This window comes from Pelodiscus sinensis, chromosome 6 (assembly GCF_049634645.1).
Source record: "Pelodiscus sinensis isolate JC-2024 chromosome 6, ASM4963464v1, whole genome shotgun sequence".
In the NCBI taxonomy this organism is placed as follows: domain Eukaryota; kingdom Metazoa; phylum Chordata; order Testudines; family Trionychidae; genus Pelodiscus; species Pelodiscus sinensis.
In genome coordinates, this window is record NC_134716.1 from 68,905,711 (window position 1) to 68,977,799 (window position 72,089).

Sequence of the window (72,089 nt, forward strand, 5' to 3'; positions counted from 1 at the left end):
ATGTGTTAAAAATACTTAATGCAGGTTATAGTTTTAAAATTGAAAGCCAGGAATGTGAAACTTTTCAATTATTACAGGAAACTTTCTATTCCCCACCAGAGTTACTTGTAAGGCAACATTCCCTGCTGGCTGGCTCTCCCCAGTGCTCCTTTAGCCCTGGTCTATACTAGGGAGTTATTTTGAAATAACCACCCTTATTTCGAAATAATAAGCTGAGTGTTCACACTACCAAGCCTGTTATTTCAAAATAAGATGCTGGTTATTTAGAAATCTGTACTCCTGCTTTCCTTGGGGAGTAACACTTATTCTGAAATACCAGTAGCATGGATGCTCTGCTGCTGCTATTTCAAAATAACTACTCCCCAGAGTTATTTGAAGGGTATGTCTAGACTATAGGCTTTTGTTGACAGAAATTTTGTCGACAGATACTGTCAACAAAGCTTCTGTCGACAAAGAGCGTCTAGACTACATCCAGTTCTGTCAACAAAGCAAGCCGCTTTGTCGACATGACAGTGTAGACGCAAAGGACAGTGTAGATGCAATAACGCCTTCTGTTGACAGAGTTCTGTTGACAAAAGGTGTCATTCCTCGTAGAATGAGGCTTACAGCCGTCGACAAAACTGCTGAGTTCTGTCAACAGAACTCAGCGGCAGCATAGATGCAGGTATAGTTTTGTCGATAAAACCCTGTAGTCTAGACACACCTGAAGTAATTACTTCCCAGTGCTTCCTGGGGCTCTAAGTCGAGATAGCGTGTACACAATAACGAAGCCTGCCTTGGACTAATTTTGAGGTTCCCCTATAGTGTGACCTGCTATCTCTTTTGTTATTTTGGGAGTTATTATTTTGAATTTAGTTATTTTGAAATACATTTCCTACAGTAGACATGTCCTTAGCTAGAAGCACTACAGAAACAGAAACTTAGGAACCCAGTAATTTCAGCTGACATCACTGTAAACCTACATAGAATTATTTTAATTGAAAACTGGTCTTAATTATTTGACTGGATCCAATACAGAGCAGCAATTCAGTGACTACCAGAACTCTAGCTAGAAGGTCCTTTTAATTTATATGTTTGCAATGCCTAGAAGGTCTTGTCATGAACCAGGATCTCACTGTCTAAGGCACCACTTAAAAATGCAATCTAGTGTGCAAGCACTTCACCTAATCTAATTTCCTCTGGGGTTATAACATATAGCACTTGCTTATTATTGTCTCTTTCACTGAAGTACAAATGCATCTGGACCATAAAATAGAACATTAGAAGAAAAAGCAAGCTTCCTCAGGTATAATAACTCCAGGAACTGAATAAAGTAAAATAGGGTTGAACAGTTTAGGCCCCTGATCTTTTTCATAGCCAGGTCTGTCTATAGTTCCCTTGCAATCAGGGCCGACAGAAGGACAACAAAGGGGGCAGTTGCCCTGGCAGTTTAAAAGAGCCCAGGGTTCCAAGTAATTAAAATAATCACCGAAGCCCCTTGTGGCACAATCCAGGAAGCACTAAGGGCTGTCTGGGGGAAGTGACATGTATTCTAGGGGGCAGGGAGGGCTGGCTGCCCTAGTCCTGTCCTTTCTGCCTGAGAATCTGCCCCTTCTGGGGGCCCAAAGCCAGGCACCTTCCACATTTCCCAGGGCCCAGAAACGTCTGTTGCCAGCCCTGCTTTTAATGAACAACTTATACAAGTCTACAGTATGTATCTTCCTCCCCACAATTTCTTTTTGATATTTTAATGTTAGAAAAATGAAGAAATTCCACTGGGAATTCTACTGTATCAAAGAACAGTGTACTTGGAAAGTGAGACTGTCAATTAAAAAAGCATACTGACAAAATAAAACAGGACATACAAAAAGTGGAGTGGAGTGGAGTGGAGTGGAGTTGAGTGAAGACAATGAGGTTTTTAAGCTCTCCAAAACCCCAATCAAAATCTGCTCAAGGATGTTTTGTAAAGACAGTTCATACCATAGATTTAGTTGTATGGATTTTTCAAATAGTAGGTTGAGCTGGCTCTTCAATGTTTTCGAACTAGCTGAAAATAAGTGTCATGAACTAACCATTCAGACCCAGGGGAAAGTATGTATCTGCCTCCCAAGGTCTGTGAGAGTGAGGGATCATTTTCCAGGATAGGTTGTAAATTGTCAATTATGTGTTAGAAAATTGGGTTAGACATAGTAAACATTGTATAGGAGTCTAGTTCTGGCAACTCTAAACCATATAGAAGATACTAATGAGACCTGCACAAATTATGATTTATGTAAAAACTAGTAATCATTTCTATGGCACCATATATACATATGTAGTGTTCTAAAACAATTGTTCTTAGCCTTCTGGACTACAACTTCTGTAGTAGTCTTGCAAACCTCTGTGAATAGCTACTTTTTTACAAAAATCAGACATACAATTGTTATAGCATATGATTAGTGAACAAATGCTTGCTTTCTTATTTGGTTTGTATGAAGTTTTAGTTTGTACTGACTTCACTTGTGCTTTTCATGTAGCCAGCTATAAAACTAGGCAAATATCCAGGTGAGTTGATGTGCCCCCTGAAAGACTTCTGTGTTTGCTATAGAGCAGCGGTTCTCAACCATGAGTAGATGTACCTCTGGGGTTACAACTACCATCAATTAGAGAAAAATATATTCCCCCATTCGGAACAGTTACAGACTTAATTCTTGGATCACGACAGGCATTAAACACAAAATAAGAATGGCAGGTATGGTCATTAGCTGAGTGTTTCATGGAAATGATAAAATCATATTTTGAAAATTCATGGAGATCAGGAGAAATTCCAGATGATTAGAAAAAGGCAAATGTAGTGTCCATCATTTTGAAGTACTTTGAAGAGGGGAAATGTGATCAGAAATAGTCAACATGGATACACCAAGGGCAAGTCATGCCTGATCAATCCAATTAGCTTCTATGATAAAGTAACTGGCTCTGTGGACACAGGGAAGTCAATCGATAGAATATACCCTGACTTTAGCAAAGCTTTTGATAGTGTTTCTCATAATATCCTTGCCAACAAGTTAAGGACATATGAATGGATAATTGGACTGAAAGGTGGATAGAAAGCTGGCTAGATTGTCGGCCCAACCGGTAGTGCTCAATGGTTCAATGTCAGGTTGGTGGTCAGTTTCAAGAAGAGTGCCCCAAGGATTGGCGCTAGGGCTGGTTTTGTTCAACATCTTTATTAATGATCTGGATGAGGGGTTGGATTGCACCATCAGCAAATTCACAGATGATACTAAGCTAGGGGGAAAGGAAGATATGCTGGAGGGTAGGGATAGGGTCCACTGTGACCTAGACAGATTAGAGGATTGGACCAAAATAAATCTGACGAGGTTCAACAAGGACAAGTGCGGAGTCCTGCACTTGGGATGGAAGAATTCCAAGCATGTGTACAGGCTGGGAACTGACTGGCAAAGTAGCAGTTCAGCAGAAAAGGACCTGGGGATTATAGTGAATAAGAAGCTGGATATGAGTCAACAGTGTGCCCTTGTAGCCAAGAAGACTAATGGCATATTAAAGTGTATTAGAAGGAGCATTGCCAGCAGATCTAAATATGTGATTATTCCCCTTTATTCTGCACTGGGGAGGCCACATCTGAAGTACTGCATCTAGTTCTCGGCCTCCCACTACAGAAAGGATATGATCGCATTGGAGAGGGTCCAGCAAGGGGCAACCAAAATGATGAGGAGTCTGGAGCATATGACCTATGAGGAGAGACTGAAGGATTTGGGCTTATTTAGGGTACGTCTAGACTACATGCCTCTGGCGACAACTCCCTGGGTTGTCGACAACTCCCTTTGATGTCGGCAGGGGAGCGTCCAGACTATCAGCTGTTTGTCGGCTCAACGCGGCAGCCATGTAAATTTAAATGAAGCGGCGATTATTTAAATCGCCGCTTCATTTTACTCTGTCGGGTAGCCTAATCTACATGCCTCTGTCGCCAGAGGCATGTAGTCTAGACGTACCCTTAGTCTATAGAAGAGAAGAATGAAGGGGGATTTGATAGCAGCCTTCAATTTCCGGAAGGGAGGTTCCGAAGTGGATAGAGAGAGGCTGTTCACAGTAGTGACAGATGGCAGAACAAGGAGCAATGGTCTCAAGCTACAGTGGGAAAGGTCTAGGTTGGATATTAGGAAAAACTATTTCTCTAGGAGGGTGGTGAAGTACTGGAATGAGTTACCTTGGGAGGTAGTGGAATCTCCATCTCTAGAATTTTTTAAGTCTTGGATTGACAAAGCTATGGCTGGGATGATTTAGATGGGATTAGTCCTGCTTTGGTCAGGGGGCTGGACTTTATGACCTCCAGAGGTATCTACTAGCCCTATGATTCTATAATACTCCCTCCAAAGTAAATAATACTTTTGCTATGGAATGCCATTGTATGCAAAATTAGGATCATACTGAATGATGCACATCAATGGACTTCCATTCATGCTGGCTTCCAGGTTTCCTCTTAAAGGGCAAGTCTACACTAGGAAATTATTTCAAAGTAACTGAATTTGAAATAACTCTTTTGAGGTAAGCTTATTCCCCAAGGAAAGCAGGAGTACAGATTTTGAAATAACGTGCATGGTAGTGTGGACACCCCACTTGTTATTTTGAAATGACTCCCTAGAGTAGACCAGGACAAGGTGACAAATTTGAGAAATAAGGAAAAGGTGAAAGACAGTATGAAAACCCCAAAGGGTATGTCTACACTAGCTCGTTAGTTCAAGCTAGGTAGGCAAATGAGGGCAACCGGAGTTGCAAATGAAGCCCGGGATTTAAAAAATTCCACGAGGAGTAACAGTTAATCCAAACTAAGGAGTTAGTTCGAATTAATGTTTAACTGCTGCGTCTAGCCGCGGGCAGTTAATTCGGACTAAGAGGGATTTAAAAATGGCGGCGCCTGGGAACATGCAAATGAAGCCCAGGATATTTAAATCCCAAGCTTCATTTGCAACTCCGGCTGCCCTCATTTGCCTACCTAGCTCGAACTAACGGGCTAGTGTAGACATACCCTCACTGTCTAAGTGATGTTAACTCATTCTGGTGATGTTTTCTTGTTCACTATTATAACTGGAAGGCCATACTGGCTTTTTCCCCTCTCCAATTTAAAAAGCCATATTTTTCAAGAAGGATAACATGCAGTCCCTGACATGCAGCCACTCAAAAGAAAGGTTCTTGTTCAGAAATACATTTAGGGTTATCCAGCAACCTGACGTAGGTTGGAAGAAGCTTCTTCCAGCCTCACAGGAAAAAAAGTTGCTCCCAGAAGGCTGATCGTTCCTTACTTATTACCTGAGGTGGTACACTCTGTGTCTGGTTATTTTTCTTATTCTCTCAGCTAGGAAAGGTATTATGAGGCAGATTTTTAGCAGTTTATTTATTATAAGAAGTGGTGTAGCAGCTGAGGAAGAGTCACAATCCAGACCTCATTTTGCCAGATGCTGTACAGAACAGTCTGTTTCATTTGTAATCTGTCTCAGGAAATAACTGCCCACAGAAGTGTAGATGAAAATAAGGGGCAGGCTCAAAGGCTAGGCTGCAAATATGGTCTATAGATCATGAGAAGCTATCCTCTCCATCCTAGAGGAAAGAATTCTTTTTTTTTTCTTGAAGGACTGAGTACACTATAGAGTACAGTAGAGAGCAGTGAGCAAGCTTACACTGCCACTGTCTATGCCATGCATGTTCTGTGGACAATGCAGACTGAATGTATTCCATAGCTATCAATCCGATACTTTTTTTCATGAGAACTAAATTCAGGTTAAAATATTATCAATACAAGCAAATGGGTAATAAATAAATTATACACGGGATGACAAACCACGTATTAGAAGCTTCAAGGTAGCCAAGGTAGTCTGTACAGGATAAACTTAAAAAAAAAACCAAATAGTCTGGTAGCACTTTATAGACTAGCAAAACATGTAGAAAGCCATCTACATGTTTTGTTAGTCTATCATGTAGAAAGCCATCTACATGTTTTGTTAGTCTATCATGTAGAAAGCCATCTACATGTTTTGTTAGTCTATTAAGTGCTATCAGACTATTTGTTGTTTAAGTTTATCTCATATTAGAAGTTAGGATTAAGGGTTTCTTTCCTAACTTTTGACAGAACTTGAAAACATTGACAACAAAGCAGGGGGATGACAGAATTGCCAGGCCCTGGGCAAAGTGTGAGAGGGAGCTCCATGGTTCCACAAGAGGCAGGGCCTCAAGAGAAATGGGTGGGGCTAGCCTCCTTCTGCCAACCCTTCAACACCACCCAGAGCTCTGGTGGAGATATAAAGAGACCAGGGCTCTGGCCGCCACCACTGCTGCAGTAACAGTGGTCATGTCCGAGAGCCCTGAGCACTTCTGAATCATCTGGCCATGGGGCAGATGCCATTATGTCCCCGTTGGAAAAACTTTTTAATTGTATTAGAAGGTTGTTCTGGTAATACAACAAAATTCTCTCTCTCTCTCTCTCTCTCTCTCTAACACACACACACACACACTCGCATCATGGTGCAGCAGCCTTAACTATGTTAGTCTCTCTCTTAAAAGTGATACATGTTTCTTCAATGTTCCATGAACTACAGCACATTTCATAGACATATCTGGTTAATTTAAAAAAAAATACATTTAAATAAATGTTTTTATTCTGTAGAACGGATCTGATTTAGGCATACAAGGCAAATGCAAATCAGTGGCCACATTCTTAATGTTTTATTATGTCCATCTTGTTGAAAAACTGATAAAAATTACATGATCAAATAATTTTAAAACAATATTCTAATGCATTTATGCTTTGTGATAATGTGTGAGAGGAATGTCAGAGTCACAGAATGGCATTTACCTTGAGCTTTATTGAATTTGTCACATTTCATTGCTTTCCAGGAAACCTAATAAATAAGGTGGCAGATTAGGAAATTTCTGTCAGTCTTCATGTTTTTTCCTTCTCACAATTAGCCATCTTCTTGACTATTGTCTAAACCTACTGAACTAATAAATTAGGATCACAATTAGCAAAGAAACAGACAAAATGAGGACAAGGAGACACAGCCAAAGAGGACACCCTTTAGCTAGTCAATGCCAGTTTTTGTTAAGATGCTTTTCTAGTGTTAGAGATAAGAGTACTGGCTGTAATTAGCAACATAACTTGAAATAGGACATTTGAAAGAAATTAAGATTTTCCTGAGGGTAAAATAATCTCAGAGGGTTTTTTAATTTGACTCTGATATATGGGTTCTAAATCAAGATTGTTAATAGTTTGGTGCTTCACAGTCTTACTTTTAATGTGCTCCCTTACTGAAGAAAAGAAAATAGGATCAATGTATTAGAATGTTTATGAATAAATCCTAATCAAGATAGTGTTTTGATTCCTAACACATAGACAGACAAATAATGGATGAGAGCAGAGATTGATACATGGCAAGAAAAGAAACAAGGTCATAAAAATTAACTAAATTAAGCTTGATCATGTTATCCGACTAATTGCTTTCATTAGCGAAGATGTATATAGTATATTAATTGCTTTGTCTATTCTGGAGTATTACAGCAGCATCTATTTTGTAACAAATATTGAGGAGTTAAAAAAAAACCCCAACAGAATTATTTACTGTCAGAAATGATGTTCCATTAAAATCTAACCTTTCTGGGGGGAATATGTTGACAATTTTAGTTTAAAAAATGAAAAAAGCATTTGATTAAGGTAGATACATTCTGGAACATTTTGATTTTTTATTTTAACACACTTCAAAATAAAAAATGCATTACATTTGATATTATATCAATATTAAAAATCAAAATGAAATGTTGAATTTTATCAAAATGGAACATTAGCCCCAAAAATATTTTATTAAAAAAGTGTTATTTGACTGGCATTTTTTATTTTTGTTCTGGTTCAGACCAAAACCAATTTTGAAATGCCAGAATTTACAGCTGAACAGGATTTCTGGGTTTTGACCAACTCTTAATGTAATGTTATAATTGAAATTCTAAAATATCTAAGAGCATGATAAAAGCAAGGTGTGATTCTGTATGGGTTGTTTCAAAATACTGAATAAGGAGCCCTGGACCTATGGTTGAGAGTCAGGCTAATTGCACGTCTTCATAAAAAAAAAATTAGCCTGGAAACAACCCAAATACAAAGATATCTTGGGGTGTGGCTAGACTACAGGGTTTTGTTGACAAAAGTGGGCTTTTGTCAACAAAACTATACCTACGTCTACACTACTGCTGCGTTCTGTCGACAGTAAGTCGACAGAACACGGCAGTTTTGTCGACGGCGGTAAACCTCATTCTACAAGGAATAACGCCTTTTTTCGATAGTACTCTGTTGAAAAAAAGGCGCTAGTGCACACAAACTGTGCTTTTTCAAAAGAGAGCATCTAGACTATTTCGAAAAAGCGGCTTGCTTTGTTGATAGTACTGGTTGTAGTCTAGACGCTCTTTTTCGACATAGGCTTTATTGACAGTATCAGTCGACAAAGCTTCTGTCAAAAAAGGCGTGTAGTCTAGAAATACTCTTGGTTAGCCACTCTGAAGATGGTCATGGATAATAAATAATAAGGTGATAAAAGTTACATACAATGGATTTCTCAGGAGCTAATCATGTCAAATCAATATACAGTAGTATCCTTCTTTGGTGGCTAACAAACTTTATGAAGGAGGGAAAGCAGTACGTCTGATGTATCAAAAGCCTGACTTCAAAGTGAAGATACTGTGTCACATGACTTTCTCATAAGCAAACTGAAGAAAAATAGCCTAGCCACACAACTGTAAGGGGGGTACACAATTGATTGAATACCTGTATTCGGAGTAGTTATAAGTGGTTTACAATTAAATTGGAAGGACATAAGCAGTGAGTCCTGCAGGGATATGTCCTGGATCTGGTTCTTTACAATATCATTACAAATAGTGTGGATAGAAAGTATTTCTATTAAGTCTGTGCACAGCATCAAGCTGGGAAGGATTGCAAACATATTGGAGGACAGGAATAAAATGCAAACTGGTCTTTACAAGTTGGAGGAACGATCTTCAATAAATAGGATGACATTAAATGAGGATAAATGCAAAGTACTGCCCTTAGGAAGAAATAATCAACTGAAAAAAATATATATACACAAAATAGGAAATGAGACAGCATAGGAAGGAGAACGGCAGAAAAGGAAGTGGCAGATATTGATTGATACTCTAGATATTTTGATTCTAAAGATTTCTTCAGGCCTCAAATGTCTTCAGTTTCAATTTAAAGGAAAAAAGTTAATTAAATGGCTGTTGTCATTTTGCTCAGTAATGTTTTTCTGTGTTATATAATATATAAAGCATAGGTCTGTTTTGTAGTAGATTAATATGCACAAGCCACATGTGGTTAGTTTTGTGGGGAGAGAAGGTATGTTTGGGGGAAGAGCTATCTGTTCTTTAGACCTTTTCCAGATTCTTTATGTACTTCTTGTTTCTGTTAGTGAGTGGATGGCAAATGCCTCTGTTTATTAGAAACCAGGATTAAAATATTTAAAATGTATTTATATAAAATTATCTCAGTATATTAGTAAAATTAATAACACAATCAAGTTATTAGCACACTTTGAGTTTTTAGACACGATTTCATATATACATTTCAGAGTTTTGGTTTAATACCACCAAAAATATCCTGGCCTATTTTTGACATAGAATATGTATGTTAAATAGATGGCATGATTTATGGCTTAGTTCACAAGGCCTCATGTTATTTTGTAAAAGCACAATGACACGTGATATCAAGCAATATCTTCAGACTGAGATTTTCAAAGCTAAGTAGGCGATTTAGTCACACAATGCAACCCTCATGGAAGTTGATGGGATTTCTATGCCTACATCCAGTAGGTGGTTTTGAAAATCCTAATCTCTTTTGGTAGTGATAGGGCAGTGGGGTAGAGGAGAGCTATAGAGAAAGAAGAGGAAGGAAAGAGAAAGCATAGAAAATAGTAAGTGAAGTGAAGAGACTGGGGGGGGGGGGTAGAACTAGAGCTGGAGAAATAAAGGAAGTTCCATTTCATGAAAGGTTTCAATATTTCATTTCATGGTGTGTGATAAAGAAAACCAAATATTTTATCGCTTTCAGGGAAAGGAAAGAGAGTCCCAGATGTGGGACAGGTTGCCCAGATTGCCTCAGAAATATATTTATTCAGAGAAAAAATCTTCACAAAAATGTAAACAAAATATGGTAGAATTCAAGAATTTAAAATATTCTGAACAGATTTCACATAATGCAGAAAACCAAGCCTCCAGCAAGAATAAGCAAAGGGGCACTTCTTTCTTGTCATTTTGTAACCATCCAGTGTCCAAGGAGTGGATGCCATGAACTGACTACAACAGGAATGCTCACATGCTTAGTTATTCATGTGGTTACATACCTTGTTGAATTGGGTCCTTGACTATAAGTAGTATAGCTAGACAGATCGAACAAGGACACTCCTTATAGAAAGTGGAGTGCCAAGGACTGAGGCTGTGGCCAGCCTTTTTGTAGAAGCTGGAACAAAGAAGGCTTCATGCTCTCTGCTTTATCACTAACCATCACATCGCCACAGTTCTTTTTCACAAATAGAATATGAGATTCTGAAATATGATATGAAAATGAGGCTTTAAAAAAAATCTTCATGCAAAAACTTCATACAAACATGTATACAGCTCTTCCACCTCCCTGGGAAAAACTTGGGCTGTGTCCAGACTCAGGGTTTTTTTCGAAAAAAGTAGCCTTTTTTCGAAAAAACTTCACCTGCGTCTAGACTGCAGACGTGTTCTTTCGAAATTAAATCAAAAGAATGCGGCTTTTCTTTCGATGGCGGTAAACCTCATTTCACGAGGAAGAACGCCTTTTTTCGAAAGTGCTCTTTCAAAAAAAGGCGTTCTTGAATGCCAACAGGGATTTTTAGAAAGAGAGCATCCAGACTCACTCGCTGCTTTCTTTCAAAAAAGCGGCTTGCTTTTTCGAAAGTACTGCTTGCAGTCTAGACACTCTTTTTCGAAAGAGGCTTTTTCAAAAGATACTTTCGAAAAAGCCTTTCGAAAGAGGCTTGCAGTCTAGACATAGCCTTGGTGATTAAGGCATTCACATTAGAAGACCTAGATTCAAGTTCCTGCTTGGAATCAGACAGGTGGGCTACTAGCTATCCTGCAATTCTCTATTATTATTTAACCAGAAATTCCATTCTGGACACAAGAAACCTTCCTGATGCCAAGTTCACCAAAACTGACATGTTTTTGTTGAAAAACAACATTTTTTCCAGCTGAAAAATTTGACAATTTTCCTACCAGCTCCATTCCTCTCTCCTCATGCATCTTTGAAGAGGGCAGCTCACAAAATGGCCCTTACATTGTAAATTCCTTTAGGAATTTTTCGAGAGTTCCTTTCAGCATTGAACACGACAGCACCTAAGAGTATTCATACATATTCAAGCACTGAAAAAAAAATAGATTATCAAATCACATACTGTAACTGAAATGCTTTGTTTGAATAATTTCAAACTTTAAACATTAAATATCATCTGGGCAGGGAGTACACATGATTTTTTTTTGTGGCAAAAGGAGCTTTCCTTTCTCCCTAACCATTCCCCCTCGCCCCCACCAATAAAAATTTAGGGTTTAAGGGATGACTCTGAATTTGAGTTTATGGCATAAATATTTTTCAATTTTCAAACTACAGATTAAATATGACTTATGAGGAGAGGCTGAGGGACTTGGGTCTGTTTAGTCTGCAGAAGAGAAGAGTGAGGGGGGATTTGATAGCAGCCTTCAACTTCCTGAAGGGAGGTTCCAAAGAGGATGGAGAGAGGCTGTTCTCAGTAGTGACAGATGGCAGAACAAGGAGCAGTGGTCTCAAGTTGTGGTAGAAGAGGTCCAGGTTGGATATTAGGAAAAACTATTTCACTAGGAGGGTGGTGAAGCACTGGAATGGGTTACCTAGCGAAGTAGTGGAGTCTCCATCCCTAGAGGTGTTTAAGTCTCGGCTTTCCAGGTTGATTTAGTTGGAATTGGTCCTGCCTAGAGCAGGGGGCTGGACTTGATGACCTTCTGAGATCTCTTCCAGTTCTATGATTCTATGATTCTATGAATAATAATAATGAACGTGGTAGGAAATCTCAATTGCAATGCTGTAAAAATTAGGAAAGAACAATTAGAGATGACATAAATAATTACAAATTAGATCACTAATCCAAAATATTTAAATAACTGAGAAATACAATGAGAAATTGATGATAGTGAAAATAAATCTATACTAAGAGATGGGGCAAAGGTTATCATTGTTATTAGTAATGGAAAATGGATTGGGTCCAAAATGCTTTTCCTTTCTCTGAGGCTTGTGCATTGGTGCTATGAGAAATGCTAATGTTGCTATGGGTAACAGAGTGATGGGTTTTCTCATCAATCTACTTACTGAGAAGCTAGAAATACGTAAAGGTTATCTAAAAATGTGAATGAAATAGTGTGTGAAGATTTATGGGAAAGCTGTCTGACATTTGGAAGTGAGAAAGAAAAATCTTTTTTTGGTATTCCTATCTTTCCTTAATGGAAGTAGTTTTACTGTCTTTTGGCCACGGAAGTTTGTTGACACTTATAGATGACTGAGTTGCATTTAATTTGCTGGCAAAAGGGGAAAATAGCAGTACCCTAAGGCTATGTCTACACTACAGAGGGTTTTTTTGAAAAATGGCTGTTTTTCCCAAAAAAACTTGAACTACATCCACACTGCAATCACATTCTTTCAAAAGAAAATTGAAAGAAAAAAGGTTTTTTTCCAACATTGGAAAACCTCTTTCTATGAGGCTATGTCTAGACTGCAAGCCTCTTTCGAAAGAGAGTGTCTAGACTGCACACGGAACTTTCGAAAAAGCAAGCCGCTTTTTCGAAAGAAAGCAGCAAGTGAGTCTGGATGCTCTCTTTCTAAAAAGCCCTGTTTGCTTTCAAGAACGCCTTTTTTCGAAAGAGCACTTTCGAAAAAAGGCGTTCTTCCTCGTGGAATTAGGTTTACCGCCGTCGAAAGAAAAGCCGCTTTCTTTCAATTTAATTTCGAAAGAACACGGCTTCAGTCTAGATGCAGGTGAAGTTTTTTCGAAAAAAGGCTACTTTTTTCGAAAAAAAACCCTGAGTCTGGATACAGAGAAAGAAGCCTTTTTCTGAAAAAGCTCTTTAGAGGAAAAAGCACAGGTGCTCTGGTGGCCACTCGGTCCATAATAATCACAGCTTAAATGTGAGATAGCGTCCATTCAGTTTGGATGCTATCTTTTGAAAAAGCAGATAGCTTTTTCGATGCACTTTTGCTATGTGTGTTCTCTTTTGGAAGAAGTTTTTTTGGAAGACCTCTGAAAGAACCCTGAAGTCCAGACATAGCCTAAGGGTTAAATAATCTCTTCCAAGTTTTTTTTTAAGTGTTTCCAGAGCTGATTACTATCTTGTGTTTTACAGTCTTCTCTCTCTATTAAGGTAGGTCTACACAGCAAAGTTATTTCAGGATACCAGAGGTATTCCAAAATAGCTACCCCACATTTTTTGAACACATCCGTTATTTTGAAATATAGTGGATGAGCTATTTCGCCATCCCTATAAATCTCATTCTACGAGGAGTAAGGGATGGCTTGAAATAGTGCTTTATTTTGGAATTTGGTGCTATGTAGACAGCGCCAAATGACAAAATATTCCATTTCAAAATAGATTTGAAATAAGCTACACAATTTGTGTAGTACAAATTGCATATCTTATTTCAAGTTTCAGGTGCTATGTAGACACACCGTTAGAGATTCCTTAAAACTGCATTTTCTACAACAGATATTAAACTAAACAACAAGATTTTATTTAAACAGGTATTGGTCTGCATCTTGAAAGATAATAAGCATTTTTTATCTCAATCTCACAAAGCATTGAAGCAGGTTCTTAATTTTTAAGCACAATTAGTATTACTGAAGTCAGTGGGACTACTCACATGCTTAAAGTTAAGCATGTACTTGAGTGCTTTTTAGGATCAGAATGTTCAGCACCTTGCAAGAGTCAGTCCCTAATAGGGGAAAAATAAAGAAACCTAAAACTGCAATGAGAACAGAAATTATCTGAGAAATTAATTGGATTTCAGGCCAAATAGTTTTAAATAGTCATCAGTCAGTCTTGCTTTGTTCTATTATACTTGGTTCTTCATTAACCACAAGCAGTCCTTGGCACCTTAAGGTATGTTTACACAGCACGCTTATTTCAAAATAAGCTATTTCAGAATTTTTAATTTCAAAACAGCATATTTCAAAATGGCACATCTACAGTATAGCGAAGCCTCAAAATTAGCCCAAGGCAGGCTTCCCTAATGTGGATGTGCTACCTCGAATCAGAGCCCCAGGAAGCACTGGGGAGTAATTATATTGAATGGCCCTGGGGAGGAGCTATTTCGAAATAGCAGCAGTGAAACATCCATGCTACTGCTATTACAAAATAGCTATTTCAGAATAAGCATTATTCCTCAGGGAATGAGATTTACAGATTTCTAAATAAGCCATTCGTGATTTCGAAATTATTTTGAAATAATGGAATCGTGTGTAGACACTCACATAGTTATTTTGAAATAACGCCAGATATTCCAAAATAATTTTGTTGAGTAAACGCACTCTTAGGCTATATCTAGACTATGCTAGACTTTAAAAAAAAAAGTGGCTTTCGAAAGGAAAAGAGCTTTATGAGGTTCATTGACAAATGGGGGGGGGTTCGCCGACAAAGCCGTGTCTAGATTACTTTCACTTTCGAAAGTGCCGCTTTTGAAAGTGAACTCGAATTTGCACATCCTCTTTCGAAAGTCTAGCATAGTCTAGACATTGCCTTAGAGACTAACAAATATATTATATCATGAGCTGTCATGGGTAAAACCCACTTCATCGGAGATCATGATTTATTGTTAGTGTCTAAGGCCATGTCTTCTGTAGGAAACTATTTCAAAATTACTAAATTTGACTTAACTCCCAATTTTACAAATTTGAACATGTGTGTCCATACTACAGGGAAGCCTTGAAATTAGTCAAAAGCAGGCTCTGTTAATGTGTACACACTACCTCAGATTAGAGCACAGGAAGTAATGGGGAGTAATTATTTTGAAATAACCTCACTGGACTGTCCACACTACCAAGAGTTCAAAATAACTATTTTGGAATTAGCATTACTCCTGATGAAAGTAGATATTTCAAATTCCGTACCCCGTTATTTCAAAATAAAAGGTGTGGTCGTGTAACAAAATTGGGGGGATTATTTCAAAACAAAGTCTTAGTGTAGACCTGGGCTAAGATGCCACAGATCTGCTTGTTGTTTTTAATTTACAGATTATCAGTGACCCCTAAGATAAGCATTTTTGCCATACTTAACTCTTCATTGTTCATCTCAAAATGTAATATGAATATAAATAACTTAATTTAGTGGTTTCTAATGTAAAAGATCATTTTAACTTTACCTAAAACATTGAGGATATTTTAAAACCAAATTTAATATTACAATAATCTGATGCTGTATTTTCAGTAAAATTGGTTATTAGATTATAGAACTAGTTCATGGTCTATGAGAAGCAAAATATATTTAATGCTTATTGGAATTGAAGATCTTATGAAAATAGTTCTCAATTTACCCTTATAGCATCAATTTCTCTGACAGTTAAGGAAGTCTGTGTCATATAAAAACAGGTGCTGGATGGCAGCTCTTGCACCATTAGACTTATGAAATGATGTAGTGTTGTGGAATATTTTCTTTTTGCTGCTTCATATTCAGGTGCACTTTTCTGTCCATTTAACTTGTCAAATGTCTATTGGTGTGTGTGTTCTCCCACTTCAGTTTGCAGTAAGTGAAAGCCTGATAAATGAATGACACTCTCCTGTATGCTGCAATTATAGATTACCAAGGAAAGTGAAGCAGAAATTCTTTGCATTTTGCTTATGCTGTTCTAGTTGTTTACAATATTATTTTTTAAAATAAATTCAATTTTGCCACCTATTGATGACTGGTTTTAAGATACATACCCATACAGTATAATAATTATTTCCTACAGAGAGAAAAAAAGCATCCACACATCACACTATTTGGTTTGCAAAGAAGATAGAATTGGAGCGAAACCAAATTTTAAAAAAAACCATGAAATACCAAAACACACACTTGCTTCAGATAATACACAGATTCCTAGAAATATTGGACTGGAAGGGACCTAGATAGGTCATGTAGTCTAGTCCTCTGCATTGTCAGGACTGAGTATTATCTAGGTCATACCTGGCAGTTGTTTGTCTAAAATGTTCTTTAAAACCTCCAGTGATGGAGATTCCACAACCTCCTTAGGTAATTTGTTCCAGTACTTAACTATGCTTACAGTTAGGAAGCTTTTTCTAATGTCAAACCTCAATCTTCTTTGGTGCAACTTAAACCCATCCTTCTCTCCCTATCCTCCGTGGTTAAGGAGGACAATTTATCACTCTTTTCTTTGTAACAGCCTTTTATGTACTTGAAGACTATTATATCCCCACTCAGTCTTGTCTCCTCCAGATTAAACAAATCAATTTTTTTCTGTCTTTCCTGGTAGATAATGATTTCTATACCTTGAATCATTTTTATTGTTCTCCTCTGGACTTTTCTCCAATTTCTCCCCATCTTTCCAGAAAAACTGGATAGGTACTCCAATTAAGGCCTTAATACTGCCAAGGAAAGGTTTGCAGGGTAGAATGATGTAAAAAAAAAAAAATAGGTCCAATTCTCTAATGGCATTACTCTATCAAAAATGAGGATTGACAATGTTGATTATATTGTGCTGAAATTACTGGATATTTTACCATTAAGTTCTACAGGGGACCAGTATCAGGCACATCCATTAAATCAGCTTTACTTGGTTTCACATGTTTGTGTACCTATTAAATTTAATTAAAAACAGATTATTTTACCTTTTCTTATAAGGCATTAAATTGTCACATTAAATAAAATAGAGTTATTTTAACTTAGTTTTTATGGCAGTCTAAAATAAAGCTTGAAAACATATTAAAGCAAAGTATACCATAAGCAATTGAGAAACACATGCTAGGAAATAACAGACTGTGGAAAAAGACAGGTTAGAGAACAACATACTTGCTTCTCAGTGTGACATCTCCATCTTGGTAGAATCCTGTCATCTGCTCTAGCTGAAGAGGAAACAGATTATTCCTCACTCAACCCAGCAACAGAGTAGCTGGAGGTGTGGATCATCTTTTGCACATATGAAATATTGGATCCCCAAAGAAGTGCTGTCTGCCAGTTAGGATAGGCTAGTACACCCTATAGACAACTATTTATGGAACAGTCCTATGTAATGAAAAAGGAAATGATTGAGTGCTCTGCTGAATCAGGCCCTGCATGGCTATAAATGACGGAAGGTCAGGAAGGAAATAGAGAAACAGGTGCCTTATGCTTATTTACTAGGGACTCAGTCTTAGAGGTACTGGTTCATGCTGAGAAAGAGTCACATTAGCTCATGGAGAGATTCTACCTCTGGGAAGAAATTTCCCTCACCATACAACTGCAGCTACACCATAATAGAAAAGGCAACACACTACCCACCTCGACCTTTGTAACTCAGCCCTACTGCCTCCTAATTCTTTTCACACATGCCCCTTCTGATGGTGTTCCATCCTCAGTAGAGACTATGGGGACTGCATTATTTTCTGAGTAGCAAAGCACAATCTGAACCTAACTAAGAGGACATCTCTTAACAGCCTGACTGTCCAATTCATTTTCCTATACATTCAAATTTACATTCATAACACTAGATTTATAAACATGGCCTACAGAGTTTCCATACTTCAGCATTGCTTCATGCTCCTTTTTCTGTTTTCTTATTTGCTGTTAATAACAGCCCAAGCTGTGGGTGGGAGACAGCTGAATTTTTCAAAGGTCAGATCAGTTTGAAGATTCACTGTGCAAAGTCACTCTGACTTACCTCTGACAGAGCAAACCAGAACTCTGCAGTTTTTTTAGTTTTAGCTCTTTGAGCTCTGCTTTTGTGTTGCCTTTAAAATGCCAGTGTTCCACTGTGTCCTATTTACTCCTCATTCACACTTTCTATAATTCTGTAAGGATAGGTAAGAGCTTTTGTTTTGTCTAGCTAATGCAGCTAATGCTTAGAAACATGCATCAAGAAAAACACAATTGAAACATTGAAGTTTGTTGTCTCTCCTGGAAGAGACAGATGTGGAGAAAAGAATATTGCTATGTGGAAGATTTTAAAAGTCACTCTAGCCTTCACTAAATCAAAGTAAGTTGACAGCACAAATAAATGAAAAAATCCCATATATCTAAGGTAAACACTTAAATGTCACCCTCTGATAAATAATTGAACTCTATTTTGACAGAGTGGAAGTGACTTTAAAACTACATAGGAGTTGAGATGTTTGTGAGAAAGTTCATGGGGGATTTTGACATTTCATACTGATTTGAACCAAACCCATTCCCTCCCCCCAATTTTCCCTGGATCTGCAGCTTCTGGGAGTCCAGGTGCCTGAGGAGCTGTGAGCCTGGAAGCGGAGGATCTGGGACTCCTGGGGCTTCCAGATTCCTGTGAGCCTGTCTGGTGGACGAGTGAACCTGGATACCTTGGAACCCCCTTTGGTAGCAGCTCACTAGGGGAGCTGCAGGGGAGCTGACAGACTGAAAGCCAGGATTCCCAGGCTCTCAGCTCAGCATCAGCCTCCAGGGGAGCTATCAAAGAGCAGGGAGCCTATGAGCTCAGGCTGCCAATCATACAGGCAGGTACACTGGCAAGAAGCTATGTGGGTTCTGGGTGGCACCTATTAACCTAACTGGGTTGAGAATTCTAATGCAATTTCATAAAAAAGTACTCCCAAAATATTTCAGTTTTGGTGAATCAGCCTTTTCTGACAGAAAAGTCTTCTATCAGAGGATTTGCAGCTAGCTCTCTGTCTGGTTTTATTTTTTTATATAAAAAAATATTTTCAGGGCGATAGAACCAATGTAGTCTGTCCTTTTATTGAATAAGAAACGTTGTATCAGACAACTGTACACACTTTCCTAAATAAGCTAACAATATAATGTCCAGACCTTCTGAACTCACTATACCATTATATTTGTAAGACATAAAAACAGCTCTTGGCACTTGGATACCACAGTGATTTGTGCCATTATAAACAAGGTCAGATTAATGTAAGGGCTTTAGAGGCTGCAGCTAAGGCTAGGCTCAGGCTAAGGTGGGGGCCTGCTGGCTTGCAAGCTAGATGCAGTGTGCTGCTTCTTTTCATCTGGCCTGTGGCAATTTGTGCTACAGATTGGACTCTGGCCCCCAAGGTGCACAGGGCTAGAGCTGTGAGTGCCGATTCACCTGCATGCCCCTGTATCTCCAGGACATTCAGGGAATCTCTGCACACTGCCCCCATCCCCAGTGCTGACTCTGCAACACCCATTGGCTGGGAAAACTATGGTGCCCAAGGGCATAGGCAGCATGCACCATGCAGAGCAGGTTGGTCCCTGCACGTAGGTGCCAGACCTGAAAGCCTTCTCAGGGAGCAGAGTAGAAAAGTGCAGTCAGAGCAGACAAGGATCCTGCCTTAGCCCTGCTGCTGCCCAGAATAAGCAAACCCTGCTCTGTAACACGCACACCCCAGTCTGCAGGAAAGTTAATCCAGCCCTGATTATAAAACCCTCCAAAAAAGACAGAGAATTACTTAGACTTTTGCATTTCTCTAGTGAAATTATTTCTTTGAGGCTATTTCGATCAGTGGTGTCCAATCTATTGCCTTGAGCTGACTATATAGTAAGAAGAAAATCAGACCTAACCCTAAGTTTACCAACTGGAAAATGTGTCCTCTGCCAGGTGCTAAACAATTTTTTAGCTGGAGTGTTCAAACCAGTCCTGTCATTATGGAAAGGGTTCCCTGCCAAGTTGAGAGAGCATTGGAGAGATCAGGATTGGATAGGCAAAGCCCAGAGGAGCATCTAGCAAAGCATAGTTATCCTTAGCTATGCAGCCACTCAAGCAGCCCAAGAGACAACAAACAGGCAAGAAACTAAGTCGAACTGTTAAAAAAAAAAAGATACGGAATTTCTGCCCCATGGGAACTTCTGACATTTCAACATTTCTTTCCATCCCACATCAACACAGAAAGTCAAAATATCAAAACTTGCCATGAAATAAAAAGCTCAGAAAAAACCCTACAATTTGGAAGCACTGAAATGTTTTGACATTATCAATCAGGAGGAAACATTTTGACATTCCTGAATCAAAACATTTCATTTCACGGTTGCTCTGTGTATCAAATTAACTCCTATGGAAAAATGAGGGACCTAGAACTACAAAGCAAATGCAATGATTAATGTCATTTTATTACAGGAAAATGTTTCATTGGTATTCTTTGACCAGCCTTACTAAGAACCAACGAGTTACAGTTCCCTGAATTTCAGCGCTAGCCCAGATTTAAGCACCCTTCAGGATGGTCATGTTCCCCAGGAACCATGTGCTATTTGGTAATAAATGAAGTACAACACATGCCAAACACTTGCCCCACACTTGACGCATATCCTGTGCCAACTATGTCAGCTCTGCATACTCTGATGTGTCTTTGATACTGGCCCTCAAACTGAAAATTTGGACACAACTTATTTGGATTCTCAACTGTTTGGAAAATGTGTCATTGTTACAGCTAGAAATTATTTAGACATTTGAACTTAGCTGCAATATTGTGCAGAATACCACATTTGGATTTCAGTGCATATGTGAGCAGAATCCTCTCCTTTTTCTCCTCATTCTCACCTTTGCTATAGCCAACTGCATTTGCTCCAAGCAACATTATTCCCTCTCCAGTTACCCCTGCTTACACCCTGATCAATTTCAAATCTGGTTACCTCTTCCTAACTATCCTTGTAAGGTGAAAGCTATCCTACTCTCCTCTCCCCTAATTCTCCATGTGACTGTCATTTACCATACCGCTGGCTCCCGATTCCTTCTTTTGTTCTCTTCATTCCTACTTTCCAACCTTATTTTGATGACTTCAATTACCATGGCAGCAACTCATCTGACACCAGCATCTCACTTGTCCAGTCTCTTAAACTTCCTCCTTTAATCTTCAGCACAAGACCCTAATCACAAGCTCAGTTACTTCTGTCCCATACTTCTCCCAGTATTCATTTCTCTTTGAGCTATTATTTATGCCTCAGTCATGAACCAGAGCAATATGGCACTAAGTGCAATACAAATACACAACAAAAAGATAGTCCATACCCCAAAGAGTAGATAGATAATCCTGCATAAGTCTGGATTGATTATGTCTACAGTACTTTATGTTGCTATCATTTTGGTGCAAGAAATCTACAGTACCAAGCAAAGACAGTTCTCCCTAATACAAACAATTCACCTCATTGATCATGTTTGCTTAGACTATTACTGTGTCCCCCCACCCACTTTCCCCCCTACATCTATTCAAAAATTTGAATTTTTAAAAAGCATATTTGTTAAGTCAAAAGTGGTATCTTTCACCTACCAATGATTTCTTAATGAAAATATCCTTTGAAAAACAAACTTATGGATATTTCCCAAATAATCCTTTAATAACCCTTTAGAATTAATACAAATATTATCCATTGTTTTCATGATGCTTTTCATTAGATTAACTCATATGCAGTCTTATAGACAGAAACTGGTTTTACACATCATAATGCCATGATCCATGTGAGCTGGAAAGCTTTCAAAAATCTGTAGCTATTATATCACCTAGGCATCTTTACATTTAAAAAAAACCTTAGTCAACATAATCATTCTGATATTTATTACCTCCTCTGACTTGATTTTTATTCTAAGAGTTGAATCATTATCCAAGGAGATGCATGACGCAGAAACACAAATCTTCCTCCCCGGTCAAGCTGAGAAGACAGGCCAATTCAGGCTTTGATTCTGAAAGGTGCTATAGTGTGTGAGAGTTATGAGCACTCAGCAGCTCACAGGAAGTGACAGCACCTTGCAGCACTGGACCATTGGCGTTAAAACAATGCGTGTGACAGGTGAACCTCAGAAGTCAGTACTATGCAGCTCTTTATTAAATGAGCAATCCCCTTCCCTCTTTCACAGACTTATCAAAACTCAGAGCTCATTGTTTCACCAGTGATTTGTTGTGATCTGATTATAGTGTCTTTTTGTAGCCAGACACAAAAACCCCATCTTGTTTTTCCACGAGCCCCATCTTGTTCCCCCCCCCCCCCCCAGAGAGCAAGAGAAAGGCAGTCAGCCTTTGATGCCCTGGGAACACAGGTTTGCTGCCTGTCCCTGACTCTACCATAAACAGAAACCAGACAGTAAATGGGCTAGCTGATGACCCGGGGCCTCCCGTCGCCCTGATGGCTAGTACCAGTAATTGACACGCCTGCACTGTCCCAGAGAGGAATCTTCGCCCATCACATACCAGAGGTGCCCATTGTCTGCATTTTCCCAGGTGTAAATTATGCTTTGCACCCTTCGTGGGAAACTTGGCATTCAAAGCCATTTTTCCTAATTGGCCACTTGAGCCTAGGAAGAAGCCTTCATGACCCAAGGGGTATAAAAAGAGGTTCAGCCGCCCACCCTATTTGAGCTCCAATCATCTATACCTGCTGGCAGGTATTGATTGTCTCCCGAGGTCTGTGGGACGCCCAACCTCGCCCTACTTCTTCCCGAGGGATTGAGAGAAAGACGCTGGCCACGCCAAGTCTGGAACGCAGGGGTGAGAATATATACCTGCTATGTGTATTTTGCATGCATTTAATAAGAGCTCAGAGAACCAAAGGGTTTCATGGTACCTGTAAGTAACTTATTAGTGTAATTTCTGTCCTGTCCTTTGTAGTGTCTGTGTTATCTGTAACACAGTAGTAGCATTTAACAGCTAAATTTACCCTGTAACAATAAAATAGTAACTGTTTAAGCTTTAACCTGACTCCTTCAGTTGCTGTAACAGAACAAAGCACAATTTAAAAGAACTTCAGCCGGTCATAAGGGACTCACTGCCCTGACCGTCGGCTGACAGAATTGGCGTAGTCGGCAGGATTGTGCTACTGGTTCACATACAGCAACATGAAGCCTGTCATGATAGACATGGATTTAGTGGTATAGAGAAAGGGTTTGCCCAGGAAGGTTGGGGCAACCCAAAATGGGATAGAGAAATGTTAGAAAAGGATTGGGGAAATCCTGAGGAGTTGTGGGTGCACTTCTGTAAGTATAGAACTGTGTGCAAGCTAAAGAATGGGACAAAGCCTGAGTCTGTGGAAAGGAGCCACTTTCCATTTAGCAAGGAAAACAGGATCAGGCCCAGGCAAGCAGGCAGAAAAGGAAAACAGGATCAGGCCCAGACAAGAGGGCAGGTAACAGATAAGATTGAAAGCCTTGTGGTAGAACTGAGAAAAAGGCTGTAAGTACTGGAAATCTAAATCCTTAAACATACTTACAAGTGTAATATCTGAAACAAGGCCAGTTTTTATTTTAGAGATAAGAAAGTGTTTTAAGAAAAGAGAAAACACAGAGAATTTAAACTCTGCAGAGAATGGAGAGAATTGAGCAGTTGTGCAAATGCTAAAATGGTGTAGATAGAAAATTGTGGTTTCTTTGCAGCCATTCTGAAGGAAAAATGGGCCCTTTTTCCAAAGGAATGTCTGTAAATAATCCAGGCAAATTTGACTCAAATCTGAACATTTGATTATAGATACTGCTAAAAGAACTCTAAAGGGAGGCAGTTCTATTGGAACTGAACTACCCCATTGAATATAAAAGGGAATGTAATTGTTGTACAGCTATGTAGAAATAGTGTAAGAAAGGTTCAGAGAGAATGTATGTGTATCTGTGTGTAGATATATATATATATATAGTGTAAATAAATGAAGTTTTAAGGTCCAGTAATCTTGTTTGTTTGTAGGTTTAAAACAAATTGGTTTGGTTTACTTTTAGTCCAAGTTGTTTAATGAAAGTACAGGAAAACTGTAAGCATAAAGAAAGAGTTACACTATATGCAAAGTTTAATGTGGCTAAGTAGTGTTGTAAACAAAGATTGCACATTTTCCTGTAAACTATAGAATGAGTAAAAAAAAAAAAACTGCAAACAGACTAAAATGCTGTGAAAGCTCCAGGAGCCACACCAGGTTGTGATTTCCTTTGTGGTGCAAATGCCCTAGCTGGCAGCACAAAGAAGCTTTGCAGGTAATAGCTAAGTTTGATTAGCAAACTACCTGGGACCAGAAAGTTCAAATTGTAGCCCTCCAGAAAGAAAGAAAGAAATAGGAGGTTGGGTATACTAGGAAAAGTTTAAATGTAAGCAGTCTTTTAAGAAGGCAGAGAGACGACTGAGAAATTGGCATTTGTAAAAGATGTTACCCCTTTTAAACAAAATCTTGCAAAGGTTCGGGCATAGCCCTTGGTCTGATCAAGTGTTAATTGCTATCCATACAATTTCAGACCTAGAAGACAAATTGACTAACTTTTTGTGGATATGTAAACCCTCAACTTCAAAGGAGAGGGAAACAGCTGCAGTTTTTGTCTTCTATGGAAAACCTGTAAAGAGGTGTTCTTCAAAATTGTCTGAATATAAGAATCCAGATATGAAACTGCAAAAATGTAAAAGCCTCTGCTGCAAAAGTGGAGAGGTAGAAATGCATGTCCCTCAATACCCAGACAGAGCTAGATTCCCTTAAGGATGGGTGCTGAGAGTTAAAGCACCTCTCAGATTTATTTTTTTTTCCTTCCCTCAGGAATATGTTTAAGAAAAGGACCAGGAGGTATAAGGCTTAGTAAACAAGCTCACCCTCCTTACCAAATTAATAGTAGACAAACCTGTGTCATTGGGAAAAGTCATTTAGCATGTGAAAAGGGGAAGGCAAAAAGTTTGGAGCCCTATATGGACATAGTTGAAGGAATAAGGAAAGTAAAGCAAACATTGGAAAGTTACTAGGAATGAGACATTTTCTTTGAAAGGACAAAGCAAGTGATTTGAGGGAATGTGAAGATAAAAGGTGAACTCCATGGGAGTGTGGAAGGAATTAAGCAATGGTAGTAATATGTGAAGGGAAATCTTGTTTTAAAAATGACACCTTGTTTCTTTGCAGCCTCTTCCTTAAGCACTGTGCAAACCATGTAGGCAAAGAAACAATCAAATGTAAACATTTTGTCTATGGACACCTTTGTTAAATCTGCAAAGGAAAATTAAGGATTCTACTGAAACTTAATTGGTTAACTGCATAAAGAATGAGCTCTATATATTGTAACTCTATTTTGTGGGTTTCAAATGAACTAGTTTTATTATGTTTTGGATAATGTCCTCTTGCTTAAAATTGCAAATAGACAAGGCACAAATTGGTTAGTGCTTCTGTTGGGCATTCAACTTTTAAGGACATTTAACTTTCTAGAAACCAAATTATTAGTTTAGAAATTCAAGCTTTGAAACTTAACTGTTTTTTTTCAAGGCTGACTTGATAACACTTTTGGCTTCAAAGGAAAGTGGACAGAGAAGGCTGCTGCTGTCTCAGCAGACTTACACTAACTCCTGTGTTATATGGGCTGGAGCCACCCAGTGGATAACTAACTGGGAAATAGAAGGAAAACCTGTTTGGAGATTGGAATATTGGAAATGGATATACCAGTATTCAACCCAAAATGCCTTAAGCATAGGTCATGTGGCAGCTCACCAAAAGAATAACACCCTGACTGCACAGCTAAATAACCTAGCAGATGCAGCAGTACAAATTTTTGCTGCCCAGGTGGATTGGGAACACCTGTACATTTGGCTACATGAAACCTTGGGACACACAGAGAGCTGGTGCGGCAGGCACATGCCAGGGGGTGGCCTATCACCCACAAACAAGCCAGAGATCTGGTACAAGCTTGCACCCTATGTGCTGAACTCAGGAAACATAACAGAAAGGCAATGATTTGCCAGGCTAAAAGATGGAAAAATACTATGGGCAACCTGGCAAGTAAATTATATTGGTACACTACCCACCAGTAAGCAAGGGTGGAAGTATGTTTTAACTGGAATGGAAATTGTTTCAGGAATTGGTTTTTGCTTACTCAACCCCAGTGGCAACAGGGTTGTTTACAGTCATGGGACTAAACCACTTAATAGCCCTGGTCCCAACACCCCAGTTTGGGAACACAAACCCATGTACTGCACTCCTATAAGGGAAAAGGAGTCTGGACAACTGCAGATGCTGGGCTAACACCAATAACCATTACTGAGGCTTGGATTGTATCCAAGACCGGCAAACCTTATGTTTTATTACAGGAAACTGAGGCAATAGCCCTGAACAGTGCTCCAGTGGGATGGATCCCTCCCAATGCTGGTGTGGATCCGGGAAACCACCATGAACTTTTTATATATATACACCACTTGCTGTTGTAGCGCTTGCAACCACTGTTGTTAGTTACAGACTATTGAAATAAGACATGGTACTCCAACTCGCCATGGTCTTCTTCCTCATCCCAACTGCTACTGCTGTACCAGAACACCTTACTTGACTCCTCTACTGGACTGGGAATCGAGTTTGTCCCTCTCAGCCCAAATGAACAAAGTGACATCTTCCGATGGGGACCGGTATGGTTCGATGACAGCGACTACCGCAATCCTCTAAATAACTCTGGGGGGAGGTCAAGGGGGGAGGCAAGGGAAGTGGCAACAAACGGTATGGGATAACACATGCTGTAACTAAAAATGTAAAGCCTCATGGCTAGATTGTCTAGCCCAACACCTAGGACTATGTATTGTTAGGCATTTTGTGTACACTGCTACCTCCTCTGTACAGGTCCGGTATATGGCGTTGGGAAGCGATCCTAATCAATCCCTTGATCCAAATTATCTGATCAGACCCTGCTGATAGGGCGATTCTAGCTTCCTCCAAGGAGGGCAAAGGGTGCTGGCATCACCGCCATCTTGCGTTCTGGGACATAGTGAGGCGTGTCAAGGGGGTGGAATGTAGCCAGACACAAAAACCCCATCTTGTTTTTCCACGAGCCCCATCTTGTTCCCCCCCCCCCCCCCAGAGAGCAAGAGAAAGGCAGTCAGCCTTTGATGCCCTGGGAACACAGGTTTGCTGCCTGTCCCTGACTCTACCATAAACAGAAACCAGACAGTAAATGGGCTAGCTGATGACCCGGGGCCTCCCGTCGCCCTGATGGCTAGTACCAGTAATTGACACGCCTGCACTGTCCCAGAGAGGAATCTTCGCCCATCACATACCAGAGGTGCCCATTGTCTGCATTTTCCCAGGTGTAAATTATGCTTTGCACCCTTCGTGGGAAACTTGGCATTCAAAGCCATTTTTCCTAATTGGCCACTTGAGCCTAGGAAGAAGCCTTCATGACCCAAGGGGTATAAAAAGAGGTTCAGCCGCCCACCCTATTTGAGCTCCAATCATCTATACCTGCTGGCAGGTATTGATTGTCTCCCGAGGTCTGTGGGACGCCCAACCTCGCCCTACTTCTTCCCGAGGGATTGAGAGAAAGACGCTGGCCACGCCAAGTCTGGAACGCAGGGGTGAGAATATATACCTGCTATGTGTATTTTGCATGCATTTAATAAGAGCTCAGAGAACCAAAGGGTTTCATGGTACCTGTAAGTAACTTATTAGTGTAATTTCTGTCCTGTCCTTTGTAGTGTCTGTGTTATCTGTAACACAGTAGTAGCATTTAACAGCTAAATTTACCCTGTAACAATAAAATAGTAACTGTTTAAGCTTTAACCTGACTCCTTCAGTTGCTGTAACAGAACAAAGCACAATTTAAAAGAACTTCAGCCGGTCATAAGGGACTCACTGCCCTGACCGTCGGCTGACACTTTTTCACATTACCATTGAGATATTTGTCATGGAAAAATTATTCATAGTACATTCATTTATCTTGAATTATGAACATATGCCATCTAGACATTGCAAGAGAGATATTTGGCAATTTCAGGATTAAACATGGTTTGTGGGGAAAACTAAGTAGGAGTGTAAGGGGTGTGTAGGGTGGAGAGGAGGGTCCTTAGCAGGTGAATACAGAAACCACACCCAGGTTTAGGGGGAGATCAGCAGCTGCAGCCCAGACTTGTAGTTTTTCCCCATGACCACAATTCCAGCTGTGAAAATATAGTAGAGGGCAATACTATTCCACTCCCATTTATGCCAGATTTTCTGCCTTCTACCTCACCACTAACCTCATCCAATAGCCCGTTCCCAATTCCCTGTGACATATTGGCTGTGTCTAGACTGGCCACTTTTTCCGGAAAAGCAGCTGCTTTTCTGGAAAAACTTGCCAGCTGTCGACACTGGCCGCATGAATTTCCGCAAAAGTACTGACGATCTCATGTAAGATTGTCAGTGCTTTTGTGGAAATACTATGCTGCTCCCGTTCGGGCAAAAGTCTTTTTCTGAAAAACTTTTGTGCAAAAGGGCCAGTGTAGACAGCAGAGATTTGTTTTGCGCAAAAAAGCCCCGATCGCGAAAATGGTGATCGGGGCTTTTTTGCGGAAAAGCGCATCTAGATTGGCCACGGACGCTTTTCCGCAAAAGTGCTTTTGTGGAAAAGCGTCCTGCCAATCTAGACGTGTTTTTCCAAAAATGCTTTTAATGGAAAACTTTTCAGTTAAAAGCATTTCCAGAAAATCATGCCAGTGTAGACGTAGCCATTCAGTAATAGTGCCAGGATCACCTCATCAGCATTTAAATATTCCCTATAGATGAGCTTCTCATTTCCAGAACACCTCCACAGTTCTGGTGCAGTGTTGCAGGCATACCATCCCTCCTCCCCCCGAGTTTAGTGCCCTCCATTAGCCATTCTGGTTGCACAGTGATCTCTTAGAGGTCAGAAAAAAACCTAACTAGGATACATGGCCCTTTTGGGGGTTGGCTGAAGTCTTAAAAAAAAAAGAAAAAGAAAACAGAACCCTAAGCTGAAGTGTCCTTTTAAACTCAACCTTCAAACTCTTATCCAAGACTTGAAATTCATAGCCATTTCTATTTTGCCAACTTGTAACTTTCCTTTTGGTGTAGGGGAGTATAGGGTATCCCAGGCCCACCCTGACCTCCGGATTCCAGGCCAGGGACCAGGTTTTGGGCAGCTAGAGACTTGAGCATCTACTGTGTGTTGGCATATTCACTGTTTCTGGACTCTGCTATCCTTGCCTAGATCTTTGGTTCTGCCTAGATTCTCCTTGTACTTCTCTCTAAGACTACGCCCAGCTCTTCTCTGCATCAACATGGCTGTATCTGTCTCTCACCTTTAAAGCAATCATCTAAACAGAAGCTTGCTTGCTTGCTTGCTTGCTCTCTCAGGGACTGACAGTTGTACCCCCAAATACTCCCAAGCAATATCTTCCCTCCTTCACCCAGGAGTTCCCTCCTCACCCCTCTTACTGAAGCTGGGATAGTTGCTCAGGCTTATTGCTTTAGGATAATCTCAGGCTTTGTGTCTTGGCATAGTCAGCTGCAAGGCTTTTGCCTGCTACATCAGCTGAACACCCTTTCCAATTAGCCTTCTAATCTAGAAAATTCGGCAAGTTTCTCCCATAAGCATTCCGCTGTAAGGGAATATGTACCTGCTAGTATGCTGGCCCCTTTTGGCCAGTTTATCCTGTTTGGCTGGGGGAAAGGAGAGTTTTGCACTGCTCACTCTACCATGTTCCTGATCCTATATCTTTAAAGAAACAGTGCCTATCTTTCTCCTAACCATTACTTCTTCAGGGACTATTCTTCTCTATAACTAGCTCTCCATAGGTTCTTTTCTCTCTTTATTGGGCCTTTCAACATCCTTAAAGGCATATACCAGCTGGTCAAGAGTTCTGTCTACTAGACAGAACTCTTAGGAACCTGGCCCCTCCATCACATTTTCCTTATGCCTCCCCCCAATCAGTGATCTCCTCTGCCCAGAGGTACCACAGGGAAAAGCCCTGGCACTAATTTTGTGCTTATGGATGAATTTCACACTCTGTGCACATTTAAAGCAGTCAGCACAACAATTCACTCTTCATGACTATAAGGCTATTTCAATTCACACATAGCCTTTTCATTTTGTAAGCAATACTTTTCAACTTTAGTGTGGTGACATGTGCACACTGGTTCAGATTGCAAGTTGAATGATTTCATGATGAAAAATTTATTCAAAAGAGGAAGGGATGTTTTGGGGGCCATGGGTAGGGGGAAAAGGATCGTTTTATCCAAGCATGAAATTGTTTCTTTTCAGCTGCTTACTTACCAATATAACCAAATATAAATTATAACACTTTGTCTTATTTTTATAAATCTATGGGTTGAAAACAAACATGAGAAGTTTCAACCCAAATGATTTTTTTATGTAAGGGCCTGAGAGCAAGGACATGTAATGAAAATGCTCCCTCAGCCATTACTATGGCATTGATACTGTGATGCTGCTATTATAAAGAGCTTGGAGGGAAGACCCCTGGAGGTTAAATCAGGTTTAGAAAGCAATGTTTAAGAAACGTTTGCTTCATTTCCATCTAGAATCATTTTTCCCCGTAATGAAACAGTTGAGCAGCTTCTTGAGCATAATGAATGGCTTATGTATGACACTGTAGAGTTGATTTATTCACTTTTCAAGAGGGTTTGAAACTAAAAGGAGTTTTCAAAGGTGACTCATCCATTTGAATAAGTTCTATGTCTTTTTTTTTATTTGTCAGAACCAGAAAAGTAAGGGGGAAAACACATAGCAGTTGACTTTCTCACTTTGAGATGAGGAGCGGCCAAGAAGTGTTAAAAGAATAATCCTCAGAAGCATAAACCACTTCTGAGCTCAAGGATATGTGTTTAGACATCTTACAGCAGTGGTTATCAACCTATTCATCATTGTGGGCTGCATCTACATTGTGTTGTGGGCCATTGGCTGAGAAGTGCAATATGTCCCTGTGCCCCCCCCTCCACACACACACACATCCTGCTCAGAGTCCACTATGCCCTGTATCCCCTGCCCAGAGACCCCTCCACAGAGAAGGGCCAGGAGCAGAGCCCTAAGTATGGAGCCTAGAAGCCAGATGCTGGACCCTGCTGTGTAGGACCAGTTCTATGGGAACCTGGGACCCACTTGTCAACCACAGGACTCATGATGTGGGGCCAGGCATTCAGCAGCATGGATCCAAATGCCCACCCCTCACCAATACCAGGTGGGCTGCCAGGACTCAAGGCACAGGCTCAGGATCAGAGCCCCACCTGAAACCTGCAGTTGCTTCAGAACTCTCACCAACCCTTAGTTCCCAGTGCTCCCCACCCCCTCGCTGCCAAGAGACTCCTTCACCCAAACCTGTCCAGAGACTCACTCTCCCATATCCTGCCCTCCCTACGGCACTCACCATCTTCCTAATGGCAGGAGTGCTCCAGCAGGCTGCCGGACCCCTCTTCCCCAGATCCAAAGTGGGAAATTTTTATTGTTTTGTTTTAGTACTGGGCTGTAGCTATGTTCTAATTAGGCTACATGCTGCCCCTGGGTCGAAAACCTCTGGTTTCTAATCTTCCAGCCATATCTCACAGTCAGTATAGTTATGCCAGAATTTTCTGTCTCTGTAGTCCACTGAGAAGTACCTTCCATCCTATCCCTTTCTGGAGGGGTTCAGGCAGGGGTTGGAGAGGTTTATCTCCCAAATCTTCTAACACAAAAAGTAAATCCAACTCAATACTGAGTCACCCATCCTCCCATGAGCAGCTTTTTCCTTTGGGCTTGGTTCCTGAACAATCCCTGACTTGTATGAAACTCTTTGGGGTATAACTGTTCCTCCCAGAGGCTCCTCTGGTAGTCACCCCATCTCTCTACAACTATGCAGGCTCCACTCCCTCTGGCAAAGGGGCATCTTTCTTCCTGCCACTTAGGCCTGAACTGACCCAGAACCTCCTGTTATTCCTCCTCCAGGTTTTATATGGGTTACAGTTATAGCAGCAGTAGCAGGGCACAACTAGCTGGGCTGACAGCCTGTCCTTAACCTCTTCCTAGATTGGGGCATCTCTGCTCTATCACAATCTCAGTGCAAAACTGGAACCAATTGGCCTAAAACTGTAAACCCATGATCCAATTGATGTTTTCATTGATGTGAATGGATATGGGTTTTACTCATGTAATGAGCTCCAAGATCAGGCCACATAACGATGAAATTCTATACCATTTTTGCACCATAGATAATTTACATATTGAGACAGTGTTGTCTTAACCATACCCAAACATGTCAGCATCACATAATTGCTTTCCGTCATCAAGGAGAAAGTTATATATGGTCTAAACTCTTCAAAAATTATTTTGAGAGATTTTGCAGGTTTCTTTCTAAAAGCAATAATGTATTTTGCATTGCAATATAATGCAAGGGGTCTTATTTTTTAATAGAGTGAACCACATCTTGTGGATAATTTCTTTAACATCCTATTACAAGAACATAGCTTTACTTACACCTATTTAAAAGTTAAAGAAGAGTTCACTTCTTTCCTTATACTGATACTTTGTCACCAATACTAACACAAATATAGTGTAAAATTAAACACCTTTATTCAGTATGAACAAGTACTTTCTATATTGGTAGCACACAATACAGATTAATATTTGTCATCGTTTAGGTCAAAATGTTCAAAGGTGACTAATTTGGGTGCCCAGTTTGAAATACTGGAAAGCTGTCCGATTTTCAGAGACTAAGTTCTAGCTCAATAGATATATAGAAATTAATTATATCCAAGTGAGTGGCTTTCTACCCACAATGTGAACACCTCTGCCTCTTGAAACCTCTAAATGTGAACTGTTCTGGAACAACAATACAAGATGACATGGAGTTACGGATTGGGTTTAACTTGAATATTTGAACTGGCAAGGCCTACCCCTTGAAAAATTATCAGGGTCTCATTCATTTAACCAGTGAATCATCCATCATCAGAAGCACATCTATGTCAGATTTCAGAATAGCACAACAATCAATTATGATGAAAAATCTTTCAACCAAATGTCACTGATTTACTGACAAGTGGATAGAAAATATGAGCCCAGAGAAGCTATGGTATCTAAACTTATATCTGTGGAGCTGAGGGGAGAAATATTCCCAAGCATATAACTATTCCAATAAGAATTTTCAGAACATTTTGATTCCTAGAATAAGTGTGTGGAGGTATAATTTAAACATGATTTCTTTTGGCAACTGCAACACAAAGTGTGTTACATAAAATATATACATAAAACCTATAATTGCTACAGTCCTTGGCTACGTCTAGATTGCATCCCTTTTTCGTAAAAGGGATGCAAATTAGACATATCGCAATTGCTAATGAAGCGGGGATTTAAATCTCCCCACTTCATTAACATAAAAATGGCTGCCACTTTTTTTCTGCATGGAGCTTTGCCGGAAAAAAATAAAGCCTTTTCCAAAAGATCTCTTATCCCTTATTTTAAGAGGGATAAGGGATCTTTCAGAAAAGGCTTTATTTTCCGAAAGATCCGCGTCTAGACTGGCGCTTTTTTCCGGCAAAGCTCTGTGCAGAAAAAAAGCGGCAGCCATTTTTATGCTAATGAAGAGGGGGGGATTTAAATCCCCGCTTCATTATCAATTGCGACACATCTAATTTGCATCCCTTTTACGAAAAAGGGATGCAATCTAGACGTAGCCCTTGTGTATTGGGCCCAGCCCTTAGATCTCTTTGATCCTGGCAGCATTTGGTCTCACAGGTACATTCCTAGGGTGCAGAATCCTAGCCCTAAAGGTCTGAATCCCTTGTCTCCTCTGTCTATCCCCTCCCTCCATACCCTTTCTCCTTGAGTGAGACTACAAACTCCACTCCTGGTCTTTATACAGGCCTCTCCTATTCCCATCCAGCTGATTCTCATCTAATTCTTGCTCCCTTGCTCCTCATGCAAATACAGTCTGAGGAGCTAATTGGCCCAGCTAACCACTTTAACTTCTTTGGACATTGTGTGGTGTGGGCATCCCATCACCTTAGCCTTCTTGGCTGCAAGGGCACGCTGTTGACTCATAACCAGGTTCTCATCCACTGTAATCCCCAGGTCCTTTTCTGCAGAACTGCTACTTTGCCAGTTGGTCCCTAGGCTGAATCAATGCTTGGGATTCTTCAACACTTGTCCTTGTTGAACCTCATCAGATTTCTTTTGACTCGATCCTCTAATCTGTCTATGTCACTCTGGACTCTATCCCTGCCCTCCAGCATAACTACTGCTCCACCTAGGTTAGTGTCATCTGCAAACGTGCTGCGGATGCAATCCATCCCCACATCCAGGTCATTAATAAAGATGTTGAACAAAACCGGCCCTAGAACTGATCCTTGGGGCACTCCACTAGAAACCAACCAGATTCCTTGAGGATCCCCTCCATGATTTTTCCGGGGACTGAGGTAAGGCTGACTGGTCTGTGGTTCCCTGGATTGTCCTTCCTCCCTTTTTTAAAGATGGGCACTACATTTACCTTTTTCTAATTGTATGGGATCTCTCCTGATCTCCATGAGTTTTCAAAGGTAATGGCCAAAGGCTCTGCAATGACATTTGCCAACTCCCTCAGTACCCTTGGATGCATTAAATCGGGATCCATGGATTTGTGTATGTTTAGCTTTTCTAAATAGTTCCTAACCTGTTCTTTCCCCACCAAGGGCTGTCCACCTCCTTCCCATAGTTCAGTGTATTAGTCTGGGAGCTGACCTCATCTGTGAAGACAGAGGCAAAGAAAGCATTGAGTACTTCAACTTTTCCCACGTCATCTGTCACTAGGTTACCTCCCTCATCCAGTAAGGGGCCCCTCACCCTCTCTGATCACCCTTATTGTTTACATACCAGTTGCACTTTCCCCTTCCTGATAACTACCCTGCATTCTCAAGAAATATAGCCATGCACCTAAGTATATGTTCAAAATAGACACATATTTGTGCATAGGCAATCTTGTATGAACCTGGAAACTGAAAATCAGGTCCCATTGACCAAACAGAGAAACAAAAAAACCAAACTTTTTCAAACATACTGGAAGTGTCATCAATGAGAAGTCCTGTCACACCTTACCCTTGTTCTACACTAAGGGATAAATTCAAATTAAGATACTCAATTTCAGCTACATTAATTGCGTACCTTAAGTCAAAATAGCTTAACTCTTTGGTGCTGTCCACACTGAAAAAAGTCAAAGGGAGGACACTCTCCTTTTGACTTCCCTTATTCCTTGTGGAAGTAGGACTACCGGTATTGATAGGAGATCCTTCTCAGTTTGGATTAGCGTGACTTCACCAGATTTGCTAATTCATACTGTGGAAGATTGACTGCAGCTTTTTTTATCTTATCTGTAGTGTAGACATGGCCTTACAGACTAACATTAACTAGGGTATAAGCTTTTGTGGTAAAATCCACTACAGACTAAGATGGCTATGCCTCTGAGACTGGTAGTGAAATATGTACCATTTTAAAAGAAATACCATAAGATTAAATAGTTAAATATAATCATGCTTATTTTGAAGGTGAATTAGTTAAAATTATAAAAATCATGTGTGTGTGTTCTATCTGTGACAGAATACAATTTCTCTCTGCTATTTAGAAAGGTAAATACAGATGTCACCATTTAATTTTCACAAAGATTCTCTCACAAATTGAACAAACAATTAAAAATACACTTTTAAAAATGCTTAGAAACATAACGTTGTTGGAACTTGGATGCAATTATCTAATCATGTCTATTTGACATTTGCCCAGTTCTGTTCTGGCATTTGGGATGACAAATGTGCTGTTGATTTAATTGTTCCATTAGCAGCACAGGAAAAAAGTCTATGATTGACATTCAAAAAAAAAAAAGAAAATAGACCAATTTTCACAAAATGAATACAAAACTGTGGAAATTCTACAAATACGAGTGGTTTTAGTAATGGTTTTCATTAGGCAGTTGACTAAATGCCATAATTTTTGCCTACAATTATTTGCATCTAAAAAGTGCTGCTGCATTTGACTGCAAATCTAAAATTAGAGATAAATTCTGAACCTCTAGTTCAAAAAGTTTTTACTTTTCATATTTCCATTGTTGATGCCATTCTGGATAACATAGAAAGAAAGAACTGGGACACAGTTACAGTTTGACTGACACGCAATAATTCAAATTTCAATTCTATATGGAACCTAAGGTCCTACAAAAGGATGTAATCTTAAAGCCTTTCAAATCCATCATATTTCCTGGCCTTCAAAAAATGGTGGCTTCATATTACAACATCTAAACCATTCCATTGTGGTAAACAGCCTGTTTTCTCAGGCCTATGTCTGATTTTTAGATTGTAAACTCTCTGGCATATTTATCAGACTGTTTTTATCTGTGTGTGCAGTGCTCAATACAATGCATCCCCATTTTGGGGGGCTGGTCTTTTGACTCTACAGAAAATAATCATAATCTATATATGAGAGTTCTACCAAGACCCGTATCCACCAATCATTTCTTCTAGCACACCTGTTCTATGATTGTGTGACATTTAAAGGAAAGGAATCTTCAGCAACTAAGTCCCTCCACAGGAACAGTGGCAAATTACTGACCACTTTTCAAAATCCTGCTGGGTAATCCAAATCTATTTAAATGACAGGCAATAACTTTGCTGTCTCCTGATCATCTATCCTCTGTTCTCTCTATCCCTGCATATCAACCAGAATGTGTTGTTAGGAGAGCACACAGGAACTGCTCCTCAGCAGGCAGCGCTCCCTCCTAAATTGAATCAACACATTAAGCCACATATTCTTTCCTAGTCTAGACAACTAAATAAACCTATCACAGATTAAGCCTTTCATCCCTGTGCTAGTCCCACAGCAGATTCCACACACAGTGTCAGCATAACTATCAAAACCCTACTGTGATTCTCAGTCTGACTGTGGACTACATGGCCACAGCATCATCCCAAGTTCCAGAACTCAGAAAGGAACAAGAAATATGAATCTATGTATAATGAAAACACTTAACCTACTGTACCCCACGAAAGTTCATGATACCATCTACGTGTTTTGTTAGTCTTTAAGGTGCTGCTAGACCATTCGTTGTTTTTTAAGTTTTTTCCAGTTATAGAGTAACTCGGCTATCTCTCAGCTACTCACAAAACACTGCAGCAACAGGACCCACAGCTCACTCTGGGGCACTTCCCCACCTCTCTGCATGTGCTGCTCATGCAGCACAGTCCCTCCCACCTCCCCTGCACACAATCCAGCTGGTGAGACTGGATAGTCATAGAATGGTGGGATGACCAGCAGTGGCTCCAGAACTTTGACATGTGAAAGGACACCTTCCTGGAGCTCTGCGCGTGGCTCACCACTGCCCTCTGATGATGGGACACCCACATGAGACTGGTCATCCCACTCCAGAAGCAGGTCACCATCGCCATTTGGAAGCTTGCCACACTGCACAGCGACTGCTCTGTCTGGAACCAGTCAGGCGTGGGGAGATCAACAAACAGGGCCGTGGTCATGCAGTTATGACTCTCTTGCTATTGTCCCAGGAGGTTCAGTTGCTGAAATGGGGTTCCCTAGGGAAGGGGGTGTGGAGGATTCTCCCTCCCTGGGAGGTTGTCCAGTCCCAGCTTCACATAGCCCTACTGGGGATGGGGCAAGTTAAGGTTGGTGCTGGTGTGGGGAAAGGGAGTTGGGCTCAGGGAATTCCTTGGGACTCTAGCAACCCTGTGATTCTCTGTTTGTCTTCTTGTACAGTTGGGGAGGGTTATCAACACCATCCTTCTGTGCAGCGTTATCACCGTGAGTGGCCTTGACCCCACTGTCACCAGTTTTCCCCAACTGCAGGGGGGGCATTGATGGCACCCACATCCCCATCTGGGCTCCTGACCCTCAGGCATTGGATTATATCAACTGGAAGGGAAACTTCTCCATGATCCTCCCCATTTTTTCAGGAGTACAGGATCTTTCAAAAAAGTTTTTTTTTTCCAAAAGCACCATGTCTAGACTGCAGTTTCACTTTCAAAATGCCCTTTTTTGAAACAGTGATCGGATGCAAATATGCAAATGAAGCGCATGATATTTAAATCCACGCTTCATTTTCACTTTCAATCTGCCTAATTTACATCCCTTTTCGAAAGAGGGATGTAGTCTAGATGAGCCCCTTGTGAGCAGGAGCAGAAGGTTCATTGAAGCTGTGTGCTCTGGACTGGTGCTCCCTGTGCACCCACATGCACAGGCTGTGGTGTGATGCCCAGGTTGAGAAGGCTAGGTAAAAAGTGTGTAGCCCCTCACCACCTGCTGCCTCTCCCTGTGTGGGTTTAGGGAAAGTAATGGAATCACCTGCTGGGCCTTCCCTGACCTCATCCAAGCCCTGGGTGACATCCTGGGAGGGAGGGTACCATCTCCAATGACAGGTTTAGCTCCTGGATGGTGAGCATGGTATTGGTACTGGCCTCCTCCTTCTCCTTCAGCTTTTCCTCCACCTCCTCCTCATCCATGAGCCTGCCCACTGGGAGACTGACAATGGGAGTCCCCAGATCAGAGACAACTACAAAGGGAGTGGAACTGTTCATAATAGGGGCAGGTCTGGGGTTCTGCCCCTGAGTGGAAGTAGGCCTGCTTCAGTTCCTTGATTTTCATGTACACCTGCTCCTGGGTGTGAATGTGGCCCTTCTGGCCCAGGCTGTTGGCCATCTGGCCATAGATGTCGGCATTCCTGTGCCTGGTTCAGAGATCCTGGAGGTTTGTCTCCTCTCCCAGGACCTCAATGGAATCCAGGATCTCTGCACCAGACTAAGATGGGGCCCTCCTCTTCTGCCTCCAGGCAGGGGCTTAGGAGCTGGCTGCAGCTGTGGGGGACTCAGATGGAGCACTGGGGTCTGCCATGGCAGCAGGAAAGGCAGAGCAGGGTACTGCTATGTGGCACATTGCTAGTAGGGTTCATGTCGTGCCACAACCTGCTTCTCCTCTGGCTGCATCTTTAAGGGCTGCATTACAGATGAAGATAACTGTCTTTTTGAAGGAAAAAAGAAGAGTTAGCTGAGCTGGGCTGGATCTCTGCTGGTAGTCTGGTCCTGTTTCCTAGAAGACAATACAAAACACAAACACAGAAGGTGAAGAAAAGAACAGTGAAGACAGAAAATTCAGCTTTTGTCTTTGATGTTGACTTTTACTTGATCTCACTGATAAAAAAAAACCACAGGCACAGCACAGTCTTATCAGCTACTCCAAGAGCTGAGACCAGTTTTCCAAGTGTGATGGAGATGGCAACAGTGATTAAAGCTAACTCCTTCCCTTTCTTTTAATCAGCTAGCATTATGATAGCTAGCTTTGCTTCTCCCTTTGTAAGGGCAGAAAGAAGCAAATAGCTCCTGCAGATTTCTTGGTTATATTCAATGGTTCATAGCGAGGCTGATCACCATGAGGTCAGATTTTTGTTCCTTAGTGGCAACAGTTTTAATAAAATGTTTCAAAACAAAGTAACTAAAATATTCATAGTATAAGATGCCTATTGTAGTACATTTAGGTAAAGCACTTTTAGGCTACGTATAGACTGGCATGATTTTCCGCAAATGCTTTTAATGTAAAAGTTTTTCCATTAAAAGCATTTGCGGAAAAGAGTGTCCAGACTGGCACGGACGCTTTTCCGCAAAAGCACTTTTTGCGGAAAAGCGTCCGTGCCAATCTAGACGCGCTTTTGCACAAAAAAGCCCTGATTGCCATTTTTGCAATCGGGGCTTTTTTGCGCAAAACAAATCTAAGCTGTCTACACTAGCCCTTTTGCGCAAAAGCTTTGCGCAAAAGGACTTTTGCCTGAACGGGAGCAGCATAGTATTTCCACAAGAAGCACTGATTTCAGACAGTAGGAAGTCAGTGTTCTTGCCGAAATTCAAGCAGCCTGTGTAGACAGCTGGCAAATTTTTCCGCAAAAGCACCTGCTTTTGCGGAAAAACTTGCCAGTCTAGACACAGCCTTACTGTATAGCAGTAGGTGACTTTGTGTCCTCGTATGTCATTGATTTGAATTGATGGTCTATTACCATTTTTTTCAAGATACAGGACTAATCCTTTCATTGCTGAAGCACTGAGTGCATTGTGCCAGATTCTCCTCAGGAGTCGTTCACACGTAACAGAGCTAATCTGTTAGCATGCAGCAGATACACAACAGAAATTACAGCCAAAATATATCCACATGGGATTCTGAGGGAACATAAGGTGAGAGTTATCTAATGTTATGTAGCAGAACAGTGTAGGCAAATGTGTAATGTGAAAAAGTATGTACCGAAGTGATAATAAGGTTGGGAGAAACTGGAGATGTGGCAGACCTGTGATATTACCAGTGAGTAAAATCTTTATGGTCTGAAGACACAACTAAAATAGCCCCTCACCAATTCTAATCAGAAACAGTAATAGCAGAAGTGATTTTTGGAATGGTGGGCAGTCATAAAGAGTCCCAGTGCAGAACCATGATTGCATCTCTTTCTCAGTTTCTTCTACAGTGCTTTCACTAAATTCAGTGAAGCTTATATATATCTATATAGAACTGTGTCCCTTTAGAATTCTGTTTCAGTTAATCCAAGGCAGAACATGTTACACAAATAAACCTTCACCCTAGCAACAGAGCTGCTGGGGGAAAGGATCAAGTTAACTTTAGTTTTTCAATCCTCACTTAAGTCCATCTGTCTCTTCTGTTCAGGCTCCTTATCAGCATGGCCCTGCTTTCTGAATGTTCTCTTTTGGAGTCTGGGCCTCCTCTCATCAGCCAGGGAAGCTTTCTTTGACTAGGGTCAAGGACCCTGAAGACTTTTAACCTGGGCCATTCTTCTGTGGAACAAAGTATAATTATTTTGTGATCTGGGGTTCCTGCAGCTGAGAGTTCGCACCTGGTGAGCTCCTGCTGTTGGACCAGGTTTTGCTCAGGTGTGGTATTCACAATTTTTTTGAGCACTCTGGTGCCCTCCCTCACAAAATCACCAGAGAATTCCTCTCCTTAGGGACTTTCTCTCTGTGTGTTTGATCCCACTCTGCAGTTCATAATCTCTTATAAGGCCCAAGCACTCTTTACCTAATTAGTTCTCACTCACCTACTTAGACAATTAACTTTTTCCAGTGGATCTGGGTTGGCTCCTTCTCCTTAGCAGAGTCTGTCACAGGAAGGCTGGATGATAAAGTTCCTAAGAGAGACCAAGACAAAATCATCAGTGTTCATGCACAGGATTAATGCCCACAAAACAGATATCAGACAAGATCACAAAGAAAAAACAGTTTCTTGCCATTTTAACCAGAAAGGACACTCTCTCAATGAGTTAACCACTTGCATTCTGCTACAAAGACCTTTTACATCTGCACTTGAAAGGGAATCCTCTGAACTGTCATTCATGTTAAAATTCGACACTCTCCGGGAAGGAATGAACAAAGGCTCAAACTATCTTACCCATTACCAAGATAGCTTCCCCAATTATCACCTCTAATACCATTAGCTCACAGACATCTAACTCTCCCCACCTCTAATATAATTAATTCACAGACACTTACCTTCCTTCCTCCCCCCCTCCCCCGCATCCTCCTCCTGTTCTGAAATGTGATTTGTCCTATTCATATGTGTTCATTTTTTAAATTGTATCCTTTGGTATATATGGTTGTGACTATTTTCTTCCACTATTTGATCTGAGGAAGTGGGTCTGGCCCATGAAAGCTCATCATCTAATAAACCATCTTGTTAGTCTTTAAAGTGCTACATAGTCCTGTATTGTGTTCATGCATAGTGACACTCCTTGAAGTGTGGTTTCTTTACCAACATAATAGCAAGAGAAATTTCTGAAGTGACATGTTTACTCCACCACAGTATGTGATGTGACACAGACTATGTCCTAATACCACAAGAGTGTTTTTTTGTGTCTTATATTTTCTGGAAAACATGATCCAATATGTTCATTTTTCTCTCTTCGTGAGAGGTTATGGTTCTAACAATTAAATGTAACATCCTATTTCCGAAGTCCTTTGACAGCTCTTTGCAACACTAAGAAGGAGAATGAACAGGGGTTTTGATATCCAAGCCTCTGTAAGCCCTTGTTGAAAAAAAAAATCAAGAGTGTTTTGTGTTCAGTGGTGCCGATGTTCTGAAAGTTACCATACAGATGTAACAACATTATTGCTGGCTTCTTGAGTTGGAGCAGTTGTAATTTTTAGTGAGACAGGTGCTCTCTCTCTTAATCACAGCCTTGACAAGCAAGCAAAGAACGTTAGTAGGGGCTTGTTTTTCAGAATATAAATCTATCTTGGGATGCTCACGTTAGCTCTATTAGAGATCAGCCTCTTTTTTTTACACTGTGCTAAGAGCCACAGATGGTAGAAGTTTTGGAAAAGTTCCCAGAATTGGCTTTGAGAAAGCAGACAGAATAATAAAATGTAGATAAGTAGAACAAAACAATGACCCCTTCTCAATTTTTAGTAAATATGGAATTGATGAGCCAAAGCCAGATAGCCCAGAGTTTTTATTAAATCCTACCACTCACTCACCCCCTACTGGTAACAAGTTTTCAATTCATGCTGTCATTCTTCACATTTAGCTCTTCCAGGAGTACATGTAACTTTATTTTCATTATAGGTAGGTGAGTCAAACAGTAATGGAAGAATCCAGAAATGCTTTTGTAGTCTAAGCAAGAAACCTGGCAGTAGTGCACCATACTTTTAATTATAGATTTTGCTCCATTCTTTCTAACCATCTTTCAGTAATGGGATAACACTGGTCAACTTTGGAAATGTAAGTGAAGGCATCTAGGTATCCAGGTGTTCAATATATGCACCTAATATGCACTGGCAAAACAAATATAGATGCAACCACTGAGTATGCAAAATTTATTTTAATTGATATGCTGCTTAGTAGAAGATAGTGTAAGAATAATTTAAAAGATGTCAATCACATAATTAGTTAAGAACAGGTTTCTCAGACAAAATGATAAGTGCCATGGGTTGTACAGTCCTATTTTATTTGGAACCTTAAATGAAGACCTAAGGTTACATCCTGACTCCATCATACCACCGAGAAATGCTTTGGGAACACAAAAAATATCATAAAGACAATTGAACAGGCTCCTTGAGGATTTCCACAGCACTTGGATAATACAGAGCAAAGGTAATAGAATATACTTAGTTCTTTATAGGAACATAGTCTTATTATGCAGAACAAAACCTATCAGCTCATCAAGAACTCTCTCCGACAGTGGACAGCATCTGACACTTTAAAAGGAATCATGACACACAGACACACAAAAATAAACCAACCCTCATAACACAGTAATTGATTTCGCTAGTCCTGCACAAGGCAGAATATTTTCCTGACTCATGCAGTAATCAATTTAAGACCCCCAAAAATGACAATCGGATTGTCCCCGTTTTATCCTACATAATGTTAATTATAGTATTTATCATAAAATTACCCGGACCTTTGTTTATATTAGGCTACAAATGATTCTAGTAATACTTTTCAAATATATACCACAATAAAAACAAAGAAACTTTCTTGACTGTCTACAAATTAAAATATTTTGAGAACCAGATATTAGGAGATTAGTGTGTTACAAGGGAACAGTTGGTCTGTGAGAGGGTTTTTTCCTCATAGGGTACATCTAAACAGCATGGGTATTCAAGGATACCAAACGTATCCAGAAATAACTATCCTGTGTCTACACAAGTCGCCCAGTATTTTGAAATATTTTTCGAAATAACAGGTGTGCTATTTTCCCATCCTGGTAAATCTCATTGCACGACGGATAAGGACTGGCTCAAAATAGCACGTTATTTCAAAATTTGCCACTGTGTAGATGCCCCAACTTTCAAAATAAGATATGCAATTTGCGTAGAGCAAATTGCATATCTTATTTCGAGTTTTGGGTGCTGTATATATGCACCCTTACAGAGTGCTCAAGAGGATGAAAAATCTGGAAAAACAGTGTACTAATAAATAGCTCCTTACTCTGTATTACATTTTTCAAAGAGTGTTTTTACATCCTCCAATCAGTTTTTATAACCTAAGAAACAGGTGATTCAATTTATCTTGAGCAACACTAGAATCGTAGAACTTTTTGACAACATTGATAAAGTATAATGAGAGAGATTCTCCTGCTAAGCATGAGAACACAAATCAAAGCTAAAAAAAGAACAGCCAGCTTGGAGAGAGACAGTCCCTAAGGAATACAGACAAACAGCTTAGAGATAGAGAATTGCTAATGAAAGCAGTCTGAACATTGGATATGGTGAAGGGACTGCCCCCCAATCTTCATGAAATTTTAAGTTACTCTGATGTGCAGTTTGTATGATAAGAAAACAAGGGCCTAGATTTTCAGTAAATCAGTATCACTTAATTGGCTTCAGTTAAGCAACTCTGAGGTACACCAACAGAGCAACATCATTATCACACACACACACATATATGCAGCAGAGTAAAAAAATCCAGATCTTTCTCTGTGATAGAAAATACAACTGCTGAATAGATAAGATTGTTCTGTTTTAGTATTTGTTTCTTCCTATACTAAAGTTCTCTTTCATAATTAATCTTCGTTTCACTTTCTTATTTTTATTAAGCATAATAACTTCCCCATTTATACTAACCATAACAATTACCCCAGATCATTTACATGAATCAGGACAACTATTTATAGAAATAGATTTTGTATTATAGATTTATATACTAGAATTGTATAAAATACAGTGAAACCGTGTTGGGGTGAGGGTTGGTCATATAATAGCAAATACAATCCCCTCCGGAAGTCAGCCTGAGTGAATTGCAGAAATGTTGTTCAGACTTCTGTTGTGTATTGAGGATGGGACGGGACTTAGACAGCCATTCCACTCTAACTAATTTAGGGAGTGGCATTGGTTTCAATACCTGAGTAAGGTCCTACTGGAGGACGCCTCTATGAGCAATAACCATCCAGCAATGGGAAGAGGATTTGATGGTAAGTAATAAAAAGGGAAGCCTATGAATGAAAGTGTGGGACATGCTCTTGGATTTCAGAGTAGGTCCAATGCACATATGTACATGTCAAATCTTAAGCATAAAACTCTAAAATGGACTCTGCAATTAAGGAATGAACCATTCTGTAAGCTTTGTTTTGCTAAAGCATTGTGGCATTTGGACTCTCGAAAGCCTCTTATGAGACAATGGTGACTACCACAATTGCTGAATACAAAGGAGAGCAGTTAAAGGTGCTGTGATGGCCCTATCAGAGTTTGACTGATATTCTTACCTTATTTCTCAGTCTTAACATAATGATTTTGTAGATTTGTGAATTTTATGATCTCTTGACTTTCTAGCATCATCTCTTTGAATGTTGCTCAACAGGTATGATCCTTAATGATTTTCAGAACTAGTCAAGTGAAGACTGTGAAGATTTAGCAAAATATGTTGGCTTGCTTGCTAACCAATTATTGTGAAAGCTTCATTCTTTTATTACATGTACTCCACTTATCCCATGAAGGATATGCTTAGGAGACAGAAGTATTTTGGTCAAAGCTAACTATATTGTCAGTCTGTTTTCTTCTTTAAGATGGCCAGAATCTTTTCGTTTTAATATGCATTTTGGACATTTGTTAGCATTAACAGTGCTCTAAAGACAGATGAAAAATCTTAGTGAAAGAAAAAGGAACACAGCTACAGATGTATGTTCTCTCTATGAATTAATTATTCAACAAGAAAGAGAGACTACAAAAAATCCTGGCCTCACCAGTGTAAAACTGGGAATTAAAGAATCTACCTGATCTCTATTTAAATAACACAAGTTTCCAATGTATTTTGCCAGTGGGGGAAAGGGAAAGCCTCTTTATAAAGCCATGTTCTAAGGTGGGCTAGGGACTAAAGACTAAAAGATGTTTTTAAAGCATGTTTGTAACAGAAGTTGGTACCATGCATACTCACTGCCAAACCATGTTAGAGGAGGCATTGTGCTACCAGAGCCACATGCAAAAGAATGCTAAGTATGTGGACTAAGTATGTGCATATTTCCACTCCCCAGCAAAAATGGAACCCTTGTGGAATCATTTCCTGCAGTCTTGCAATCCACACAAAGGGAGGAAGGATGAGGATTGAGCAAACCAGGGGTTGAAAGACTTGGCCACAGCTGTAAAAGTACATTGCCCCAGGCTTTCTGCAGAATTAATGAAGAAAATACAGCATGGGTCTTTATCTTTTTCAGCAAAACTTTCTCAGTGGTGGAGATCCTGCTTTAAGGATGTGAGGGAGTATCCCTGAAGCAGCCAGGACAAAGTATTCCCTGATAACAAAGCTTCAAGGATCTAAACTACTGTCAAAAGGATGAATTACCAAGCCCAAGACACAAGAGCTTCACAAAGGTAGTCCTGGTCTGCTGCTAGCTCCAACAGATTCTTAGAATTGGGAGATAGGTCCCATAATGCCTTCCCAGTGACGCTATAGATAGGGGCAATGTGGGCCATGCTTAGAAACTTGTTTCGTTTGATTAATCGGTAAACTAAGTCTTAAAGTACTGCCTTGACTGGAATCCACTGTTGAGTGATTTGAAAAACAAAAACTAAAAATCCCAATATTTTTAGCATCTTGCTCTCTTATGAAGGGCACCATTAAACACTCAGCATTCCTGCCCCTGGAAATGTGGTCTCTGCCTATATTTGAAATTGAAGGTCTTGCAGTTCCCACTTTTATTATATGTAGCAAGGGCTGAATTTATAATACTGCTCACTGCAAAAAAAATGTTTGTGTCTTAGCTAAACACCTGTGGGTAAAGAGTTTTTATTTTATTTATGCAGCGGAAAAACAAAAGTGGCTTGTAGTTTCTTTAGGTTGTATGTCCAAAAATAATTTTTGGGGGTTGTTTTTGAGTTTTAGATAGCAGGGATATTATTCCTTGTGTTAAAATTTCAGACTGTATCTACCCTGGAAGGTTTTATGGACAAAAGGGGGAGCTGGTAGGGCTGAAACATCATAAGCACCTTGGAACTGACATCCTGATTAATAGAGATGAAGAATTAATTAATTAGTATTAGATCGTCTATAACACTTTGTTAATACATAAAATACTTGGTTAATACTTAGATGGGGCTACTATAAGGTGGGTGCATAACTGGCTGGATAACTGTTCCCAGAGAGTAGTTATTAATGGTTCACAATCCTGCTGGAAAGAAGTATCAAGTGGGGTTCTGCAGGGCTCTGTTTTGGGACCGGTTCTGTTCAATATCTTCATTTAGATATCGGCATACAGAGTACGCTTATTAAGTTTGGAGAAAAGGTCTGAGGTAAACAGGATGAAGTTTAATAAGGACAAATGCAAAGTGCTCCACTGAGGAAGGAACAATCAGTTTCACGCATACACAATGGGAAGCGACTGTCTAGGAAGGAGTATGGCAGAAAGGAATCTAGGGGTTATAGTGGACCACAAGCTAAATATGAGTCAACAGTGTGATGCTGTTGCAAAAAAAGCCAACATGATTCTAGGATGCATTAACAGGTGTGTTGTGAGCAAGACACGAGAAGTCATTCTTCCGCTCTACTCTGCTCTGGTTAGGCCTCAGTTGGAGTATTTGCCCAGTTCTGGCTGCCACATTTCATGAAAGATGTGGAGAAATTGGAGAAGGTCCAGAGAAAAGCAACAAGAATGATGAACGGTCTAGAGAACATGACCTATGAAGGAAGACTGAAAGAATTGGGTTTGTTTAGTTTGGAAAAGAGAATATTGAGAGGGGACATGATAGCGCTTTTCAGGTATCTAAAAGGGTGTCACAAGGAGGAGGGAGAAAACTTGTTCTTCCTGGCCTCTAAGGATAGAACAAGAAGCAATGGGCTTAAACTGCAGCAAGGGAAGTTTAGGTTGGACATTAGGAAAAAGTTCCTAACTGTCAGGGTGATTAAACACTGGAATAAATTGCCTAGAGTGGTTGTGGAGTCTCCATCTCTGGAGATATTTAAGAGCAGGTTAGATAAATGTCTATCAGGGATGGTCTAGATAGTACTGGGTCCTGCCATGAGGGCAGGGGACTGGACTCAATGACCTCTCAAGGTCCCTTCCAGTCCTAGTATTCTATGATTCTATGATATAATTCAAAAACCTGGGAGAAAAAATGGTCTGTCTTAAACACTGAATACTCTCATTTCTGAAAGGAAAATGCACCTTAGACCCACAATGCCCCCCCCCCCCCAGCATAAACAAAAAGCAGTCTTTTCATTCCTGACATTCCCAAGGTTAAAAACCATGCAGAAATATATGTCTCTGAATCATACACATTTCCTCCCCCTATTTATGAAAACAGTCAAACACAAATTTTATGTTCTTTCCTTTATAGGTCACCTTTAAGTAGTAATAAAATAAAATATCAATCATTTTTGTTTGTTTAGTGGAAGAAACCATCTATTTATCTTTTGGCAACAATCACTGAATGCCATCAATGTAATATCTACACACATTTAGCTACTTCAAATGTAATATTCAAATTATTTTCCAGGTTAATCTCTTGCAGATCATTTTGTAATACATAATGTAAACAGAAACCTATATTAAAGAACATTATTAGAATTGCAGGAAATGTCAGAATTGAGGTTGCCTATTCTCTCTTAATTTGTCCCCTTTGTGCATATTCATTATGACTCTATATCTGGTTACAAAGTCTCATTCAACGTAAATTTAAATTGAAGTAAAATGATGAAAAAGAACAGTGTTACTAAGCAGTTTTTTAGGGTAGCCTTTCATTCTGTAAGGGTACATCTACACTTCAGAGAACGATTGAAGCTGCTGCCATCTATCTTCCAAGGTTCAAATTAGCAGGTCGAATTAAGACAGCTAATTCAAACTAAGAGGGGCACTCCGGTCGATGCCAGTAGTCCTGCTTCCATGAGGAATAAGGGAAGTCAAAGGGAAAGTGTTCTTACTGTCAGCCGACGGTCAGGGCAGTGTGTGCGTGTGTGTTACACCCAAGTCTTCAACTGCTGAGACACAAAGTCTCGTTGCAGCAGGCAGCCTAGGAGGCTGGGGCGCCCCGAAAAATAGTTTAACGTCCGTGACTTTACTGCTAGGACCGAGGTCCCATCGCAGAGGGTGGCCAGCAGGCCAACAGACGCCCCGTTATATAGGAAGAGCTTATTACACCTTAGATTTTAGCTGCTAGAACACAGGGGTTCCTTCGCAGAGGGCAGCCTAGGAAAGGCTGAAAAGGTGCCCCAACAGATCTTGTCACCTGGGAGTGACACAGATCCAAACGCCCAAGCTCTCCCTATGTCTGTCCCTTTATGACTGGCTGAAGTTCTTTTAAATTGTGCTTGGTTCTATTACAGCAACTGAAGGAGTCAGGTTAAAGCTTAAACAGTTACAGGTTTATTGAAGCAAAATGCAGGACAATGTAGCACTTTAAAGACTAACAAGATGGTTTATTAGATGATGAGCTTTCGTGGGCCAGACCCACTTCCTCAGATCAAATAGTGGAAGAAAGTAGTCACAACCATATATACCAAAGGATACAATTAAAAAAAATGAACAAATATGAAAAGGACAAATCACATTGCAGAACAGAAGGGGGATGCGGGGGGGTGGGAAGGGGGAGGAAGGAAGGTAAGTGTCTGTGAATTGCTGATATTAAAGGTAGGGAGAGTGGGATGTTTGTGAGTTAATGGTATTACAGGTGATAATTGGGGAAACTGTCTTGGTAATGGGTGAGAAAGTTCAAAGACTTGTTAAGTCCTTGTTGGCAAGTGTCGAATTTTAACATGAATGACAGTTCAGAGGATTCCCTTTCAAGTGCAGATGTAAAAGGTCTTTGTAGCAGAATGCAGGTGGCTAAGTCATTTAGAGAGTGTCCTTTCTGGTTAAAGTGGCAAGAAACTTATAAATCATATGTTTGCAATGGCTATTGTTCTATTTCTTAACTACTAGCAAAATATAGATCTTAAAATGGTTACAAAGAAGATAAAGATAGAAAAATAGAAATAATGGTACCAAGAAACAGCTTACTCTTTCTATGTATACACTTAAGACAGAGGACCACATCCAGGTACAATTTTTACCCCCTTCTGTGCCTCTCGACTCCAGCATGTCAGGCCAGGGCCGGTCCCTCAATTCCTAGGAAAGACGAAAATACGAGGTGGGCGTCCCCATAGAACCTCGGGAGGTCAAACACCTAACCCGACCAGCAGGTAGAGGGTAGAATGACACTCAAAGTGAGTGTGTGCTGGACCTATCTTTTATACTCATGGGGTCACGTATTTCTGTTTCTTGTCTGTCATGCCAAATGGGGCTGGTCTGTCTTCTGTGAGACCAGTTCTTACAAGGGAGTTGTGAACTTAATTTACACTTGTAAGAGAGATAACTAAATTGGAATTACTGGGGATCCTTTTCTCAGTGGGAAATTCCTCTCCCAGGGACTGTGTGTGTTCGAATCAACATAGGTGCCAGCCTGACACTTCTTGCAGCCTCGAGCTTAGCTTATTTCCTTAATCGTTACTCAGAGTCAGAAACTCGCATATCCTGGTCAAAGTAGATCAAAGCTTAATGGCTATGCTGATCTTCTTATTGTTCCTTCTCTGCTCTGTATACAGACATCTCAGAGGGCAAGCAAGATTGTTTGAGATGGGACAGTCTGTCTGGCTACACTTACTTTGACTTCCTGTAGTGTGGACAGCACCAAAAGTCGAGTTAGGATACTTCAACTTCAGCTACGCAGTTAACATAGCTGAAGTTGTGTATCTTATTTCTACCTTATCCTATAGTGCAAACATAGCCTAAGAGATTAGCATTTACTTTATACGCCTGCTTTTGCACGTCTTGTCCAAGTGACCCTGCTTCCTTGCTTAAAACAGACAAAGAAAAGACTTTCTTTCATTGTTCATCATCCTTTAACCCTGATGTTGAAATTCCAACCTGAGGGGCACATATTGACCATCGTGGGACTGAAAGTCATTTTTCCTTTTATTTTGGTTGTTTTTGTGGAAACGCGACTTTCCTTTCTTTGAAGAAACAATCTCGTTATGACCCAGGCAAAGTACTCACCAACCTTAATGTGCCATATGTTCTCTCCCATTGCAAATGGCACATATTATATTGTGGTTTATTTCTCAAAAAAGAGCAAAAGAAATCAGACACACTCCTGTTTGATATAAAATGAGGAAAAACCCAGTGAAATATGTACTACACTAGAAGGGCATGAGAAATTTTGTATGCATTTCAAATGGCAAGACATTGACAATAGTTAGCAATCATCCAAGAAAATATGAAAGCACAAAATAAAAGTAAAATCTAAAACATGCTAATAAAATACATTTTTCTGTAACTTGTTTTTAATTAGATATTTTTACCGGGAGCTTAATGGAATAAAAAATATCAGCTTGTAGAGCTAAGCGCATTCAATAAAAATCTGTCATACTATAGATCCACAATAAGTACGCTTTCATATTCATCTTTCTGGTCAAAGGAGTGGGCGGTATGTGTTTACATTGACTGTCTCATTGAATGACATTCCTGAGACCAAACAATTTAAATGCATGATGGATGGTTTTCAAGGTGAGAAGAACATACATAAATAAAGGGTTTCTTAGCAGCTCAGTATTGTACAAATGCAGATTTCAATCTAATAAGGCTCAGTGAATTGAACATTCAGGGATTTAATTCAATTTAGATAAATTATTTTAGCATGTCTGGAGTAGTCATATATATATATGAAAATGGGTATAGCCAGTAAGAGCTCTTGTTCTCATTTTCCAGGTACAAAACAATAGAAACTTGAATGGCTAAGTGTTCATAACTACGCACATGAAGACAGGCAAAAGTGTGTGCAATTAAGGGACAGTCTTACTCTTAATTAATACAGCCTCTTCCCAACTTACAAATCGGTTACGGACCAAGCAATTGGTCATAACTCGGTTTGTTTGTAAGTCGGACCCCATAAAGTTACACACTACCGCGCTGTTTGTAAGCGCGGATCGCGTTCGTAACTCGGGGTCCACCATTTACGACAGCTTCGGTCATAACTGCAAATGGTCATAAGTCGACCATTTGCAACTCGGGGACCAGCTGAATAACATACATTTTGGATAAGAGAGAATGTAATTTATATTTATATGTTTAACTGGCTACTTGTTTGTGCTATTATACATCCTGCATGTGCAAACAGACATTTCATATACCTAATTTTTAAAAAATAGGGTTTACATTTTTTATATTATCTGATGATTTTCTGAACTATTAGTTTGCTCTCACAAAATTTCTACTCAGATTTCCAAACTCCCAGTCATTTCTATTAAACACCAATCATGTACTAGATTTTAATGTCATCGTATATATTGTGGAAATAATCTCTTATGTTCTGGTATTTCCATGTCTGATAACAATCCAAAAGAGAAAGTGTAGAAGTATATATACTTATATTTAAAATAGCTAGCTAAATTTATTATGTTTAATTTTGTGTCAGTTTTAGATAAAGTTTCAAACTGGACTTAATTTTATCCAAACTATTTACCTTTTTCTATTTTAAAATAAACAGATGTTATAGAAGTGAGGGTCAGTGCCATATGATACTGAAAGTTTCTCAGGAAAGTCTGTTCACTTCATTTGTACCATTTTGGGATGAATGCCCACAAGAACAACTCATGGATGGGATTACTGTTTGGTCAATTCTGACCCCAAACTTTCAGGTTCCTGTTATTGCCTTTGATTCTTACCTGCTTCATTTTAACTACCCAGTCTTCAGGTGCTCACTGATTCCCAGTTCTGCCTTCCTGTTTTTCCCTTTGATATTTCCATACCCTCTGCTCCTTGTTTCCTGCCCTCCTCCTTTTTTTTCTCCCCCCTCCCTTCTTCCCTATTTATTTTGGGTCTGTACATCCTAAACTCAAAACTCCGGTCATCTGAAGAAGTAAGCTGTGCCCACGAAAGGTCACGATATCATCTTCATGTTTTGTTAGTCTATAAAGTGTTACCAGACCATTTGTTGTTTTTTAAGTTTATTCTGTACAGATTAACTTGGCAACCCCCTGAAACTTCAACCCAAACCTCAGTGTATACTTGACCTAGAACAGAATTCTGTCTCCATGATTAACCTCTACTTAATCTAGAACTGAAATATTTAAAGACTATGTTCCAGGAAACTAGATTTGACTTTTTTTTCTATTTACCAAAATAGATATAAAAATTCAAACTAAATCCCTGGTTTATTTAACATCATGGATCTCTGCTTAAAAGTATATGCTTCACAGATATTTGGTTCTCATCCTTCTTTCACTCTCCAGTTACTAACGGATTTTAGATCATCAGGAGCGGCCCTAGACGAGCTGCCGGCAACTGGCGTCGTAGGCGAAATGCGCGATCGGTGCGCAATTGGCGCCCCCGCCTCCAAATCCCTCAACAGCTGTTTATCTTGGTGCCCTAGGCAACCACCTAGTTAGCCTGTATTGATAGGCTGACACTATAGATCATTACCCTTTGGGGTTCCATTTTCTCCCTCAGAATTTTTCCTCTGCCTATCCATTTAACGTGGGTTCAGGAGTGCTCTAATTTTGGTCAGTTTGAATGGCACCAGTGAGTTCTTCCAAGTCAAGATTGCCCCCAACATGTCCACTATTCCAGGCAAGGCTGGCAATGGGAGTCCTCAACTGCCTATTTGGGGCAACCTTCTAGTAATGGCACTGTTATGCCTGAGCTGTGTAAATAATTCAGACAGGGAGTTGTGATTCTACCCTTTATTTTATTTTCTGGTGAAAAGCCATTCTGAAAACAGCATTTATGGAAAATTGGGAACACAAGAAGTCAGCTTTGATTTGGGACCAGAATACAAAAGGACTGACACTCATACTAATTAGTTCTGGCTTACAGAAAGTGATTAATGGTTTGGGGCTGATGTAAATATAGTTGATAAATGAGTCTTTACACAGAAAAGGGTCCTAACAATCAAAGCAATACCATGACAAGACTGTATTCAAATACAAAGCAAGTTAAGGTCACAAATAAAATCTCATTGATGAAGCAAATATGGAGAATAGGAAAATGCAAAGCAACAAACAACTAATGGGGTTGCTGGAAGGGTCAGAGAATACTGACCTTGTAAAGCTGGTATAAAATATTTTCCAAGCTAACATAAAAGATCTGGGTCCAACAGAGAAAGAGAGAGTGCTTCCCTTGTGATGTGCCATGTAAAGCTCAGAGCTTTCACCAGCTGAGGATCTGGTCTTCCATATTTAGGGACAGCCTATTTTTTTCAAGTTTCTTTAACTCAGTTCAGTATTTTGTATTGCCCTAATACTATGTCCTTAGTAGGATATCATTTATCATCCCACTTAACTGAGCCTTGATACCCTAACTGTTGTTATGATATTAGATTGGAGCTCATTTTCTGAACACAATTACATCCAGATACAAGCTAAAGTTAAATTAATGTTTCTACCTTTTCATTTAAAAAGCCTGTTTCTTTTTAGTTTATATGTAAATAGTATTCTTCCCATTGTAACATTTTGTGCAGAAACAATCCAAATCTCTTGGTAATTGTTACTTTAAGTAATGTATTACTGTGGAAATGTAATAGTTGTAAAGGGTGTAGAATACATTAAAAGCCAATTGAGTTTAATTGCATCCCTGGGACTATTTCACTGCGCCTGCAGCTGCTTTTTGCATGAAAAAAGCACATCTCTGTGATTCAGTAGTTGTTGAAGAATGTAACTGCACAGTGATTCCAATGCTAGTTTAAAACCCCTGGATAATTTTTACTCTAGAAAATGTTATGATCTGCATTGCTGAATAACAGTAAGATTTCACGTTGCAGCAGTCATTTCAGGTTTAATTGTTTTTCCCCCCTAGAAAAGATATATATAGGAATGTTAGGCACAGATGGGTGAAAGTTTTACAAAAATATCTCAGGTATTTTAGCAGGTATCAAAATTGTACTACACTATCATAATATCTATGAAGAACTCAGAATGGACAGATTGACATATCTCTAAATAATACATTACTTATTTCTATAAGTAGACTTAGAAGGAATAGATTTTCATTGTTAAATATTGGTAAATATCTATTTAACCATATACCTTATACTGACAAATATTTCAGTCAATAATCAAAATTTACAGATAGGCAAAGGAATAAAAATGCTGCTTAAGAACTTATTGGAACTTAGGTACATTTACTTTGTACATTTTGACATGTGATGATGAAAATGTTTGTCAATTATTGTCAACTTCCCTTCCCTTTAATTTCTCACAGCTGTCAACATTTTCAAATGATATAAATTTTAAAAAAAACCCTTAAAAATAAACATTGATATTTTCTATCAAAATTTAGAACACAACAAAAATTGAAATCCCACTCATCTATCTACAATAATTTTCTAATTAACGTATGTAATAAAAGGTCCAGGACCAGATAAGCTCAGCACCACTAGCCGCACTGAAGATACCTGGGCTTAGAGTAGCCGAGGATCTGACCTTCAGATTTTCTAGTATTTTTATGCGACATCTATTTAATAAGACAGCATATAGTATAATTTTATTGCAGCATAAAGATATTCTCACAGAATAGTTTTCCTGTTTTCAGTTAAATTATTTGGTAAAAATAAATGTGACTGTTTAAAAATTAAGAACACACATAGCAATTCAGGTGCATTATTTGACGATATTTGTAAAACTTAAGGGGGGGGGGATTCATAAGGGATACACTAGCTTCTCATGCAGGTATTTTTTGCAGTTACATACCTAGACTTGCATGTATGTCTATTACAAAATGCACCAGAATATTCTGCCCAAATTCCATCCAGAATCTTGCCAATAACCTGTTCCACTGCATAAATATTTGTCACAAAAGAAGTAGGCGCAGAACCAGATCATCATCCAGCTGTTCCAGGTCTTCCAACCAGTTTGGCAGATGAGAGACTATCATTGCTGTATGTATTTCATATTTACCAAAGTGTCAGAGGGGTAGCCGTGTTAGTCTGGATCTGCAAAAAGCAAAAAGGAGTCCTGTAGCACCTTATAGACTAACAAATGTATTAGAGCATAAGCTTTCATGGGCAAAGACCTGCTTTGTCAGATGCATATAGTGGAAATATCAAGAGGCAGGTATAAATATGCAGGCCAGAATTAGGCTAGAGATAACAAGGTTAATTCAATCAGGGAGGATGAGGCCCACTTCTAGCAGCTGATCTGGAGGTGTGAATACCAAGAAAGGAGAAGCTGCTTTTTAGTTAGCTAGCCATTCATAGTCTTTGTTTAATCCTGAGCTGATGGTGTCAAACGTGCAGATGATCTATAGCTCAGCAGTTTCTCTTTGAAGTCTGGTCTTAAAGTTTTTTTGCTCAAGGATGGCTACCTTTAGATCTGCAATTGTGCATCCACGGAGACTGAAATGTACTCCTCAGGTTTTTGTATATTGCCATTCCTAATATCTGATTTATGTCCATTTATTATTTTATGTAGGGACTGTCCAGTTTGGCCAATGTATATAGCACAAAGGCACTGTTGGCACATGATGGTGTATATTACATTGCTAGATGTGCAGGTGAATGAGCCAGTGATGGTGGGGCTGATCTGGTTAGGTCCTGTGATGGTGTTGCTGGTGTAGATATGTGGGCAGAATTGGCACCAAGGTTTGTTGCATGGATTGGTTCCTGAGAGAGTTATTATGGTGTGGTGTATAGTTGCTGGTGAGAATATGCTTCAGGTTGGCAGGTTGTCTGTGGGGGAGGACTGGCCTGCCTCCCAAGGCCTGTGAAAGTGAGGGATCATTGTCCAGGATGGGTTGTAGATCACTGATGATGCATTGGAGAGCTTTTAGCTGAGGACTGTAGGTGATGGCCAGTGGTGTTCTGTTGGTTTCTTTCTTGGGCTTGTCCTGCAGCAAGAGGCTTCTGGGTACACATCTGGCTCTGTTAATCTGTTTCCTTACTTCCTTGTATGGGTATCGTAGTTTCAAGAATGCTTCACGAAGATCTTGTAGGTGTTGGTCTCTGTCTGAGAGGTTGGAGCAAATGCAGTTGTACCTCATTGCTTGGCTGTAAACTGTGGATCATGTAGTGTGTCCGGGATGGAAGCTGGAGGCATGAAGGTAGGCATAGTGATCGGTAGATTTTCGGTATAGGGTGGTGTTTATGTGACTGTCAATTATTTGCACTGGTGTGTCCAGGAAGTGGACCTCCCATGTAGACTGGTTCAGGCTGAGGTTGATGGCGGGGTGGAAGCTGTTGAAATTGTGGTGGAATTCTTCCAGAGTTTCTTTCCCATGGGTCCAGATGATGAAGATGTCATCAGTGTAGCATAGGTAGAGAAGGGGCATGAGTAGATGAGAGCTGAGGAAGCGTTGTTCTAGGTCAGCCATAAAAATGTTGGCATATTGTGGGGCCATGTGAGTTCCCATAGCGTGCCACTAGTCTGGAGGTATATATTGTCACCAAATCTGAAATAATTGTGTTTGAGGATAAAGTCACAGAGCTCAGCCACCAGTTGTGCTGTGGCATCATCAAGGATACTATTCCTGAAAGCTTGTATTCCATTTATGTGTGGGATGTTTGTGTAGAGAGCCTCTACATCCATGGTGGCTAGGATGGTGTTTTCTGGAAGATCACCAGTGCATTGTAGTTTTTTCAGGAAATCAGTGGTGTCACGGAGATAGCTGGGAGTCCTGGTGGCGTAGAGTCTGAGTAGAGAGTCCACATATCCAGACAGTCCTTCAGTGAGAGTTCCAATGCCCAAGATGATGGAGCGTCCAGGATTTCCAGGTTTGTCTTTGACCATGAAAGCTTATGCTCCAGTACATCTGTTAGTCTATAAGGTGCGACAGGACTCCTTGTCGCTTATACAGCAAAGTGATCTCCCTGTAATACTCAGGCCCATTGGCTACAGCCTCTGAAATCGTACTGCTAACATAACATAACACTCAAGTCAGCAGGGACATAGCTACACTCTAGTATACAGTTTTATACTCATGTCCAGTACTACCTACATGGACAACAGCATAGGTCTAGGGAACATATGTAAGCATGTAATTGGTCAAATAATCAAGTATGCACACTAATGTAGACATAATCTGAGTTTCATGCTCTAAACATCTTTGAGCTTGTATTTGGACTTTAGCTTTTTTCTGAGCTATTGATAGTTTCATATACTAATTGCAGCATGTTTTCCACCCCATGACAAGTTTTATATTCTGATTCTTTCTGGACCTATATAATGCATTTTCTATTTCTTTTAGCCTATTCATTTCCTAGGTTCTTTGTATTTGAAAGTTATTCTTCTACTATCACCTTATAATCTGTTTCTTGCAGGGTTGGGATTTTCTGGTAAAGCATGCAGCTAGCATTTATTGATAAAGGAAAACATCAAGAAAGCAAGCTACAATTTAAACTTCAAATTTAGTAACTTGAAAGAGTTAAAAATAAAAGTGATCTGTTGAAGTTAGAGCTCCAGCTAAATTTATTTTGGATACACCATGTCTTCTGTAGAATTTGATATCATGGACATACATGACATGTACCTAGTTCCACCAGTTTACCCAACTAGATGCTAGTGGTACAAGCCACGCCACACCTCTTTTCATGCATGGAATAATCAAAAAAGTAGAACAGTGTGTCTTCAAACCTCGCCTAGTATTTGCAAAGAAAGGCAGCTTTATTTTTCAACTGGGATGTAATAAGAGCCCCATGCTGGCAAAGGCTTCCAGAAGATGTGATAAAAATTAATGCAGCTTAGAGTTAAGTACGCGTTTAAGTTTTTTGCTGCAATTGGACTATTGTAAACTCTATGGGGCAAAGTCTGTTGTTCTGTATTGGGTACAGTGCCTTGCACAATTCTTCTATGAACTCTGATGGGTATTACCACAATACAGATTATAATGTTTTGCAGCTTCTATATGCAAAAAAAGAGGATACTCAGCTATTCATTCTGACTGGCTGTTGACTAGTTTTCTTTCAAGTCCTCCATTTAAGTTCATGCTGTCCATTGCACATTCACATTACACAGTCAATGCTCCGTAGTTTATTAATGTGTACGTTTTGCAAACTATGAAACAAATAAAGAATAAAAACCTTAAATTAGTTTAGGATAACATAATCATAGCAACTTCCCTCACAGATACAGAAACCACAAAACTACTTACAAAGTTTAATTAAAATGTTTAACACAGCAGCAGAGTATAATAAACATAGGGAGGATTTTTTTAAAAAAATTGTATGTGCAGATAGACGTCCACCCCTAGGTTCGTGAGGGTAGTGAGAAAGATTGCTAATGTGGTATCTACTCTGCTCCAGTTTAGAAAACTGTTATTTAGCTATTGTAACATTACCATTTTCTTGGCCAGAGGTCCAAGTGAACTCTTTGTCTAACCAGGATCGCAAGATTGTAAACATAAAATTGTAAAAAGTGTGGATTAAGTTTGTGAAGTGGGGACATGCTGTAAATTCTGAATCAACAGAACTAACACTTCCAATGAAATTTTACAATCACTTCATTTTTCTTCATTAAGCAAAATTAAGCTGACACAAGATATAATGTTAAGCACTCTTTTACAGTCAGTCATAACTTGCAATTTATTACATGTCACTGCTATGCCATTTCCTATCCTCATCCTTTTCTGTTCATGTCCACAGTTCAATTTAGGGAGAACTAGCTGCACACTGACTAATATCATCCCCAGCCACTTACGAGTGGCAGGCCTAACAGTTCAGCTCTTCTCCCCCCCATCCCCCGCTCTCTCCTTCCAAATTGCAGGTTTCCTCTTGTTCCTGTGGAAGTCAAGGGGAACAGGACCAGACCCTGTGTACATATAGAGAGCAGGGAGATGGCCCTTGTGTTTCTTGTAGTGCTATGTGATCACCAGATGCACTCAGAGAATAAATATCCCTATCACTTGGCCTTTCTTGTGAAGATCTCTTGCATATATCACAAATCCACATTTTGTCCATTGATGCCTCAATTTTTAACACTAGAGAATAGCAATGAGTGACCACTGCAAAAGAGTGATGAGATCAAAACATGATACTATTGTCTTGGGAGATATGGAATTCACTGGACTCAGTAAAAGAGTACTGAATATGAACGACTATGACTCTATAATTGGCTCCAAAACTGAGGACACTAGGTAAAGATACAGAGCAAATTACTACACATCTTCTATGACTTGGAAAACATCAAAATAGTACAATCTAAAAAGAGACAAGAGCTAACTTTGCTGTTACATGTTGATAAACCATAAAATACAGTCGGCTGATGTACTGTATCACTGTGTGAATTCATTGTGCACAGTGGTTGATTTTCTCAAGGACACATCCCAAAATAAATGTGCCATATAAATGTAGCCCCAGAGGATATGGATGCTCCTCATGGCAGCTTTGGAAGTCTCTGCCAGCATGTATAATGTATGTGATGTGTCTGACATCTTGACTTAAGTCTTCTTCCCCTCTTAGGAGACACTGATTAGTTACGATATTTATTTGGACTTCAAGATGGACCTTTTGTTCCTCTGAAAGTAGATTGAACTTTTGAGTGACTTGGTTAGCGGGCTAGGCCATGGACAATAGACCATTATGGGGCCATGGATATGCCCACCACAGTGATGCTAGATGCAAAGTTCCCAACAATGAAGGACCTTCATGGCAGGAGAAACTAGAACAGCTAGAGCATCTGCTTACATGCCACCAACACTATCCAGCCAACCACCCACTCAGCCCAACAGTGGGAAATAGACCAAAGGGTTGCAGCTCTCAGAAGGCCAAGTGACTGTGTACCACAAGAAGAGAATAGGAGGGACCAGAGCTTCACCCCAGACAGAAAAGTTTAGATGATTTTATAATCACAGCAGGGGCATAGTGGCAGGGGAAAAGGGAGTATTGTGCTACTGTGTAAGAATGTGGAACTCCATTAGGAGCTCAGCAATTGAAAACTCAGACAATTTCAGACCTGTTTATGGAGATAGCTTCAACAATTGCTATTGGCTAAGATGGTCAGAGATGAAATCCCATGCTCCAAGATGTCCCTAAATCTCTGACTGATAGAAGCTTGGACTGGACAACAGAGGATGAATAACTGAATAATTATTCTATTTTGTTCATTCTTTCTGAAGCATCTGGCACCAACCACTTTCAAAACACAGAATTCTGGGTTAGCTGGACCATTTATTTGACTCATATGGTCATTCTAATGAAAATACATTTTACTTAGGGTATATCTACACAGCAACATAATTTCAAAATAACTAGTTTTATTTTTAAAAAGCTTAGTCCAGGCCTACACAGCAGGCACTTATTTCAAAATACTGTCAAAATACTGTCAAGCTGGAGGACTTTTTACTCTGATTCCTGTAATCCTCATTGTATGAGGAATAAAAGAAATAGGAGGAAGAGTGCTCTATTTCAAAATAAGTGTGATGTAGATGCTCCCAATTTCAAAATAATCTATTTTGAAATAAGATACACAATTGACGTAGCTCAATTTGCATAGTTTATTACGAGTTAAGCCCTGCTGTGTAGATGCACCGTTAGAGAGTCTTGTTTTCTACAGAGACCTTTTCTTTCCTTTCAGATTAATTGAAACAGAATGCATTTCAGTCAGTAAAACAAAATTTAATCCACATTCAAAGCTCATATGCAAATTTAATTCTTATATTCTCTCTCATGATCTGCTCTAATTATCCCCAGCAGTACAAATATATTTTTATTGAGTCCCCTAGAAAAACAAGGAAGGCAGTTTTAAAGAGCAATTTGAAAATTTCCATAGCCTTCTTACAGATTGGATGTTTAAAAATCAATAGAATTTCAGCCTCCAGCAATTCATATGCATACTGGTTACTTCTTCGGAACATACCTATCTCCATTTGCCATAAAGTGAGAAAAATTACACTTTAAACCAAGTCTTCCAGCAAGCCTTCTCTATCATTTACGACATCTGATTCGCATAGTGGAAAATTAGAGTGTAATGTCAGAAGGCATTTTGTTGATAGTTGAAGAAAAGATTAAGTGTGACTGGCACTCACATAAAAATGTCAGTCCTAAATAATACAGCTGTACTCTGCTATTGGGATTATATTGTGTATTACTCTGCTGAAAAAGAAAATATAATGACTTGTAGGAATGAATTCCTACCTATATTAAAGCCACAATTACTTGAGTAGGCATAAAAAACAGACTGCTTTTCATTTCAAGCACAGACTGTTCTTTAGTTTAAAAGGATGTGCAGTGACCAGTAGAATAAAGCACTAATCTATAATATTGAGACCTCTTTCAGTGTTGAAATACCTTACAAACTGTGGATTAGATGTGATGGTGAGTTGGAGCCTCTGTGTTGGGTTGGCATTTTGCTGAAATAAAAGTGGATGACAGCATGGCAGGATATTTGTTTGACTCACAAGCATTTTATGGAAAATTATTGAAAGAAAGGACAAAAAGGAGTCAAGGAAATGATGTACATTTATTTTGAACCAAAGGACCTGTTTACTAGCTATTTTCAGTTTCAAGTAAGATTTATAGCAATAGACCGGGATGGTGCTACAATTAGAGGAAGTATTCTTTCTCTGAATCATCAGTACTCAGCTGTGAGAGGCAAAATTACTACCCCTTTTTGGCATTGAATTTCTATGCAATACTTGGAGGCTTGCATAAACAAGCTTGAAATACTCACAAAGGAGAAACAAGCTTAGCGAGAACAAGGACCATTAACCAGCATCATGTTCCCGACAAACATTACAATCTTAGAATAGTAGAACTGGAAGGGACCTCTAGAGGTCATCAAGTCCAGTCCCCTGCCCTCATGACAGGACCAAGCACAATCTAGATCCCTGACAGATATCTATCTAACCTGCTCTTATATATCTCCAATGATAGAGATTCTACAACTTCTCAATTGATTTCAGTTGATGCAATTGATTTCAGTGTTTAACTACTCTCACAGTTAGGAAGTATTTCCTAATGTCCAACCTAAACCTTCCTCGCTGCAATTTAAACCAATTGCTCCTTGTCCTATCATCAAAGGTTAAGGAGAATAATTTTTCTTCCTCCTCCTTGTAACACCCCTTTAGGTATCTGAAAGCAGCTCAGTCTTCTCTTTTCCAAACTAAACAAACCTAATTTTTTCATTCTTCCCACATAGCTCAGGTTTTCTAGACCTTTACTTGTTTTTGTTGTTGTTCTCTGGACCTTCTCCAATTTCTCTACATCTTTCCTGAAATATAGTACCCAGAACTGGACTACTGTACCCAGAACTGGACACGATAGTCCAGTTGTACAAGTTATATTGCACTTCTGAGGGCTCACTAGAATGGCTGAGCAGTTAAGGTGTTGGTCTTAGGTTCCAACTGATGAAGTGTTTGTGTGAGTTCAATTTCCCACTTCCGGTGGAATGCAGCCCTCCTTGATGGATGCTCAAAGCACCACCTTTTTAGGAATCTGCCAAGCAACAACACAGCTGTTCTTGCCACCCACCACTGTCAGTGGAAGAGGTGAACAATTCCATAACTATACCTCTCCTGCAAGCCTCCACTGAGATTTGAACTCAGAGAGTCATGGCTTACAAGGCCCATATTCTTGCCCCCTGAATTAAGGATACAATGACACAAAAAACAGGCCCAGAGCTTGTCTGGGATTTGAACTTGCAAGGGCTCACAGCCTAAATCAGAATCATATCCCTACACCATCAAACTAACCTTGCTTCCAACCTGCTATTTTTCAATAAGAGTGTAATATAATCTGACCATTTGATTGGGATAGTAGTATAACCTATATATAAAGGTCACACAAATTTTGCCTTCTTGCAGCCTTGCATCTGAGTGACTTGTGGATTTGTGTTTCCCCAGTATCATTACAATTGAAGGAGTCTAATTTTAGTTAGGGTTTTTTCAGGAGCAATCATGTTCCCTTTGTGCTCAGAAAGCTGGAGAGATTTCCCCATCATGGTCTCCACACCTGTTCTGAAGTAGGTTAATGTCTCTTTGAAAATCTTCAACAGAACACAGACAAAAGAGAGAAAAGTAAGCAGGCTGATTTGTGGAGAGATAATGAACATGCCTATTTTGTTATTATGCAGGTGAGGTACCATTGCCATGGTTAAAGCTTTTGTTATATGAAGTATGATTTGATCCTACTAAACTCAGCAGCAGTAGAAGGCTCAGGATGAGAAAAACCAATAAAACAAAATTAACCTTCCTTCTGTTCTGATTGTTAAGCATTTTATCAACTGTACGCACAAATTCACAGACATCAATCCCAGCTTTTATGTACCCTTATTAGTCTTGTCAACTTGGCACACCTCTCATTTTCAGATACAAAGATGAAAGATAACTTCAATGATATTCAGGTACTTCAGGGTGACCTTCCCTTGTACAAGTGACATTTATGTGGAAAACAAAGGCACTTCTCCCTGTGCAACCTGCTTCTCTTTTCAGCACACTAGTTAGATTTAGTCACCTCAGTTTAACTCATACTTAATCATATGGTGAATTTGTTGTTGTTATTCAAGCTACAACTAGAAAAATAAACAAAAAATCAACAGCATCCAATCTTGTCACACCAGCATTACTTAATACCAATTATTTCCCATATTCCTTCCACAATCAACAGCTTTGTACTGGTGTCTAATTCAGAAATTATAGTGATTCCTTCCCTCCCACCACCTGTCTACTTACTACCTTTGAAGCAGAAAATGAACAGAAAACATCCACAACACAACAAAACCATCCACAGATTTTGTACCAGTTTTCTTTGCTGACTTTGGCTACAGTTAATTTAGTTCACTAACCTTGACTGTAGTTCACAGAATCTGTAGACAATTCTACCCTATCTCTTCCCAATGCAGTTGAAACAATATACTGTTCCTCAGCAATGATAGTGCCTTGATTGAAGTAAGCACTTTTGTATGAATTACTGCTGTATTGATTCAAGCCAAGCTAGGAGGAAAGCTCTATCCCATTTCTTATCTATACAGGACAGAGTCTAATGATGAAATCCATAAAATTGGCCTAGAAATAAAAATACACCAGTTCTCCATGCTTTTTATATTTTTACATAGACCTGTTCATTCTAATATTATGTTAAAATATTGAATAAATAGTCACTTATAAAGAAAAAATGCCAGTGCAAAAAACATAGTTTTCTTCTCATTCTTTTCTTGAAGATGCAGTCTAGAAAATAGGAAAAATTACATATGTCTGTATAAACTGGAGAACAGAATTTACTGCAAATGTCTAAACCTTATATTTGATTTTTAAATTAATTGTATCTTGTAATTTTCAATGTACTTTTATTTTAGTCACAATTGGTAAAACTTCTGACATCTAATTTTAAAGCTGCAATCATTCATGAATCCTGGAAAAAGTCTCTCTTTTTCACAATTGGGTCTTGTAAATGTGACCATTTAAACAAGTAATTCTTTGCTGACATACCAGTTTATAGGTGTTGTAGGGCAAAACTGGAGGGTTTTTTTATTATTATTTTAAATATGGCAAATTTTCAGAATCAGGTAAAATGTTCTTGGATCCATCATTTTTCCCCTTAGCTGTTTGAAACGATGTAGGGCTTTGTAAACAGTGGCATGTTTTCTCACCAAAAACCACCCTTTGTTGACAAAACAGTGAGGGCTCGTCTACACTGGCCCCTTTTCCGAAAGGGGCATGCTAATTTCACAGGTCGTAATAGGGAAATCCGCGGGGGATTTAAATATACCCCGTGGCATTTAAATAAAAATGTCTGCCGCTTTTTTCTGGCTTTTAGAAAAGCCGGAAAAGAACGTCTACACTGGCCCCGATCCTCCGGAAAAAAGGAAGTAGGAATAAGAGATCCTCCGGAAAAGGGCTTTTTTCTGGAGGATCGGGGCCAGTGTAGACGTTCTTTTCCGGCTTTTCTAAAAGCCGGAAAAAAGCGGCGGACATTTTTATTTAAATGCCGCTGGGGATATTTAAATCCCCCGCGGATTTCCCTATTACGACCTGTGAAATTAGCATGCCCCTTTCGGAAAAGGGGCCAGTGTAGACATAGCCTGAGAGTATACACATTACAATGTAACTTTTGTTAGGAAAAACACCCAGTTTGGGGTACAAAAATCTTCCTTCCCTGCAAGATATTTGTCTTTTCCCTTCCCTTTATTGTCAACAAAGAGCTAGTATGGATTCTGTTTTTTGTTTTGTGGAGAGAAGTGGCTTCTGCCAGTATCCTGCCACCCTGATGGCTGTGATCAATTTTTTGATCTCTGCTGCCCTGCAGGCATGTGCCCCTCCCCTTTCAAAGCCCCAGGAAGTATCTAACAGCTGAGTGAGCTGCTCCATTTGAAAAACAAACAAAAAGAGCAAATCATTGGAATACTCCCATTCTGCCCTGCTAGAAACACAGCAGCAGACAGACTGCTGCTTCAGTGGGACGGCTGAAGAGACTGCTCTGCAGCTTTGCCATTCCTCAGCATGAAAAGCTCACAGAGATACGCATGCTGCTGCTCCCAGCAGCTGAAAATGCTGTGAGAGAACACTGAGAGCATCCCAAGAAGTGCAGGGATCAGCTCTGCCTTCCCACAACACTGCACTGTGGGATGCTTACCCACATTGCTTTGCTCTATCTGTCACTAGGGTGCGAGCAACGTGACCATGAAAAGTCAACAATAGGAGGCAGAAAAAGCAGTTTGACCAGTTTTCACTTTTGCCGACTTTTGTGCATCCACAGCACTTTTGTTGCCAAGCCTTCCCTATGTAGACATAGCCTAGGTTAATGAAGGTGATAAACAAGTGTAAATTATTGTTGAACACAGAGGCAGCTCATAATGTATAAGTGTTTTTCCCAGCCTGCTCTATTTCCTGAAAAGATGCTTAAGTTGGAAATGTTTTCAATTTCAATGTTTTTAAGGAAAATATCTTGGACTTAAAATTATGCTAATTTTCAGTTAAGACTTTTACTGCACCACATATCCATAATTGCATATATGAAACTTTTTACTTCATAAAACTGAACCATAAAATATACAATTTGCAACAACTCTATTTAAAAAGATCCTATTTTCTTACATGCCATAACATCGGGAATGATAGCAAGTGCCATGCACAAGTGGCACATTAAGAGGCCACAGAATAATACTCAGTTGTATTCTTCCTTTTTAAGACTGTTAATTTCATGGCTGCTGTGTGTATAAAGGTCTTTGAAGAATGAAATTGCTGCTATAGTATTATAAAGAAATGTGTTGTGTTCACAAACAAGACTGTATAATCTAGACAAATGTTGCATGTTATTTTATACTATATGTTAGAATAGATCCTAAATCTCTATTTCCCCCTACAAAGAACAATCTTTAGCCTCTTTTTTCCCAATAGCACAACCAATTACAGCATAATATTTTCATAACAACAATTAGTCTATGGAAACTTTTTTTGTTTAATTGAAAGTAGGGTACTACCAATAGCTGACTTCAGGAGCCACATTTTTATAACGTAGACTCCCCTTGCATCTATAAAAACACATGTGCAAACTCTATGGCTACGTCTACACTGGCCCCTCTTCCGGAAGGGGCATGTAAATTTCATGAGTCGTAGTAGGGAAATGCGCGGGGGATTTAAATATCCCCCGCGGCATTTAAATAAAAATGTCCGCCGCTTTTTTCCGGCTTTTAAAAAAGCCGGAAAAGAGCGTCTAGACTGGCCCCGATCCTCCGGAAAAAGTGCCCTTTTCCGGAGGCTCTTATTCTTACTTCAAAGTAATTCTTACTTATTCAAAGTAAGAATAAGAGCCTCCGGAAAAGGGCACTTTTTCCGGAGGATCGGGGCCAGTCTAGACGCTCTTTTCCGGCTTTTTTAAAAGCCGGAAAAAAGCGGCGGACATTTTTATTTAAATGCCGCGGGGGATATTTAAATCCCCCGCGGATTTCCCTACGACGACTAGTGAAATTTACATGCCCCTTCCGGAAAAGGGGCCAGTGTAGACGTAGCCTATATGTATGAGTGGTAACCAGGTTAAGTGTTTAGGCAAGTTAACATATAGATCTGATGTTTTTATTTTCTAAATGTGCTGTTTGCACATGTGTCTGATCACAGAAGCAAATTTTTCCATGGACTCTGTTGAGAGTCCCTTGGCAGAGAAACTGTTCTTCCAAAGGAGGTTAGGAACAGAAATTGTAGGCTGGAAGAAGGACAGTTATCTCCTGCATTAATTATAAGCCGCAGAAATCAGTTCCAAAAGTGCTCCTTGCACATAGAAAATGGCAGGGGTAGAAAAGAGATGGAAAATATGATGTTATGCATGTGCTTATTTATATGTAAGATGATAGCATCTGGAAATTCCAAGTCAAGAATCAGACATCATAAAAAAAAGATACTGTCCCACATTGCTTACTGGTAGGATTATAGCACAGATCTTAGTTTGCCACTCCACTCATAAGCTGGGGATTCATTAGTTCTGCTATGGCTTCTGCAGCCTCATTGCTGAAATAGCTGCAGAACATTTCCACAGCCATGCTGCAGGTTGGAACTGAGAAGATTTCTTCCCATTTCTGACCATCCAGATACTGAAATAGTCAAACTGAAACATTCCTGCACCAAACAAAACAGTAAGCAAAGCAAATCAAAAACAGTTGCTTTAATCAACACATTTTTAAAATGTACAAAAGCAATGTACAAGGTCTGTATCTGAAGTGCAGCAGTCCATGAGAAATCAATATTTCCATCAACTGCCCACAGATTTTGGCAACAAAGGACATGAAAAGAGAAGGTAAATTTGGACTACATTAAATACAACACTTACCTCCTCCTCACATTTTAAATAGAATGTACTGCTAGATGCACAAAATGTAAAATTCAATTAATTCATTTTGATTTTGAGTCTTTATAAAAGACCATTCTTTGATAAGGCCCTTCACAGAAAATGGATGACAATAGCAACAATCAAAGTAAGTCAAACACTATGAATATGTAATTTGGGTATATTTATTGACATTAACATTTCATTTAAATTTAGACCAATGTTAATCTTTAGCTCAATCACCAGTTATTTTAGTAGAACATAAAGTGATTATCAGAACCTCAAAAATGCCATAGTGTGTGCTGCAAAAGTTTGTTTCAAAACCAAGCAATTTAATAGGTCTTCAAATACTATAGTAATGGGGGTGAAGATGTTAAAATGGAAGAGACAGACATTCTTCAGTAAGAAAGATAAATCACACTTATTTTCTTTATTTTTCTCACCCATGTCTTAATTGCTATGGATCTTTTTTTTCCCCATGTAAGATAATTCAGAAAGAAATCCTTATCCTTTCCCCATTACTAGTGAGCTGATTTTTGTCTCAAAGATCAGATTTTTTTCCGTAAGGCTATGTCTACACTACAGTACTATTTTGAGATAGCGGAGGTATCCCGAAATAGCTATTCTACGTCTTTTGAGCACACCTGTTCTTTGGAAATATAAGAGGCTCACAATTCTGACGTCCCTGTAAGCCTCATTCCACAAGAAGTAAGGGATATTTTGGAATAGCAATTTATTTCAAAGTGCCGTGTACACAATGACACATTTTGAAATAAGCTATTTTGAAATAACATTGAAATAAGATATGCAATTTGAGTAGCTCAAATTCTGTATCTTATTTTGATCTACGGTGCAATGTAGACACAAGAAAACTCAGGGTACATCTAATTGACCAAGAATACTCAGGGTACATCTACACTGCAGGGCAAAAGTTGAATTAAGCTACACAACTTGAGCTACGTCAATTGTGTAGCTGAAGTCGAAATAGCTTAATTTGGCTTTTGGCACTGTCTACACACCAGAAGTCAAAGGAAGAACACGTTCCTTTCGACTTCTCTTACTCCTTGTGAAATGAGGGCTACAGGAGTCAGAGTAAAATGTCCTCCAGCTCAACATTATTTTGAAATAAAAGCTTGTAGTGTAGACACACACTGTGTTATTCCAAAATAAAGCTGCTGTATAGACATATAGATATACCCCAAGTTAATGTATTTTCTTTTTTCCATATGAACTGAAAACAATAGACTTTTAATCTTTTCTTTAAATTCAAGTTACTGCCCTAACTAATATCTGCATATGAGACTCAGAAAAATGTTTTAACAGATTTTAGGATTTGATCTCACTGAACACTGAGTGGTGTATAACGACTGTAATGTTTTATTTGCTTGCATGTTTATAACCTAAAGAAATGACTCAGAGAAATAATTTATGTTAGAATAGACATTGCTAGATATTATGAGAGAGCTGTTTGTCTATGTAGATGGTCTGGCAGCTTTACACCCTATGACTTTAATAGACAAAGTGCTCAGGAACATGCAGCACGTTCCCTGGGTTTTATAGGACCAATAAAACATACTACAGTACTCGTTTAACACTGCAAATGGCTTCTTTTGTGAAGCTCTTTGTATCAAATCTTAACTCTGCTCTTAAGATCATCACCACCTAAAACAGGGGGTGGGAAAGACAGCCTCTGCGGGCCAAATCCAGCCCACCAAGCTGGTTGATCTGGTCCACGGCCACCCTGCCACTCTCCCACTTCAAAACAGCTGGTGGTTCCCTCTGACAGGATGGGGGCAGTGGGAAGAGACTTCACATGCTTTCCTGTCCCCAGGTCTCAATTGGCCTGGGAACAGGTAGAGCTCACAAAGTCTCCTCTCACTACCAGGAGCATGCAATATCTAGAGGGAACTGCCAGCTGTTTAAAACAGCTGGTGGTTCTCGCTAGGCACCCAAGTATGGGGGGTAAAGACTTCACACACTCTCCCACTGCTGGACCAATCAGGGTCTGTGGGAAGAAGAGCATGGGAAGCCCCAGGCCCCTTCCGTCCAAGGCCCTGCAGCCCACAACCACTTCAGAAATTTGTGAAGTGCCCCCCCCCCCAAAAAAAATACTGCCCACCCTGAGCTAGAATGAATTGCATTCTACTCTGCAAAAGGCATATCTCCAGACCAAAGCCTAATACACTCTGGTAAACAAATGCAACTAGCAAGTAGAGCAAGTCGAACATTCTTGTTTACAACATTCCAATGAAAAATGGTTTTTAATCAAACTGTAAACTTTCCTGGGAAACTACTACTTTCAGTTACATTTTCAATGTTTTGTTTAAAAAATGAAAATCCCCAAAAGTTAAAAAAAAATCAGACAGGTGAAAATATTATTAAAAGAAAAGGAAGACCCCCCAAAGGTCTCAACTGTCTAAATTGTTTTGGGTTTTGATTGCTGAAAACAAAACAACAACAACAAAACCAGCATGTATACTCGGGTGCGGGGTATACAGAATTTTTTTTACTCACCAGGTGGTGAGCTCTCCATCGCCTCTTCCTGTGGCTGTGCAGCCACCAGCCTCCAGGCGGGGGAGCACTCATCCTCCTGCCCCTTCCTGCAGCTGCACAGGAACTGGGCGGTGAGCGGTCCCAGAGGCTGAAGGGTCCTGCTCCCCTGCCCCTTCCTGCGGCTGCGCAGGGACCGGGCAATGAGTGGCTTATATCCCGCCCCCCCTTGCACTGTAAATATACCCCCAGCAAATATACCCCGGCACAGAAAAGTCTTGCATACCCCACAGGTTATATTCGTGCGCGGGGTATACAAGGTTTTTTTTACTCAAATAGAAAAATCTGCGGGGTATATTCGGATGCGGGGTATATTCGCTAAATTACGATATGTCACTAGAAACAGACAACATTACTTGACCAGCTCTACCAGCAAAACAGTGTCTTCTGGTAACTCAGTGCCATTAGAACAGTTTGGAGTTGTTGTACATTGTCCTGAATGCTCAGCTGTCAGCAGAAGCTCAGCAGATGCCCCAAGGGTGGGCACCCTTATACTTTTAGTTGCACCATGCCAAATCAATTTGCCTTACTTCTGCCAAAGTGCTGAATGGCCAAAATGGATGAGTTGGGACAAAGTCAGAAGAAAAATGTATTCAAGAGAATCCCTCTATATTTAAATAAGCCATATTTTTCCATAAAAATTATAAGTAGTCTTATGCCACAGGAGGTTGCTCAGCAAGATTTAGCCATTTTGAAATCTCCAGTCCCTTCCACACCTTTGGAGGTCCAAATTTATCATCAAGAACAACCGCCCTCTGGTTTAACTTTTTAATAATCCCCCATCTCAATTTGTTCCTGTGTTCTTCTTTCATTTCAGTTTCTTTTTGAGGAATCTAACACAGTTAAAGGCCTCCCGCTCTTCTTGTAGATCTTAGTTATAGATGTACAGTACTTTGAGGCTATTTGCTTTATAGTACTATAAAGGATGTCAAACAATATTGTTAGCCAAAAAGCACCAGCTTCAGAAATTATAAAGCCATCTTCTTCCTGAGTAACATTCAAGATAT

At 39.7% G+C, this 72,089-nt stretch overlaps 1 long non-coding RNA gene across 1 annotated transcript; it reads right to left on the reverse strand.

Moving 5' to 3' along the window:
* Positions 1-33,535: 33,535 nt before the first annotated feature.
* On the reverse strand, positions 33,536-54,774 carry LOC142829897 (uncharacterized). Its single transcript, XR_012904802.1, has 3 exons — positions 49,818-54,774; positions 40,932-41,021; positions 33,536-38,929 (listed from the first exon to the last, which is right to left on the reverse strand). It is a non-coding gene; the product is annotated as an uncharacterized LOC142829897 (long non-coding RNA).
* Between the last annotated feature and the right edge of the window lie 17,315 nt (positions 54,775-72,089).